The following is a 72,089-nucleotide window of genomic DNA, read 5'->3' on the forward strand; positions in this document are numbered from 1 at the left end:
TCTGAGCCCTCTCCTGTACTCCCTGTTCACCCACGACTGCGTGGCCATGCACGCCTCCAACTCAATCATCAAGTTTGCGTGATGACACTACAGTGGTAGGCTTGATTACCAACAACGATGAGACGGCCTACAGGAGGAGGTGGGGCCCGCGGAGTGTGGTGTCAGAAAATAAGCCTCACCATCAACGTCAACAAAACAAAGGAGATGATTGTGGACTTCAGGAAACAGCAGGGAGCACCCCCCTATCCACATCGACGGGTCAGTAGTGGAGAAGGTGGAAAGTTTTAAGTTCCTCGGTTACACATCACGGACAAACTGAATTGGTCCACCCACACAGACAGGTTGTAAGAAGGCGCAGCAGCGCCTCTTCAACCTCAGGAGGCTGAAGAAATTCGGCTTGTCACCAAAAGCACTCACAAACTTCTACAGATGCACAATCGAGAGCATCCTGTCGGGCTGTATCACCGCCTGTACGGCAACTGCCCGCCCAAACAACCGTAAGGCTCTCCAGAGGGTAGTGAGGTCTGCAGAACGCATCACCGGGGGCAAACTACCTGCCCTCCAGGACACCTACACCACCCGATTGTCACAGGAAGGCATAAAGATCATCAAGGACAACACAACCACCCCAAGCCACTGCCTGTTCACCCCGCTATCATCCAGAAGGCGAGGTCAGTACAGGTGCATCAAAGCAGGGACCGAGAGACTGAAAAACAGCTTCTATCTCAAGCCATCAGACTGTTAAACAGCCACCACTAACATTTAGCGGCCGCTGCCAACATACTGACTCAACTCCAGCCACTTTAAAATGGGAATTGATGAAATTTGTAAAAAGTACCACTAGCCACTTTAAACAATGCCACTTAATATATGTTTACATACCCTACAGTACTCATCTCATATGTATATACCGTACTCTATACCATCTACTGCATCTTGCCTATGCCGTTCTGTACCAACACTCATTCATATATCTTTATGTACATATTCTTTATCCCTTTACACTTGTGTGTATAAGGTAGTAGTTGTGGAATTGTTAGGTTAGATTACTTGTTGTTATTACTGCATTGTCGGAACTAGAAGCACAAGCATTTCACTACACTCGCATTAACATCTGCTAACCATGTGTATGTGACTAATAAAATTTGATTTGATTTGATTTGATTTGACGAAATACTTTTTTGCCCCACTGTAATTGAATGTTAATTTTTCTACCATAAGCCACCTCCAACAATGTTTTAGAGAATTTGGCAGTATGTCCAACCGGCCTCACAACCGCAGACCACGTTTAACCATACCAGTCCAGGACCTCCACATCTGGCTTCTACACCTGCAGGATCATCTGAGACCAGTCACCCGGACAGGTGAAGAAACTGTGTGTTTGCAAAACCGAAGACTTTCTGCACAAACTGTCAGAAGCCGTCTCAGGGAAGCTCATCTGCGTGCTCGTCGTCCACACCAGGGTCTTGACCTGACTGCAGTTCGGCATTGTAACCAACTTCAGTGGGCAAATGCTCACCTTCGCTGGCCACTGGAACGCTGGAGTAGTGTGCTCTTTAGGGATGAATCCTGGTTTCAACTGTACCAGCCAGATGGCAGACGTTGTGTGGGCAATCGGTTTGCTGATGTCAATGTTGTGACCAGAGTTCCCCATGGTGGCAGTGAGGTTATGGTATGGGCAGGCATAAGCTACGGACAATGAACACAATTGCATTTTATCGATTGTAATTTAAATGCACAGAGATACCGTGACGAGATCCTGAGGCCCATTGTCGTGCCATTCATCGCCACTGTCACCTTAAGTTTCAGCATGATAATGCACGGCCCCATGTCGCAAAGATCTGTACACAATTCCTGGAAGCTGAAAATGTTCCAGTTCTTCCATGGCCTGCATACTCACCAGACATATCACCCATGGAATATGCTTGGGATGGTCTGGATTGACGTGTACGACAGTGTGTCGCACAGCCATTGAAGTAGAGTGGGATAATATTCCACAGGCCACAATCAACAGCCTGATCAACTCTATGCGAAGGAGATGTGTTGCGCTACATGAGGCAAATGGTGGTCACACCAGATACTGACTGGCTTTCTGATCCACATCCCTACTTTTTTAAAGGTATCTGTGACCAGCATATTATCTGTATTCCCAGTCATCTGAAATACATAGATTAGGGCCTAATAAATGTATTTCCTTAACTGTAACTCAGTAAAATATTTGAAAGTGTTGCACGTTACGCAAACATTTTTGTTCAGCGTAAAAGGCATGAGCTCAGATCGGCTACAAAAGTTAATTTTGTTGCATTAAATTGACCTCTCCACCGTATCTAGCAAGTTAGCTATTCAAACCAGTGCTCGAATGACATACAATAGCATAATGCCGCAACAGTTTAATCAAACAGAAGTAGAATGTTATAGCTATGTCTATTCTTACCTTATCATCTGTATCAGCTACACTTTGCCCTTATCTAAAGTCTCAACCCAAATAATACAGTGCCCTCCGTAATAATTGGTACAGTGGAGCATTTTTTCTTATTTTGGCTCTATACTCCAATAGTTTGGATTTGAAATCAAACAATGACTATGAAGTTCAAGTGCAGACTGTCAGCTTTAATTTAAGGGTATATTCATCCATAATCAGGTGAACCATTTAGAATTTACAGCACTTTTTGTACATATGACCCATTTTAGGGCATCAAAAGTATTGGGACAAATTCACTTATGTTTATTAAAGTAGGAAAAATGTATTTGTTCCCATATTCATAGCATGCAATGACTACATCAAGCTTGTGACTGTCAGAGTCTAGGTGATGTGGGTAAGGCGGAGTCAGGCGCAGGACGCAGAGATGAGTAATAATAGTAATTTACTCAAAAACAATCTTCCAACAAGGAGAACGAAAATCCAGAATCACATAAATGAGACAACTGACAACAATAAACACGCACAAAACCATGATGGCTCCAGGGGGTTAAATAGGGAAATAATTAAAATGTATAATGGGAACCAGGTGTGTACAATACAGACAAAACAAATGGAAAAAGAATGTAGATCGGTGGAGGCAAGAAAGCTGGTGATGTCAACCGCCGAACGCCGCCCAAACAAGGAGAGGCACCAACTTCGGCGGAAGTCGTGACAGTGACTCTATAAATATGTTCAATGCATTTTCTGTTTGTTTTGGTTGTGTTTCCGATTATTTTGTGCTCAATTGAAATGAATGGTAAATAATGTATTGTGTCATTTTGGAGTCACTTTTATAGTAAATAAGAATATAATATGTTTCTAAATACTTCTACATTAATGTGGATACTACCATAATTATGGATAATCCTGAATGAATCGTGGATATTGATGAGTGAGAAAGTTATAGATGTACAAATATTATACCCCCAAGACAAGCTGATCTCTCAGCATTACAAAAACAGAGGAGATTAGCATTTTTTGGCGGGTATGATATTTGTGCGTACATAACTTTGTGCGTATAGCACGTAACTATTTCACAAGAGACGCTATTTTTGTTGTATTTATGGTATTTATTTATTTTATTCTCATGTGCCTTAATAACAAACTTGTATGCCATTTGTAAATATAAATGTAAATGTTAAATTACGAGCCTAGTTGGTTTAGCCACGGAAAAAGGTAGGAACCTTACCCCCTAGTCATGATTGGCTGAAATAATGGATGGGCTGGACGTGCTGAGAGATGAGTTCGCATTGGTAGCCTGCCATGTAGCATGTAGCATGCTTCTGTCTATAACGTGAGCTGCTCGGTATGTGTATATAATCCTTGCTACTGCGGCTTTTTTGAAAGATATAATATTAGCCTTGGAGAACAGCAAAAGTGTTGCTGCTGCTCTCAACAACATTGCTGCCCTAAATTTAGCAGGCGCTCTTGACAAAGATCAGTGGGAAAAAGTGTCTGCCCACCGGAGTGACTTGATACAATGTGGGCCAAACAAGCTGCAGAACCAAAACGGAGTTACAGGGGTTCCAGTCTGCCATGAAGCGTGCATCCATGTATACAAGTAAGTCTAGCTACATTTTCAGATATTTTACATTTCTATTTTTGTCTGAAAGTTGTTTTCATTGCAAGATAAAGTCTAATGTTCGCTAGCTAGCGAGCGTTAGCTTGCTAGCTAACATTACGTGTATGATCTGTGTAGTAATATTATTTGTATCTCAGAAAGTCATTTGTATTGCTAGTTATAGCCTAATGTTAGCTAGCTAGCCAACATTTAACATAGTTGGTTTAACTTTAGCTACCTGCAGATTCATACACTACATGACCAAAGTATGTGGACACCAGCTCGTCGAACATATCGTTCCAAAATCATTGGCATTACTATGGAGTTGGTCCCACATTTCCTGCTAAAACTTCCTCCACTCTTCTGGGAAGGCTTTCCACTCAATGTTGGAACGTTGTTGCAGAGACAAGCGCATTAATGAGATTGGGCACTGATGTTGGGCGATTAGGCCTAGCTCACAGTCATTGTTCAAATTCATCCCGAAGGTGTTTGATGGGGTTGAGGTCAGGGCTCTGTGCAAGCCAGTCAAGTTCTTCCACATCAATCTCAACAAATAATTTCTGTATGGACATCGCTTAGTGCACGGGGGCATTGTCATGCTGAAACAGGAAAGGGCCTTCCACAAACTGTTGCCTTAAAGTTGGAAGCATAGAATCGTCTAGAATGTCATTGCATGATGAAGCATTAAGATTGACCTTCACTGGAACTAAGGCCTAGCCCAAACCATGAAAAACAGCCCCAGACCATTATTCCTCATCTACCAAACTTTACAGTTTGCACTATGCATTGGGGCAGGTCGAGCTGCCAGAAGGTGAAGCATGATTTACCACTCCAGGGAATGCGTTTCCACTACTCCAGAGTCCAATGAATACGAGATTTACACCACTCCAGCCGACTCTTGGCATTGCGCATGGTGATCTTCGGCTTGTGTGTGGAAGCTTGGCCATGGAAACCCATTTCATGAAGCTCCCGACAAACAGTTCTAGTGCTGACGATGCTTCCAGAGGCAGTTTGGAACTCGGTAGTGAGTCTTGCAGCCGAGGACAGACAATGTTTACGCACTTCAGCACTCTGTGTTCCCGTTCTGTGAGCTTGTGTGGCCTACCACTTTGCGGGTGAGCTATTGTTACTCCTAGACGTTTCCACTTCACAATAACAGCACTTGCAGTTGAACGGTGCAGCTCTAGCAGGGCCAAAATTTGACACATTGACTAGTTGGAAAGGTGGCATCCTATGACGGTGTCATGTTGAAAGTCACTGAGCTCTTCAGTAAGGCCATTCTACGGCCAATTTTTGTCTATGGAGATTGCATGGCTGTGTGCTCGATTTTATACACCTGTCAGAAGCGGGTGTGGCTTAAATAGCCTAATCGACTAATTGTGTATATAAAGTTTATATCATGCCTAGTGGCTAGCTATGACAATCAGTTTGTATTGCTAGTAGTATGGGTTGGGTTGCGATTGTTCATTGTTTAGCTAGCTAGCTAGCTACATGTTTAAACAAAAGACTCTACTTCACCAGATGATGACATGACCCATCAAGTTAGTCAGGTATGTCTGGGGGTGATTATGGCCATCTATTGTATTTCATGAACATGTGTACATGTCTAGACAGCAGTGACCCATCCACGTAGCTGGGGGGTGGTTATAGCATTTCTTTCACATGACACATCAATTTAGGCAAGTGTGTCTGGTTAGGGTTGTGCCGACATGGCCATAGTCGTATTCGTAATCATATCCTTAAATATACATTTTGATAGTCGGATCGAATAATACTCGTGATCAGAAATAACTGAAGTGTTTTAATATGCCTAAACAGATGTTGGCAAGATACCTCCCTGCAGGTTCTCACTGCAAAAAAAAGCTGAAGATTAGGATCAGCGCTTGGAGGGGTGAGTGTGTCTGTGTGTCCTCAATTTGCAGTGGGCAGCCAAGTTCTGTCACTCAGTCAAGAATGCGCATTAGCGTTTCATATTTTTTTCCTACCCTTGCCCTACTTGTTAGATATTATGCACATTGATAGCTTGACAGCAAATGTCCTAGCGATGTGCTTTATCATAGCACTCGGCAGCAACAATCTAAATGATCAGACCGAAAACATGCAAGGAAAAGTGATCGGTTTAAATTATGAAGCGAGTGGATTTAGAAGTACAGTGTCAATCAGAGCAGCAGGATCAACATCCAGCCCGCCCTTCTCCTTACAGACAGGCAAACTAACCAGTTGAGTTATTCAGATCACGCACATGACTGACTCAAAGAGAGTACTGTATGGTTTAGAAACTGTGACTGACACATGAGAAACATGCTAGCTATTAATTACAAAAAATACGGATCCAGAATCGGATCCAGAAAATTGCCCATCACTGTTATGATATTAGCTTCGTCCGACTACTCGGCACACCCCTAGTATGTGGGTAAGTGTAATCTAATAATTATAAAATATTTATACAATCATTTTACCTGGACACTTTTTATTTTATATTGCTGCTATGCAAATATGCAAATAACCATTTCACTGTTGTCACGACTCCTACCGAAGGTGGCTCCTCTTTCTGTTCGGGCGGCGCTCGTCGTCACCGGTCTACTAGCTGCCACCGATTCCTTTTCCCTTTTCTGTTGGTTTTGTCTTATTGGTTTCACCTGTTTCTTGTTTAGGTTTTTAGTTGGGCTATTTAAGCCGGTAGGCCCGCCTGCTCTTTGTGCGGGCTTATTTTTCCACTGTGTTTATGTGTTACACCTTCTGTATCATGTCTATGTGACAAATAAACTTAGTTTTTATTGTATATAGTGTGTATTTATCAGAGAAGGTAATGTGAATAATTACATGGCCTGCACCAGTCAGATAAAGCCAAGGACTAAATACATTTTATTTTTTACTTACTATTGGAGGCTACTACTTTCATGACTTTTAGTTTGAAATGTTTGGTTGTTTAGCACATGGCCTCACCTATGAATCTTAAAAGAGATGGTTGGGGCTAAGGCTTAAGAGGGTGTGAAGATGCTGAATAGGTGTAGACAAAGAACAGCTCTTCAGTAGGTGTACCAAATAATTCAAGGCCCATTTTCTCAAAAGTGGCTTAAATGTTTTTCAACTTTCGAAGCAAAATTACTTTCCTATTGTTCCTCAACTGCAGTGTATGATATACCATTTTGTAGCTTGGAGTCTCTACTTTTATCCAAGGTAAAACACACCATTAAAAATGTTGCTACATAAGAATTAATCGAGGTGATCGGTCACATGTGTCCAGGCAATGTTGTTCTCCACTAAGATTGCTGTTGACTGATGTCACAGCATCTTAGCATGATTTATCCTGACTTTCTGACAATTGTGTAATTCATTAACAACTTAGATATTGAAATGCAAGCAGCAGGGGATGAGACCAGTCACAGAAAGTATTACAATACTAAAACATAAAAAACAACCTTTCACTCAAGTAAACCTTACCAACATGATTGTAATACAATCATCAGTACTATTCATATTAACCTACTGGACCTCCTTAGCACAAACAAACAAGAACATTAAACAAAGCTTATTCACTTTATTTTTGATATGATGCATCTGTCGTGTCTTTGACTATGCCAGATTAATTGCTATGACATGCTATTCTATAAAATAATTTATCCGTAATTAATATTACCTGATTGAACTAATCATGTAAATATTAATTAACTAGAGAGGGACACCACGAAAGAATATTTCTAGAGCTGTTATCTTCCGAATAAACTCTTAAAGATTTAGTCATATTTTACATCCATAGCAGTCACATTAATCGTCATTTTATTCAGTCTCATCTGAAAGTTGTAAATCCTTGGTTATCTGCAAGAATCCTGGCTAACAAGTTGAATCAGCAATACAAAATTGGGTTTAATTATTTATTTACTAAATACCTAACTAATCAMACAGAATCACACATACACAATGAAATCATAACTTGATCACAAATTACGTCATACAKAAAAACGTCCCTAGCGGGCGGAATAGATATGACAGCTTGTTACACAAAGAAAAGGGGCGGGRTTTTAGTGAAAGAGCGGGAGACTGGAACATAGGCGAAGCTGTACCATCGTAAATACAGTATCTTATGCATTCTATATTACCGCCCATTTGAAAAAGGAAAATGCAATAAATATTTACTCTGAGCTGCGCTTCAGTAGGTTGGTGGTAGATGGACGACYGTATCGCCAACCCGARTCCTCTGTCCTTTGAAGAATGTCTCTGGTGGTCACTGGATTCGTTGGAGTAGCGTCGTGTGTAGTAGACGGGATACTCYGACTGTCCTTCCTAACCTGCGTTTGTAGCGGCTGTTGCTAACTCAACGGCTAGGCGGTATCACTTCTGTAGTGAATACGAGTTCAAAGTTCATACCATTTGCAACCAAAGTCCATGCTGATGTTGGCTTAGTTCTGTAGTTATTATCTGAACCATTCTGACATCGGATCGTCATCCTAGTGTCCCGGAACAGGAAGTTATATTTTTGTCAATGGCTTTTATAGTGGAGGGAGAGGGGTGTGTCTGAAAAGTTTATWACCCATGTCTCTTCACAGGGGCGGGCCCCTGGTTGAGCAGAAGCCAAACTAATGAAAACCCAAATCTCTCATTTGGAAGCTAAAATTACATTTAATCTCTTCACAAATAGTTTCATATTCAAACATTTGAATTAAACAACAATTCCATGTGAATCCGATACCTCTGACGTTTAGACTTTCCACAGTAGAGTTTATGTCATTCTATCATTGATGAGAATGTGTCAGAGGGCAACCGAACTGACATAATATACCTTCAGTACCACCGCATATGTTCAGTTGGTTGGATTACCAGAATATAGTTCATTTCCTCCCACCTTCTGATGTCCCCAGAATCTCTATGTTAATCAAGGGGTTTTCTTATGTCACATCAGTTGTAGTAGGGAGAGAGAAAAAGGGGGAAAGAGGTATTGTCATAAACCTACCCCACTGCCAACGTCATGACACATCCCTCTCAGTCCAATCCACAAAGATGGCTATAGTAGAGAGAGAGAGAGATTACAAGAGAAAAGGGTGGGGGACTAGGTGGTGGTTCAGGTCTCCTGGAGAGTTACCCTCCCTACCTCCACTGCAGGCCTTGGCTCCACTCCCCTCTGTCAGTTCATCGAGAGGTGCTGCGGCAGGGAGGACACCTAGGCCTCAACAGAGAAGTGGGAGGAGCAGAGATAGAGGCACTGGAACCAACACAACAGAGGGAGATGAAGCTGAGAACAGATGGCATACAGTTATTGAAGATTGTGGAGCCAGTACCACCCAGGTTCAGACCCATACAACCTGTAGGCCTAAATTTGGACAGTACTCAAACATTACATTTTACATTTAAGTCATTTAGCAGACGCTCTTATCCAGAGCGACTTACAAATTGGTGCATTCACCTTATGATATCCAGTGGAACAACCACTTTACAATAGTGCATCTAACTCTTTTAAGGGGAGGGGGGGTTAGAAGGATTACTTTATCCTATCCTAGGTATTCCTTAAAGAGGTGGGGTTTCAGGTGTCTCCGGAAGGTGGTGATTGACTCCGCTGACCTGGCGTCGTGAGGGAGTGTTGCTCCACCATTGGGGTGCCAGAGCAGCGAACAGTTTTGACTGGGCTGAGCGGGAACTGTGACTTCCTCAGAGGTAGGGAGGCGAGCAGGCCAGAGGTGGATGAACGCAGTGCCCTTGTTTGGGTGTAGGGCCTGATCAGAGCCTGAAGGTACGGAGGTGCCGTTCCCCTCACAGCTCCGTAGGCAAGCACCATGGTCTTGTAGCGGATGCGAGCTTCAACTGGAAGCCAGTGGAGAGAGCGGAGAGCGGGGTGACGTGAGAGAACTTGGAAGGTTGAACACCAGACGGGCTGCGGCGTTCTGGATGAGTTGTAGGGGTTTAATGGCACAGGCAGGGAGCCCAGCCACAGCGAGTTGCAGCAATCCAGACGGGAGATGACAAGTGCCTGGATTAGGACCTGCCCCGCTTCCTGTGTGGAGCAGGGTCGTACTCTGCGAATGTTGTAGAGCATGAACCTACAGGAACGGGTCACCGCCTTGATGTGAGTTGAGAACGACAGGGTGTTGTCCAGGATCACGCCAAGGTTCTTAGCGCTCTGGGAGGAGGACACAATGGAGTTGTCAACCGTGATGGCGAGATCATGGAACGGGCAGTCCTTCCCCGGGAGGAAAGCAGCTCCGTCTTGCCGAGGTTCAGCTTGAGGTGGTGATCCGTCATCCACACTGATTTGTCTGCCAGACATGCAGAGATGCGATTCGCCACCTGGTTATCAGAGGGGGGAAAGGAGAAGATTAATTGTGTGTCGTCTGCATAGCAATGATAGGAGAGGCCATGTGAGGATATGACAGAGCCAAGTGACTTGGTGTATAGCGAGAATAGGAGAGGCCTAGAACAGAGCCCTGGGGGACACAGTGGTGAGAGCACGTGGTGCGAGACAGATTCTCGCCACGCCACCTGGTAGGAGCGACCTGTCAGGTAGGACGCAATCCAAGCGTGGGCCGCGCCGGAGATGCCCAGCTCGAGAGGGTGGAGAGGAGGATCTGATGGTTCACAGTATCAAAGGCAGCCGATAGGTTAAGAAGAGTGAGAGCAGAGGAGAGAGAGTTAGCTTAGCAGTGCGGAGCGCCTCCGTGACACAGAGAAGAGCAGTCTCAGTTGAATGACTAGTCTTGAAACCTGACTGATTTGGATCAAGAAGGTCATTCTGAGAGAGATAGCAGGAGAGCTGGCAAGGACGGCACGTTCAAGAGTTTTGGAGAGAAAAGAAAGAAGGGATACTGGTCTGTAGTTGTTGACATCGGAGGGATCGAGTGTAGGTTTTTTCAGAAGGGGTGCAACTCTCGCTCTCTTGAAGACGGAAGGGATGTAGCCAGCGTCAAGGATGAGTTGATGAGCGAGGTGAGTAAGGGAGAAGGTCTCCGGAAATGGTCTGGAGAAGAGAGGAGGGGATAGGGTCGAGCGGCCAGGTTGTTGGGCGGCCGGCCGTCACAAGACGCGAGATTTCATCTGGAGAGAGAGGGGAGAAAGAGGTCAAAGCACAGGTAGGGCAGTGTGAGCAGAACCAGCGGTGTCGTTTGACTTAGCAAACGAGGATCGGATGTCGTCGACCTTCTTTTCAAAATGGTTGACGAAGTCATCCGCAGAGAGGGAGGAGGGGGGAGGAGGATTCAGGAGGGAGGAGAAGGTGGCAAAGAGCTTCCTAGGGTTAGAGGCAGATGCTTGAATTTAGAGTGGTAGAAAGTGGCTTTAGCAGCAGAGACAGAAAAGGAAGATGTAGAGAGGAGGGAGTGAAGGATGCCAGGTCCGCAGGGAGGCGAGTTTTCCTCCATTTCCGCTCGGCTGCCCGGAGCCCTGTCTGTGAGCTCGCAGTGGTGTCGAGCCACGGAGCAGGAGGGGAGGACCGAGCCGGCCTGGAGGATAGGGACATAGAGAGTCAAAGGATGCAGAAAGGGAGGAGAGGAGGGTTGAGGAGGCAGAATCAGGAGATAGGTTGGAGAAGTGTTGACAGAGGGAAGAGATGATAGGATGAGAAGAGGAAGAGTAGCGGGGGAGAGAGAGCGAAGGTTGGGACGGCGCGATACCATCCGAGTAGGGGCAGTGTGGGAAGTGTTAGATGAGAGCGAGAGGAAAAGGATACAAGGTAGTGGTCGAGACTTGGAGGGGAGTTGCAGTGAGATTAGTGGAAAGAACAGCATCTAGTAAAGATGAGGTCAAGCGTATTGCCTGCCTTGTGAGTAGGGGGGAAGGTGAGAGGGTGAGGTCAAGAGGAGAGGAGTGGAAAGAAGGAGGCAGAGAGGAATGAGTCAAAGGTAGACGTGGGGAGGTTAAAGTCACCCAGGACTGTGAGAGGTGAGCCATCCTCAGGAAGGAGCTTATCAGGGCGTCAAGCTCATTGATGAACTCTCCAAGGGAACCTGGAGGGCGATAAATGATAAGGATGTTAAGCTTGAAAGGGCTGGTAACTGTGACAGCATGGAATTCAAAGGAGGCGATAGACAGATGGGTCAGGGGAGAAAGAGAGAATGTCCACTTGGGAGAGATGAGGATCCCAGTGCCACCGCCCCGTGACCAGAAGCTCTCGGTGGTGCGAGAACACGTGGGCAGACGAGGCGAGAGCAGTAGGAGTAGCAGTGTTGTCAGTGGTAATCCATGTTTCCGTCAGTGCCAAAAGTCGAGGGACTGGAGGGACGCATAGGCTGAGATGAACTCTGCCTTGTTGCGCCGCAGATCGGTCGTCCAGAGGCTGCCGGAGACCTGGAACTCCACGTGGGTCGTGCGCGCTGGAACCACCAGGTTAGAATGGCAGCGGCCACGCGGTGTGAAGCGTTTGTATGTCTGTGCAGAGAGGAGAGAAGAGGATAGACAGACACATAGTTGACAGGCTACAGAAGAGGCTACGCTAATGCAAAGGAGATTAGAATGACAAGTGGACTACACGTCTCGAATGTTCAGAAAGTTAGCTTACGTTGCAAAAAAAATAAATCTTATTGACTAAATGATATAAGTACTGCTGGCGGTGAAGTAGGCTGGCTAGCAGTGGCTGCGTTGTTGACTTTGTTTTGAACGTGTAGCTGGCTAGGTAACTCGACAATTTCTCAAAACTACACAATTATCTTGGATACAAGGACAGCAAAGACAACTATGTAGCTAGCTAAAACACCTAATCAAGTCTGCATAATCAAGTCGTTCCGTTGTAATGTAATCGTTTCTCCAGTGCTGCTATGCTGCTATTCGGTGGCTAGCTGGCTAGCTAGCAGTGTTGACTACGTTACGTTCGGACGAAAATAGCTGGCTAGCGAACCTCAATAACTACACAATTATCTTTGATACAAAGACGGCTATGTAGCTAGCTAAGATCAAACAAATCAAACCGTTGTACTGTAATGAAAATGAAAATGGTAAAACTGGAAAATGGTAAAACTACCTGTGGAGCGAAGCGGAATTGCGACATTCAAACAAGTATGGGGACAAGAAGCAGAGGGAGGAGTGGGCAACATGCTTTCGTACATATACAGTACCAGTCAAAATTTGTAGAATAATAGTGAAGACATCAAAACTATGAAATAACATTTGGAATCATGGAGCAACCAAAAAAGTGTTAAACAAATCAAAATACATTTTATATTTGAGATTCGCCTATATGAAAGCTTTGCACAATCTTGGCATTCTCTCAACTAGCTTCGGGAGGGAGTAACCTAGAATCCATTCCAATTAACAGGTGTGCCTTGTTAAAAGTTCATTTGTGGAATTTCTTTCCTTCTTAAAACTATCCGTTGTGTCGTGACAAGGTAGGGCTGGTATACAGAAGATAGCCCTATTTGGTAAAAGACCAAGTCCATATTATGGCAAGAACAGCTCAACTAAGCAAAGATAAAAAGCAAAGAAACCACTACTAAAGGACACCAATAATAAGAAGAGACTTTCTGTGATTTATTTAGAATTCAAGGCACACTTAACCAGCATGGCTACCACAGTATTCTGCAGCGATACGCCATCCCATCTGGTTTGCGCTTAGTGGGACTATCATTTGTTTTTCAACAGGGCAATGACCCAACACACCCCCAGGCTGTGTAAGGGCTATTTGACCAAGAAGGAGTTATGGAATGCTGCATCAGATGACCTGGCCTCAACAATCACCCGACCTCAACCAAATTGAGATGGTTTGGGATGAGTTGGACCGCAGAGTGAAGGAAAAGCAGTCAACAAGTGCTCAGCATATGTGGGAACTCCATCAAATCAAATGTATTTATATAGCCCTTACATCAGCTGATATATCAAAATGCTGTACAGAAACCCAGCCTAAAACCCCAAACAGCAAGCAATGCAGGTGTAGAAGCATCAAGACTGTTGGAAAAGCATTCCAGGTGAAGCTGGTTGAGAGAATGCCAAGAGTGTGCAAAGCTGTCATCAACGCAAAGGGTGGCTACTTTGAATAATCTAAAATCTATTTTGATTGTTTAACACTTTTTTGATTACTACATGATTCCATACGTGTTATTTCATAGTTTTGATGTCTTCACTATTATTCTACAATGTAAAAAATAGTAAAAAATTAAGAAACTTTAGAATGAGTGGGTGTGTCCGAACTTTTGACTGTTCGTGTACATAGGAATGGCGAAGGTATCAATACTACTTTGTCTCATTGAAGAATGATTAAGGCAAGACTGAGGAGTACAAGTACAGTACCATGGTCTAAGAGAGAGGCAACATGAATGACTAGTGCCGAAGGCATGTGAGTCACAGAGGAATCACAGAGACACACTAATACATGATCACATACAAGCGTGCAAAGTAGTTAAGGGCGTGCCCGTAAGCTCATTTCACAGATAGTTTGAAATGTTGCGGAGGGAGGCATCCAATTGGGACCTTTGGGTGGCTGAAATCGTTGGTATGTTGTCAAGAAGGTAGATCACATGTGATTGCGAGCAGATGTTCAAGCCCAGTGTAGGACAGGGACATCAAGTGTATCATCAACATTTGATGATACATTTATAATTTGAATCTGCTGTGTAGTGCTAGCGCAAAACAAAATTATGAACACCTTCGGATCCCTAGGACCAGGATTAAGAAATGCTGTTCTATCTAGACTAAACACATTCCTCACCTCACCGCTCACTGGCTACCGTATCAGGGGAACCTCCCGAAGGAGTTGTACAAAATAATTTACTTACAGATCTAAAACGGAATCTAATCCTTCTATAAAACATTTTTCTCCGCATGAGTTATCTTGGTCCAGGTCTCTCCCAGCATCTGTGTCTGAAGAATTTCCTCCAAAGCCTCTTGTGTTTCATTTTCTTTTGACATCCCCGAAAAGCCATTTTTATGCCAATGTGATGGAAGAATTCGTTCAAAATACTTTGATGTGCATTCTGTGTGCATCCATTCACAATTCCGGTAGCAATGGGACGTATTATGCAAAAAAAATCATTTGACAACCCCCATGTATCTCTAGCTTAAACACAGACCAAATCAAAGCTTAGCCTACCTTGTAAGATGTTTGTTGTTTAGTGAAAACAAAGTATAAAATTAACTTTTTATTTTATGGAATCAAATTGTATTTTTCACATGCACCATGAAATGCTTAATTACAAGCCCTTAACCAACAATGCAGTTAAAGAAATAGAGTGAATAAAATCTTTACTAAACTGAAGTTTTAAAAATGTGGACACTGTCATGACTGTCCTGTGAGGATCTGAATGGGTCAGATCAGCTTAGCAATGGTTGACAGTAACCAGACCCTCTCTCACCCATAGAGGGGAGGAGGGAGCTGCTGGGGGGCTGACGGCTTACACCCTGTCATAATTTAAAGGAGGGGAGAGAGAACATCCCTCTCCAAAATACACAAAGGAATGTTCCTTCGTCTACACAGACAGTCTAATAGTTTCTAAAGCGAATACTGGAACAGTATTTATTTTCCAGATTAACGCACCATGAGTTGCAGCCATCTTGAAATGGGCTCGGGGGTATGACCTGTCTTTTTATGGCCGTATACCCATATATGGACTGCAGCATACCACCCTGCATCCCACTGCTGGCTTGCTTCTGAAGATTATCAATCCCCTGGATGGGAGGTCAGATGCTGCTGGAAGTGGTGTTGGATGGCCAGTAGGAGGCACCCTTTAATCTGGTCAAATATAAATATAAATATAAATATATATATCCCAGGGCAGTGATTGGGGACATTGCCCTGTGTCGTAGGGTGCCGTCTTTCAAATGGGAAATAAAACAGGTGTCATGACTCTCTGTGGTCACTAAATATCCCATGGCGCTTATCATAAGAGTAGGGGTGTTAACTTGGGTGTCCTGGCTAAATTCCCTGTCTGGCCTTCATACAGTGGCTTGTGAAAGTATTCCCCCCCTTGGCATTTTTCCTATTTTGTTGCTTTACAAACTCAAATTAAAATGTTTTTTTTGGGAGGTGGAGGTTGTATCATTTGATTTACACAACATGCCTACCACTTTGAAGATGCAAAATATTTAATATTAAAATATTAACCTGTCTGGCCCCGGGGTTCCGCTAGCGGAACTCCTCCCACATTCCACTGAAAAGGCAGAGCGCGAAATTCAAAAAATATTTTTTAGAAATATTTAACTTTCACACATTAACAAGTCCAATACAGCAAATGAAATGTTTTACAGCGAAAACAGCACGTATATTTATGTTAGCTCACCACCAAATACAAAAAAGGACAGACATTTTTCACAGCACAGGTAGCATGCACAAAGCCAACCTAACTAACCAAGAACCAACCAAACTAACCAAGAAACAACTTCATCAGATGACAGTCTTATAACATGTTACACAATAAATCTATGTTTTGTTCGAAAAATGTGCATATTTGAGCTATAAATCAGTTTTACATTGCAGTTACCATCACAGCTACCGTCAGAAATAGCACCGAAGCAGCCAGAGTAATTATAGAGACCAACGTGGAATACCTAAATACTCATCATAAAACATTTCTGAAAAATGCATCGGGTACAGCAAATGAAAGACAAGCATCTTGTGAATCCAGCCAATACTTCAGATGTTTTAAGTGTTTTACAGCGAAAACACAATATAGCATTATATTAGCTTACTACAATAGCCTACCACACTACCGCATTCATTCATCAAGGCACGTTAGCGATAGCAATAGGCACGTTAGCGATAGCGAATAAACCAGCAAAAGATATTAATTTTCACTAACCTTCATAAACCTTCATCAGATGACAGTCTTATAACATCAGGTTATACATACACTTATGTTTTGTTCGAAAATGTGCATATTTAGAGCTGAAATCAGTGGTTATACATTGTGCTAACGTAGCATCTTTTTCCCAGAACGTCCGGATATTTTTCTGACTCTCACATATTCTGACCAAATAACTATTTATAAACATGACTAAAAAATACATGTTGTATAGGAAATGATAGATACACTAGTTCTTAATGCAATCGCAGTGTTAGAGTTCTAAAAATAACTTAATTACGACATAAGGCTTACGTTATGGCCAGACAGTGCCCAAAACCTGGGGGCAAAACTAATAGTACACAGTTCGACAGATATATGAAATAGCATCATAAAATGGGTGCTACTTTTGATGAGCTTCCATCAGAATGTTGTACAAGAGGTCCTTTGTCAAGAACAATCGTTGTTTGGATTTAGAACGTTCTTTTTCCCTCTTGAATTAGCAAGCACACTAGCCAAGTGGCGCGAAGCTTTCCATCGTCAACAAACACAGACAACGCAACACGCCTAACGTCCCGAAAAAATTTCAATAATCTAATAAAACTATATTGAAAAAACATACTTTACGATGATATTGTCACATGTATCAAATAAAATCAAAGCCGGAGATAGTAGTCGCCTATAACGACAGCTTTTCAGAAGGCAATTCCAGGTCCATCCTCGCACTTTCCAGAAAACAGGAAATGGGTGACACTTCATTCCAAGAGGATTTATTCCACCTCAGACCAAGATAAACACATCATTTCTTCTCTCACTGCCTCTTGACATCTAGGGGAAGGTGTATGACGTGCATGTATACTAATACGTATCATGCCCATTTATAGGCAGGCCCTAGAACAGAGCATCGTTTTCAGACTTTCCACTTCCTGGTCAGGAAGTTTGTGCCAAATGAGTTCTGTTTTACTCACAGATATAATTCAAACGGTTTTAGAAACTAGAGAGTGTTTTCTATCCAATAGTAATAATAATATGATATTGTACGAGCAAGAATTGAGTACGAGGCCGTTTAAATTGGGCACGATTTTCCCCCAAAGTGAAAACAGCGCCCCCTTAAATTAATATTATAACAACATTATAATTTCTATTGATGGTTGACATCTAGTGGAACCCCTAGGCAGTGCACAATCATTCATAACTCAAGGGGATTTCATTGGGTACTACATACAAGCTCAGATTTCTGACTTCCTGTTTTGATTTCAACTAAGGGTTTTGCCTGCCAATATGAGTTCTGTTAATCTCACAGAAATAATTCAAACAGTTTTAGAAACTTTAGAGTGTTTTCTATCCAATACTAATAATAATATGCAAATATTAGCAACTATGACTGAGGAGCAGGCCGTTTGATATGGACACCTTTCATCCAAGCTACTCAATACTTCCCCTTCAGCCATAAGAAGTTAATTGTTATATGATTAATTTAATCGCGTAATAATTGAACGTGGTATGAAATTATTCGATGAATAGCCGTCATCGCGTTAATGATCGCCACGACACGACAGGTGCCTTTTGGAAAACTCCAAGCTGGCTGTCATGTCCCTTTTACTGAGGAGTGGCTTCTGCCTGGCCACTCTACCATAAAGGCCTGATTGGTGGAGTTCTGCAGAGATGGTTGTCCCTCTGAAAGTTTCTTCCATCTCCACAGAGGAACTCTGGAGCTCTGTCAGAGTGAGTATCGGGTTCTTGGTCACCTACCTGACCAAGGCCCCTCTCCCCCGATTTCTCAGTTTGGACAGGCAGCCAGCTCTAGGAAGAGTCTTGGTAGTTCCAAACTTCTTCCATTTAAGAATGATGGAGGCCACTGTGTTATTGGGGACCTTCAATGTTTTTGTACCATTCCCCAGATCAGTGCCTTGTCACAATCCTGTCTCGGAGCTCTTCGGACATTTTCTTCCACCTCATGGCTTGGTTTTTGCTCTGACATGCACTGTCAACTGTGAAACCTTATATAGACAGATGTGTGCATTTCCAAATCATGTCCAATACAATTGAATTTACCACAGGTGGACTCCAATCAAGTTGTTGAAACATCTCTAGGATAATCAATGGAAACAGGATGCACCTGAGCTCAATTTCGAGTTTCATAGCAAAGGGCCTGAATACTTATGTAAATAGGTACTTCTGTTTTTCATTTTTATAAATTTACTCACATTTAAAAAAAGAAAAGTTTTCGCTTTGTCATTATGGGCTATTGTGTGTAGACTGATGAGGATTTTATTTTATCAATTTTAGAATAAGGCTGTAACTTAACAAATGTGGAAAAAGTCAAAACGTCTGAATACTTTCCAAATGCATTGAACTGTTTATACATTTTGTATGTGAAAACTATTTTTAAGACGCATAGGCCTACTTTAAGTAGGCTATGTAGCGTAGGTCAGCTGATGTAGCCTCGTAAGTCCATCGTAGAATGTGACAACAAAACCGAAGCAAATCTTAAAATCTTGCCAACATGATATAAATATGCTAATTTGGTAACATTGCACATTGTGACGTGATAATCGTAAAAGACTGTCTGCAAAGTCCTTTATTATCACTGAGATAGAGAAGTTTACATCACCCCATATTACAGTACACTCCGTTAGGCCCCATTAACTACCATTAACATACTGTGTCTGTGTGTTGCACCTGGAACGGAGACCAGTCAGTTGGCATGCCCAGTCTGTGGGTGTTCTTCCACCACACAGTTTGTCTTGCTCATTGATGGCGACAAGAGTTTTGTGGATCTCATTATACACACAGCCTTCACACTGGGAGAGAAAAGAAGGAGAGAGAACGTTAGAAAGGGGAGGGAGAGAGATTGCAGTATGAGCGATCAGGGCATGACAGAAATGATAAGTGAGAGATGAGATAAAGAAAGACCATCCACATCCACCCTAAGTCTGACTGCAGGTGTAGCCTACTTCTCATCGTTGGTGATGTCCATTGCTGATCCTCTTCCTCTCCTCTGCCTGCGATTGGTCAAAGATAGACTTCATCTCATCTATGTAGCGAGGGGTGTAGCGGGTCACCTCATCCAGAACCTTCTCAAAGTGGCCTCACACCTGGAGGTGTCCCATTGGTAGGAGATGTACACATTATTACACACAACCTCATACTGTACAGAGATAAAGAAAGTTTCCAGTACAATATCATGTTTTTAAAATATTACAATATTGAGAAAAGGGTAAATGTACAAAACAATTATATTTTATACTTACTTTGCATGGGGTTGTACTGTATTTTCAAATGTGTTAGCGGATTACAGGTGGATATCCTTGACCTAGATTTATATATTTGTTTTTTTCGTCACATCAGATCTACACTGCCACTACCTTATTGCCTCACAGGAAATAATTTATAGTTTTCAAACGCCAATTTATTGTTGTCTACTTATTTTTGTCAATTACATGTCTAAAGATTACTTTTCCACATTTCCTGCCTTGAGCGATTTCAGTACTTCGAAAAACATAATGTAGGGCTTCCCTCATGCCCCTTTTCATGGCGGTGCTAGCAGCCACGTGAGTGAATGCTAGCTAGCTACCAACCAGAACATTAAGCTAGAAAAGACAAACAACACAAACAAACAAACTATACAACTACGAGTCAGGGCCGGCCCAGCCATTAGGCAGGATTAGGAGGCCGTCTAAAGCGGAAGATTGACGAGGGCATTATTTTCCGAGGTTAACAGACCAAGACGCACCTCCAACCACACATAACACCTCACATTATTCTGCCCCAAAACAATGTCAACTTCTCTCACTCAGTGGCATATGGGCTATTAAAGTGAATGCTGATGCCGCCCTATTTAAGCAGTGCCCACTTTCCCAAATGCAGGGGCGCAAAATGTGTATCTTGTCCATGCCCAGCGCGCCTCTCCATGGTGCTGTTGGAGAAACGCAGCACTGTGGCAATCCACCAATGCTCTGTCAAATCATGTAACCTATAGGGTAGAAAGAGTATACAGCCTCAATGGCCTTTTCTGTAGCCTACAGGGCGATAAAATTTATGACAATGTCATGAGACAGACACTTTTTACATCATGCGTGTTTGCCATCAAATAGCCTAAATGGCACCCTATCAACAAAAAAAGATGCTTCGATGTGACTATGAATTAAAATGTTAACAAACACACCATATCTTAAAAACAGGACAGATCCAAGTAAATTGGACACTAGCCTATGGAATGAAATTAGGCTAGTCACGACTGCTGTCCAGGAGTTTCACTCAGTGGGTTAAATTGTGCTGATAATTAGTGAGTTCATTGTACAGTGTCATAAGGGTAATCAAGCAAACACCACATCTTCCATCCTAATCTGACCTTTGAATCTTGGTCCACCAACCTTTCTTGGAAGGGCATTTAAATGCCATCCCTCGGGCTCGCTGTCCCACTTCTTCTGCCACACATCTATCATATTCGCTCTAATCTTGCATTTAGCCTCACTTACCTCTCCCGGTCATACTGTCTGAACTAATTTGACTGTGTCTCAGGGTTCACAAACTGGCGGCCCGCGGGTGGTTTATTTTGTGTTGTATTGTTTGTATATTGTTGTATTTTAAATTTGTGTAACTGTCCTCGTCTATCAGTGTGTCAGTGTTTTGTTACTTGTCGTGTTTTGTGTTTGTGGACCCCAGGAAGAATAGCTGATGCTTCTGAAAAAGCTATTGCGGACCCAAATAAACAAATGAACAGGTAAATTGTATTGTTCGGCCCGACGCAATATTCAGAAAAACCGACCTTTCCACACAAAAAAAACGCTGAAGCTAATTTGACCTATGCACAAGGATTTTCAGCATAAGCAGCTAGACTCTTGCTTAAGTAAGGTAGCTTTATTGATCTACTTTACTTCAACAACAGATGTACTCACATTGGATGGGTTGATTACAGTGGAGGTCAGTGCCATTTAAGATGAGGGAGGACAATCTTTTTTTTTTCATAGTCATGGCCTTATTTCTATTACAGCATATTGGATGACTGTCAATAATATTCCTTTCATCCAGCTCAATGTAACATCGATAGTTTTAGTCAAACAGTTGCAAACAATAGTTTCTATTGGACAAATTCAGGTATGTTTCTGGTGTCCTTTGACAGCTCTTTGGTCTTGGCTATAGTGGAGTTTGGAGTGTGACTGTTTGAGGTTGTGGACAGGTGTCTTTTATACTGATAACAAGTTCAAACAGGTGCCATTAATACAGGTAACGAGTGGAGGACAGAGGAGCCTCTTAAAGAAGAAGTTACAGGTCTGTGAAAGCTAGAAATCTTGCTTGTTTGTAGGTGACCAAATACTTATTTTCCACCATAATTTGCAAATAAATTCATTAAAAATCCTACAATGTGATTTTCTGGATTTTTTTTTCTCATTTTGTCTGTCATAGTTGAAGTGTACCTATGATGAAAATTACAGGCCTCTCTCATCTTTTTAAGTGGGAGAACTTGCACAATTGGTGGCTGACTAAATACTTTTTTGCCCCACTGTATGTTTTTCAACAGAATCGGTGGAATGAATTCACACAGTTCCCTTTCATAGCAGCTATTGTCATGCCCTGGCCTTAGTATTCTTTGTTTTCTTTATTATTTTAGTTAGGTCAGGGTGTGACATGGGGTTAGGTTTGTGTTTTTGTATTGTCTTGGGTGGTTTGTAGTGTCTAGGGGGATTTGTTAGAGTGTATGGATTTGTGTTGAGTGTATGTGTCTAGATAAGTCTATGGTTGAGTGTATGTGTCTAGATAAGTCTATGGTTGAGTGTAGGTGTTTAGAAAAGTCTATGGCTGCCTGATTGTGTTCTCAATCAGAGACAGCTGGTTATAGTTGTCTCTGATTGGGAGCCATATTTAAGGGAGCCATAGGCTTTAGATGTTTGTGGGAAATTGTCTATGGAACGTTTGTAGCCTGTGTGTATGTGCACACGTTATAGCGTCACGATCGTTTTGTTTGTTTTGTTAGTTTGTAAAGTGTTTCGTTTTTTTGTTTCATCTTCGTCATTAATAAAAAGAAGATGGCTTATTTTCCACATGCTGCGTTTTGGTCCGTCTCTCCTCCACACGATCGTGACAGAATTTCCCACCAATCTAGGACCAAGCGGCGTGTCAAGCGGCAACAGGATCCACCTACACAGGATTCATGGACATGGGAGGAGATACTGGATGGTAAGGGACCTTGGGCACAACCGGGAGAATATCGCCTCCCTCGTGAAGAGCTGGAGGCAGCGAAAGCCGAGAGGAGGCGATATGAGGAGGCAGCACGGAGGCAAGGCTGGAAGCCCGCGAGTACTACCCAAAAATGTCTTGGGGGGAGGGTAGGAGGTAGTGGGCCAAGGGCAGGTAGGAGACCTGTGCCCACTTCCCAGGCTAACCGTGGAGAGCGGGAGTACGGGCAGACACCGTGTTACGCAGTAGAGCGCACGGTGTCTCCTGTACGTGTGCATAGCCCAGTGCGGGTTATTCCACCTCCCCGCACTGGTAGGGCTAGATTGAGCATTGAGCCAAGTGCCATGAAGCCGGCTCTACCTATCTGGCCACCAGTGCGTCTCCTCGGGCCGGCTTACATGGCACCAGCCTTACGCATGGTGTCCCCGGTTCGCATACATAGCCCGGTGCGGGTTATTCCACCTCCCCGCACTGGGCGGGCGACGGGGAGCATTCAACCAGGTAAGGTTGGTCAGGCTCGGTGCTCAAGGGAGCCAGTACGCCTGCACGGTCCGGTATTTCCGGCGCCACCTCCCCGCCCCAGTCCTGTTCCACCAGTGCCTACACCACGCACCAGGCTTCCAGTGTGTCTCCAGAGCCCTGTTCCTCCTCCACGCACTCGTCCAATGGTGCGTGTCTCCAGCCCATTACCACCAGTGCCTAYGCCACGCACCAAGCCTCCTGTGCGTCTCCAGAGTCCTGTGCRTCCTGTTGCTGCTCCCCGCACTAGCCTTGAGATGCGTGTCCCCAGCCCGGTACCACCAGTTCCGGCACCACGCACCAGGCCTACAGTGCGCCTCATCCGGCCAGAGCCATCCGTCTCCCTAGCGCCATCTGAGCCATCCATCTCCCCAGCGCCATCTGAGCCATCCGTCTACCCAGCGCCATCTGAGCCAACCGTCTCCCCAGCGCCATCTGAGCCATCCGTCTGTCCCGAGCCATTAGAGCCGCCCGTCTGTCCCGAGCCGTCAAAGCCATTCGTCAGTCAGGAGCCGCTAGAGCCGTTCGTCAGTCAGGATCTGCCAGAGCCGCCAACCAGACAGGATCTGCCAGAGCCGCCAACCAGACAGGATCTGCCAGAGCAGTCAGCCAGACAGGATCTGCCAGAGCAGTCAGCCAGACAGGATCTGCCAGAGCAGTCAGCCAGACAGGATCTGCCAGAGCAGTCAGCCAGCCATGAGCAGCGCAGATTTCGTCAGCCAGCCATGAGCAGCCAGATCCGTCAGCCAGCCATGAGCAGCCGAGTCCCGTCAGCCAGCCATGAGCCGTCCAGCCAGGATCCGCCAGAGCCGGTCAGGCAAGGATCAGTCCTTCAGTCCGGAGCTGCAGTACTCAGTCCGGAGCTGCCCCTTATCCTGGTGCTGCCCCTTATTCTGGTGCTGTCCCCTTATCCTGTGCTGCCCTTAGTCCGGTGCTGCCCCTTAGTCCGGTGCTGCCCTTAGTCCGGTGCTGCCTCTTAGTCCGGTACTGCCCCTTATTCCAGTGGGGTTAAGTAAAGCGGGTAGTGACTATGGTGGGGTGGGGACACGACCAGTGCCGGAGCCGCCGCCATGGACGGAAGCCCACCCAGACCCTCCCCTAGACTATGTCTGGTGCGCCCGGAGTTCGCACCTTAAGGGGGGGTTATGTCAGCCCTGGCCTTAGTATTCTTTGTTTTCTTTATTATTTTAGTTAGGTCAGGGTGTGACATGGGGTTAGGTTTGTGTTTTTGTATTGTCTTGGGTGGTTTGTAGTGTTAGGGGGTTTGTTAGAGTGTATGGTTTTGTGTTGAGTGTATGTGTCTAGATAAGTCTATGGTTGAGTGTAGGTGTTTAGAAAGTCATGGTGCCTGATTTGGTTCTCAATCAGAGACAGCTGGTTATAGTTGTCTCTGATTGGGAGCCATATTTAAGGGAGCCATAGGCTTTAGTGTTTGTGGGAAATTGTCTATGTGGAACGTTTGTAGCCTGTGTGTATGTGCACACGTTATAGCTTCACGATCTTTTGTTTGTTTGTTAGTTTGTAAGTGTTTTCGTTTTTTTTTTGTTCATCTTCGTCATTAATAAAAAGAAGATGGCTTATTTTCCACATGCTGCGTTTTGGTCCGTCTCTCCTCCACACGATCGTGACAGCTATATTGTATTTCTTCTTGCATAAATGCGCTCTCCTCGTCTTACCTTTCCCCTTCGCTTGTGACCAATGCGAAAAAAACATTCCAAGCCAAACCATATCATAACTGCTACACACAGCCTATATCAGTGTTACCATATTAGTTAAAGTAACATCATAGTCAACATATCTAATACAACTAACATGCTAGTAAACCCGCTACAATCAAGCAGTACAGTGTACAGTCAGTAAGCAGTTTAGCAGTTACACCAACGGGCCCCGGTGGCAATAAATGAGTCAAACCAAAAGCTTACCTTGACTTAGAAGAGTTCCAGTGTTATGTTGGATAGTCATAGCCAACTAGCTAACATAACATCCCTTTATTTGAGCCGGGTGTTTGAGTAGGCTAAACTAGCTAGCTGCATTTGCTAGCTAAGTAAGTGAAGTAAAGACATAAACAAAATATCTCTCTCTTTGAGTCACCTACTCACCACATGTTATGCACTCCAGTGCTATCTAGCTGTAGTTTATGCTTTCAGTACTAGATTAATTCTCTGATCTTTTGATTGCGTGGACAACATGTCAGTTCATGCTGCAAGAGCTCTGATAGGTTGGAGGATATCTTCCGGAAGTTGTCATATATACTGTGTAAGTCTGGAAGGGGGTGAGACGCATGCACTTATGTTTTGTGTTGAATTTAATGTACCCAGAGGAGGACGGAAGCTAGCTGTCTTCTGGCTACACCATGGTGCTCCCCTACAGAGTGCTGTTGAGGCTACTGTTGACCTTCATTGCTTTAATCCATTTCCTTCCTTCCTCTGAGAAGCCTCCACTGGTTGATCATGATTCAAACCTTCTCTCAAACAGACTAATACTTACTCTAAGAGTAGATTTACCCCATTAATGTACTTGTTAATGTAAGCCTGTTCAATGGTCCTAATCTTTAGTGCATTTGGAAAGTATTCAGACTCTATGTCTTTTTCTAAAATTTTTCTAAAATTGCTTAAATTGAAGAAGTTTGGAACCACCAAAACTCTTCTTAGAGCTGGCTGCCCGGCCAAACTGAGCAATCAGTGAAGACGTGCCTTGGTCAGGGAGGTGACCAAGAACCCGATGGCCACTCTGACAGAGCTCCAGATTTCATTTGTGGAGATGGAAGAACCTTCCAGAAGGACAACCATCTCTGCAGCACTCCACCAATCAGGCCTTTATGTTAGAGTGGCCAGACGGAAGCCACTCCTCAGTAAAAGCCACATGACATACCACTTGGAGTTTGCCAAAAGGCACCTAAAGCACGCTCAGACCATGAGATTCAAGATTATCTGGTCTGATGAAACCAAGATTGAACTCTTTGGCCTGAATCTCAAGCGTCACGTCTGGAGGAAACTAGGCACCACTCATCACCTGGCCAATACAATCCCTATGGTGAAGCATGGTGGTGGCAGCTTCATGCTGTGGGGATGTTTTCCAGCGGCAGGGACTGGGAGACTAGTCAAGATCGAGGGAAAGATGAATGGAGCAAAATACAAAGAGATCCTTGATGAAAACATGCTCCAGAGCGCTCTGGACCTCAGAGTGGGACAAAGTTTCACCTTCCAACAAGATAGCGACCCTAAGCACACAGCCAAGACAATGCAGGAGTGGCTTCGGGACAAGTCTTTGAATGTCCTTGAGTGGCCCAGACAGTCCACGGACTTGAACCCGATCGAACATCTCTGGAGAGACCTGAAAATAGCTGTGCAGCGATGCTCCCATCCGACCCATCCATTGTTTATAACAGGAACATAAACCATGTATAGCCTCAAAATATGTTCAAAAGCTGTTGACTACCTTGTCTCAGTAGGTTTATGTATTAGGCTTGGTCAAATGTAGGTTTAAGGAAGGGTTTCGCATTACACCTAGTCCTGGTGTACTATAAATCATTTTAGTTGGAGATTTTCCATTAATCTGGTTTTTTAGTCCAGGACTAAGCTTAATCTGTCCCCGGGAAAACCTCCCCATAATGTTTAAATGAGTGGAATGGGATGTATTACATGAATAAAACATGTTTACATTACCAGTACATTAATGGGGAAAGAGTAAGAGTATGTATGTTTGTAATCCTAACCAACCCATGCAATGTGAGTACTGTACTAGTCAAAAGTTTGGACACACCTAATTTATTTTTACTATTTTCTACATTGTACAATAATAGTGAAGACATCAAAACTATGAAATAACATGTATGGAATCATGTAGTAACCAGAAAAGTAACCCTACCAACCCTTCCCTAATTGGAGTAATAGACAACAATTTTCAGGCTTTGATGGACACAGTATATTTTATATTAGTTATATTTTTTGTTTTTTGTTTTTGGTCCCACCCTTCAGCTACCCTCAACACCTCACATTTATACTGAACAAACATTTAAACATGCAACAATTTCAAAGATTTTACTGAGTTCATATAAGGAAGTCAGTAAATTTAAATAAATTAATTCGGCCCAAATCTATGGATTTCACATGACTGGGAATAGAGCGTATTTTAAGAAGGTAGGGGCGTGGATCAGAAAACCAGTTATTATCCTCTTCAATGGCTGTGCGAGGTTGCTGGATATTGCCGGGAACTGGAACAAGCTGTCGTACATGTCGATCCACAGCATCCCAAACATGCTCAATGGGTGACATGGTCATGGAAGAACTGAGACATTTTCAGCTTCTAGTAATTGTGTACATATCCTTGCGAAATGGGGGCAATGCATTATCATGCTGAAACATGAGGTGATGGTGGTGGATGAATGGGACGACAATGGTCATGGTATCCCTGTGCATTGAAATTGCCATCGATAAAATGCAATTGTGTTCATTGTCCATAGCTTATGCCTGCTCATACCATAAACCCACCGTCACCATTGGGCACTCTGTTCACAATGTTGATATCAGCTAACTGCTCACCCACACAATGCCATACACGTGGTCTGCGGTTATGAGGCTGGTTGAACATACTGCCAAATTATTGAAAACAACGGAGGCAGTTTATCTTGAGAAATTAACATTAAATTCTCTGACAACAGCTCTGGTGAACATTCCTGCAGTCAGCATGCCAATTGCACGCTGCCTCAAAACTTGAGACATCTGTGGCATTGTGTTGTGTGACAAAAATTCATTTTTTAGAGTAGCCATTTATTGTCTCCAGCACAAGGTGCACATGGTATCTTGGCAAAGGAGAAATGATCACTAACAGGGATGTAAACTAATTTGTGCACACAATTTGAGAGAATTTGTTTTTGCCTATGGAACATTTCTGGGATCTTTTATTTCAGCTCATGAAACATGGGATGAACACTTTAATTGTTGCGTTTATATTTTTGTTCAGTGTTTGTATTTTTGTTCAGTGTATCTCTGAAAACCATCCAGTTTTGATTTCTAATTGCCATATACAGTATATCTGTGCTGTGATGTTTCACAAAAATTCTGAACCTTTCTATTCTCATAGTTTATACAGATTATATATGAAAGACAAAAGCTACATTTTCACTTAAAACATATATACGTATACAGTATATTTTTATTAATATAGATGGGTTTAATCTATAGCCAAGCTTGTTGATTTTTAACATGAGGGTATCCTGCTATTGACACATTTGTTGAATTATGCAACCAACATGTCAACAACAATAATTAATGAGGCAGTCTAGACAGTGCAAGTGAGTGCAGGTAGACCTAGACAGAGCAAATTCTGCGAAGTTTGCAGCCCTGTTCTGATGGAATTGTTGTATGCTAATAGCTTGGAGTATCCTGAGCCATTGTCGAACTGTTGTATTTATTAGAATTGTTTTCAAAACCTTTTAACAATTTTAATGACGGTTGCTAATCAATGTGTCTGAGCACACTCCAGAGCTACAGCGAAAGGGCTGGACCAGCCCCAGGGGGAAAATGTTGCTCTTGTGCCCTTGACTGGGGTGGTGGAGAGCTGACCCAAGTCAAGAGACAGGGTCAGTCTGCTGCTGACAGTTCTGCCCAAACCCCTTCCAATTGACTCCCCTCTGACCATACCTGACCCATTGTGTCTTCTACTTCTAGGTGGGAGACAATATTATTTTTTCTAAAAGTTGGTCCTTTAAAGGCGGTTGTAAATTATGTTAATGCCTGCTACTTTGCTACCCAGTTATGACCAGTTTCTGAAAGGTTGACCCTCATTGTGCTCCTATGCATTTATTTTGCCAGCAATGTAACATTGCTTTTCATAAGGGGAGGGGTGTGTGATAAAGTGGATTTACAGTATGCCCACTCATCACAAACACACACACTGTCTAATCTTCCAATATATTAAAATATATTGTTCTGTTTCCCTTATGCATTTTTCCATTTATTTCTAGAAGCGTTATACTGATCATGAATATATGATAATTTAGCTCCTTTGTTAGCAGTAATCTACAGTTTATAGTTCATGCCCAGTTCAGTAGGAAAGATGTTGTATGGAAAGGTATGTTCATATAATCTGTTCCACAGGTTATTTATATCTCTAGCCTATTCAAGAGTGAAATGTTGTTTCGGTAGACAGAATCATGGTAACACTCACAAGCTACAAACTCTATTTCATTCTGTTAATTTCCTTTCCTTTGTTCATACTGTCAGGACCCGGTGTGAGAAACAGTCACTTAGTAAACTGAGCCACTAATAGTCGGCAGAACCCAGAAGATGAGGCAGACACAGCAGTACTAGAGACGGTGGTTTAATAAAGTAAAAAGGAAAAGATCTTCAGGCAAAAAATATAAATCCACAACGTCAAAAGTAATTCCAAGAGAAAAAATGTATATCCTCCAAGACACAAGGAAAATCCACAAAGTGGTAAGAACAGCAGGGAAAAAACAAACCTCAAAAGAATAATCAAAAATAAACAAGAACAAAACCAGAGTACCTCAAGAAAATCCAACTAGAGAAACAAATGTTCACAGCATGGCTGGGGCTGGGTGCTAACATACAAACACAGAGCAAAGAACTGAGGTACACTAAGGGTTTAAATACTTTCAAGGGAAATGAGGCACAGGTGCAAATAATAACTGGAACAAGGGAAAAAACAAAAGGGTCAGAAAAGCACAATGGGGTCATCTAGTGACCAAAAACTGAACAATCCTGGCCAAATCCTGACACATGCTTCCCACGTTGCCTGAGCTCCGTTTGTCTGTGTCTGTCATTTTGGTTGTGTGTCATGCGTGTGCTCATTTGAGCACCACTATATGTTACTGGGTTGCTGCGATTCGCTGGTTCCATTCACGTAACCATTCATGATTAATGTTGTTTAACGTGTGCCCAATTAAAAGTGGACATGGAAGTGGTCACGTCTGTTTTAGACAGAATATACAGTATGTGATGTGGTTATTAGGAGTAAGCCAGTTACATTTGTATTCGTCAGATGTTGGTGCTATGTTCCAGGAAGTGTACATTGGGTAAAAAAGTAATCAATTAACTAATCAAACTGTTGTTTTGAGGGTGAAATTTGAACCACAGGATTATGTCATCATGGTAAACTATTTTCATCATCGACTAACCTTGAATTTGCACCTTTGAAACAACGTCAGATCTACAACGTTATATCCACTATCAGAACTAAAAGGCTGGACAGAACCTCCTACTGGAGACTTAATCAATGTACAGCTATCCATTTGTGACCCGATTCAGGAAACTAGGCGTATGTCGCAAGTCACGACTTCACAGGAGAAATGTTAGAACGTAAAACAACATGTTTTGATCAAAATGTGTTTTTTGGCAGAAATGCCTTCTCAAACATGTGAACTTTCATGTGCCTTAATATCAAAATTGTGTGCCATCTGTAAATACAAATAAAATTGTTAAATTACGAGCCTAGTTGGTTTAGCCACAGAAAAAGTGAGCAACCTACCCGCTAGCCAGGATTGGCTGAGAAAATGAGTGGGCTGGACATGCCGAGAGATGAGTTTGGATTGGTCTACCATATAGCACGCGTCTGTCTATTGGAGCTGGTCAGTATGTTTAGGTAATCGTGTCGAACGCGGCTTTTACATTTTTTTTTATTGCGTAGTAAAACGGCATAAACCTAATTTCAAGTTAAAGTGTACTGTTAGCTAGCTAACGGTATGTGTATGCTCTCCACTTTCTGGAGGACCGCGTTTTGAAATCAGTGGAATTCGAGTATGATAGCTAAGGAGATGGAGAAAACAACAGTCTGGATTACATCGTCAAACTAAGGCAACCATGCATGGCATCCGACAGGAGATGTGTCCAACCATGATAAATATTGGTAAGATTTTCAGATATTACACTTTTTTTTTTTTTGACAGAAAGTGGTTTCATTTCAAGTGTACTGTTAGCTAGCTAACATTAGCTGGCTGCGTTGCTAGCTAACATTATGTGTATGATCTTATTCTCTGAATCTCAGACACATTTGATTGACTAGTTATAGCCATAGAACCTGGTTGGTTAGCTACCTGCAGATTCCTGCATGGTAGTAACGTCATGAGTTGTGATTATGGTCCATTGTTTAGCTAGCTAGTTAGCTACATGTCCTAACAAAAGACTCCACTCTAATTTTGACAAAGTATTTACATTTCAAGTTAAAGTGTTCTGTTAGCTAGCTAACATAAGCTGGCTGGCTCGCTAACTAATGTTACGTCATGCGTTAGGATTCATTGTTTACCTAGCTAGCTATCTAGCTACATTTCTTATCAAAGACTCTCGTCTTAGTGTGCCAGAGCGCAGAATAACTGATGCATTTTTGAACGCTCAACACCCATTGAATATGTCCGGTGTCAGTAAACATCGACAACAAAACGTAATTCAATTGATGCCAGCTGACAGCTACACAGTCACCAACGCTCTGGATAACATGAAAAAAAGCCTAACCAGCTGTGCTAGGGCAAGTAAAATGGTCAGAGTGGGGTGTTCTCTCAATATGTGTCTGGAAGTAGCTAGCCTATGTTAGCCAGTTAGCTTGGATGCTTGACAGTAGTAGTGAGGTCAGAACTTTCGGAACAACCCTACTTATTGGCCAGAGAGTCCAGTGTGCGCTGTGAATGCGAAACTACAGAGCGATAGGGCGAGTAATGTTCGGTGAGCTGTACTCCATCTCTCTTAGATGTCTGGAAGTAGCTGGCAAGTTAGTACAGAACTGTTGGATCAGCCCTTAAAGCGATGGGTGGGGCTAAGGCTTAAGAGGGTGTGAACAATACTGAATGGGTGTAGACAAAGGGCTCTGCAATAGTAGTACCAAAACCTTCAGAGTTTTCTCAAAAGTGAGTTTACAACTTTCAAAATATAATTAATTTCCCATTGTTTCCTTAAATACAATGTATGATATACAATTTTGTAGCTCTGAGTCTCTACTTTTATCCAATATAAAAAAAAACTGAAATTCAAATGGTGCTACAGACAAAATCCAGGTGGTGAGTCACATTTGGTGTCCCATCCAGAGTTTTAACCAAGCCCAACTTTGATATTTGTCACTGACTACTGCCAATGTGCTGTGGTGACAATGATTATTGAGAGATCTCATAATAACTAAATAGATTCACTGTTGCTATCAAAGTCAATCAAACTATACTGTAGGTTTAACAGAGGAAACTAAATGTCACCATGCTTTATAAGTCATACACTACCGGTCAAAAGTTTTATAACACCTACTCATTCAAGAGTTTTTTTTTATTTTTTATATTTTCTAAATTGTAGAATAATAGTGAAGACATCAAAACTATGAAATAACACATATGTAATCATGTAGTTACCAAGAAAGTGTTAAACAAATATATTTTATATTTGAGATTCTTCAAATAGCCACCCTTTGCCTTGATGATAGCTTTGCACACTCTTGGCATTCTCTCAGCTTCATGGGGTAGTCATCTGGAATGCATTTCAATTAACAGTTGTGTCATCTTAAAAGTTAATTTGTGGAATTTCTTTCTTTCTTAATGCATTTTTGCTAATCAGTTGTGTAGTGACAAGGTAGGTGGTTATAAAGAAGATAGCCCTATTTGGTAAAAGTCAAAATTATGGCAAGAACAGCTCATACTTTAAGCCATGAAGGTCAATATGGAACATTTCAAGAACTTTTAAAAGTTTCACAAAAACCACCAAGCGCTATGATGAAACCTGCTCTTATGATGACCGCAGAAAGAATGGAAGACCCCGAGTTACCTCTGCTTCAGAGGACAAGTTCATTAGAAATATCAGCCTCAGAAATTGCAGCCCAAATAAATGCTTCACAGCATTCAAGTAACAGACACATCTCAACATCAACTGTTCAGGCCTTCATGGTCAAATTGCTAAAAAAAATAACTACTAAAGGACACCAATAATAAGAAGAGACTTGCTTGGGCCAAGAAATACAAGCAATGGACTTCCTTGTGCAGTCCTCTACTGAATAGGGTGCGGAGCGTCAGCTTATTCCATCCGATGGAGACTGCCACAGTCCGGAAGGTGAGGGCGTACTCCACAGTGGTCTGGGCACCCTTCCGAATTGGAGTAGTTGCTCATCTCCCTCTCTGCCCTCCAGTGGATTGTCGAAGATCGCCCTAAACAGAGCCATGGACCTCTCGTATGAACCCAGCTCCTCCTCGTCTCTCCCAGATGGCCGTAGCCCAGTCCAAAGCCCGTCCAGTCAGCAGGGAAATGACTGTGACAACCTTGGACCTCTCAGTGGTGGGGGCTCCCATCTGATGGGCGAAATAGAGGGACCAATGGACTAGGAAGCCACGGCATTTGGATGAAGTCCTGTCATACTTGTCCAGGACGGACAGACAGGCGTTGATGACCTGGTCGGACTGCTGGGTAGGCTAGGGAACTGGCTTGCTGGGGCGACTCGGGGTGGGGGGCCCTCCGCTAGTTGGAGGTGAATTCTCCCAGGTGGAGTTGAGGCGGTGGAGGATCTCACCCATAGCCAAACCCAGTTGTACCAGCTGATCGTGGTGTTGGCAGAGTAGGTGTCCCTGTTCGTCAACCGTCAGAGATGTTTTTCCTTCTGCTGCTTCCATTGTTGCGGGGCAGTATTCTGTAACGAAGAAGCTGGGAGACAAGATGCAGGTGCAGAAGGTGAGTATTTAATGATAAGAAAAAGGCAGATAAACAAAATGGGAGAGGCATACTGCACATGAACACAAACCAATACTGCCTGATGACTGTGACTACAGAGGACTAAATAAAGGGAGAGTAATCAATGTGATGATGAAGTCCAGGTGTGTGTAATGATGGGGAGCAGGTGTGCGTAATGATGATTGCCAGGGCCGGTGGTTAGTAGACTGGCAACTTCGAGAGCCGTAGTAGGTGAGCGGGAATAGGTGTAACAGCTATTAGATGAAGCACAGTGAAATAACACATTCAGTTTTGGTATAAATACAAAATATCTGACATTGTATTCGCATTTGAACTTTCAAATAAAAACGCAGCAATAACACATTTAGATAAACCAAAAATATGACATTGTTTTTCCATTGGAATTTGGATGTACTTTTAGATGCTTTAAAGCATATTGATAACATGTTGGGAGTTAAACAAATTTCTGGCTTTACGTTTTGAGTGGGTGAATAAAAGGTTGAAATCTCATTGGTCAAATAATTCACAAACTTCCACGTTGAAATGACGTGGTGTGCCCAGTGGGTATTGAACACTGTGAATAAATATTAATACTTACGCACCTGAACCTTCTGCCTCCTTCTGAATATATGCCCTGAAGACCGCATCGCTATGTTACCTGCTTCACATTGATTATAATAAGCTTGGACTAAACGATAACAGTTATTAAAATGAGTGCCAGAACAGGAGAGGTAATACAGTCAGACAGCCATCTAGTCAGGATTTATATGTCTTTGTCCCATCAAACAAATCATAGTAAGAGCAGAGACATTTCTCTACCTGCTGAAAAATGGGAAAATATTATCACTCTAAATGCTCTACAATAAATCTTTCACACTTGTCAAGTCCACTTTGTTCATGCTGCCATATTTGACCCCTCTCTCTCCATCAGCTGGGACCTGTTTTGTGTCCCAATCCCTATATAGTGCACTACTTTTGACCACAGCCTATATGGCTCAAGTCAAACGTAGCGTATTATATAGGCAATAGGGTGCCATTTCGGACTCAGCCCTTGGTGGACTACTCTGGGAATAAAAAAATAGGAAGGTCAAGACACTGGCTAAATTTATAACTTACACATTTAAGCCCCTCTTGCACTCAAATAATCCACATGTGCTCATAGTGTACTGACTGAACAAACCCACAAACAGACAGACATGTGGGATTTGACAATGATACCCATGTGTTGGAACCAAAGGAGGTTATGCATGCCTTGAAAAGCAGAACATCAGTATGTCTAACACATGTCTAATACATCTTATTCAAGTTAGAGAACTACTACAAGCACAGCTCCACTGATGAACTAACATGTCATGATGCAGTGGAATCTCTACCAAACGTAGGTTCAAATACTATTTTAAGTATTTTAAATACTTTGCGCTTTTACACTAGTCTGTAGTGTCAAATGGGCAGGGCTAGTAGTTTCTCAACTGTTCTATTGGTCTGTTGAGCCAGGCAAACTCAATCAAGCACAGATTACATTTTGAAATGATTTCAAATAGTAATTGAACTGAGGTCTGTTCTCTTCTCAACCTGCATTAGACGATCACAAATGCACTGTATGATATATACACTATTCTTGACCTATTACACTTAATTGCATATGTAATTGCCTGTCGGTGGTTAAATCTTTGGTTTATCTTCAACAGAGAGATTTCTACAAAATGGCTCATCTGACACTGCTATCTTTGCCTTTTAATCCATGCTATTAAACATGGAGTTATGTACTGGGTATCTTACAGACAACTATAAAGGCCAATGTGATACTGATGACATCCTCCAAATGCATTTGACATGCAATACTTTCACTCTGCAGTCATAACATTACATTGGTGAAGCACAACGAAATAAGATCATTATTTCACTTTTCAATCTGAGTCAGATTCTTCAGCTCATCAGATCATCTAATGTATATGTAAATATTGCTCTCCTGTTAAAAGCTCTCAGCATGAGTATTCAGACAAGGATCATTGCAATGCTCATCACAGCATCACAGCGTCACGCCACCATATCCCACAGTACATACACTGTATTTAATGCCAGAAGAAATAAAGTAGCACATTTCGTCGACAACATGAAAGCAATGTCCTATCAAGTTCCTGTTCCAACTGCATGCAATTGTTGTTGACCAAGTTGAAATCAAAATGAAGTGTATTTTTGTGTCCCAGTAAATCACTTTATTTCTCCAGTGATTAGATACTAATCTAATAGAATCACCCTTTTTTTTGCTGGCTTGTAGTGTATTGAAATGCACATTCTGTTGCAGTCTCCTGCAGAGTATGAGTGTTGGATCTTGCGTCCTAGCCTTGCATAATGAAAGGTGTAGAGACATCTGTTTCCACAGGCAGCAATTAAGTTACTATAAAAGATAAGCAAAACAACTTATAATGAGAAACCAGAATCATACCATAGAAAAAATGAAAAAAGAACTCATATCGCTATCTTTGATCACAGAAAACGGACGCAAATGTACCTCCCTTGTATTAGAACACCCAAAGTCTTGTATGGTGCAGTTAATTATCACCAATCAGCCATATGCCCCCCTCAGTTACACTCTTATTATTCTGTTTCTGTTTCTGCTGATTAAAATAGCAAAATTAAACAGAGGATTTAATTGTAGGTGGCAGTATTACCATCAGTGACTGCCTGGTACAAAACAATTGGCTTCTAACATATTTTAAAAACAAAAGCATCGGTCTTCAAGGACAAAATTAAGAGGGAATCAGCCACTCTTGGAGGACAATTGAAACAGACGCCTCACAAGTCGTCAACTGGCAGCTTCATTAAATAGTCGCAAAACACCAGTCTCAAAGTCAACAGTGACGAGGCGACTCCGGAATACTGGCCTTCTAGGCAGAGTTCCTCTGTCCAGTGTCTGTGTTCTTTTGCCCATCTTAATCTTTTATTTTTATTTGCCAGTCTGAGATATTGCTTTTTCTTTGCAACTCTGCCTAGAAGGCCAGTATCCCGGAGTCGCCTTGTCACTGTTGACTTTGAGACTGGTGTTTTGCGGGTACCATTTAATGAAGCTGCCAGTTGAGGACTTGTGAGGTGTCTGTTTCTCAAACTAGACACTCTAGTGTACTTGTCCTCTTGCTCAGTTGTGCACCGGGGCCTCCCACTCCTCTTTCTATTCTGGTTAGAGCCAGTTTGCGCTGTTCTGTGAAGGGAGTTGTACACAGCGTTGTACGAGATCTTAAGTTTCTTGGAAATTTCTCGCATGGAATAGCCTTAATTTCTCAGATCAAGAATAGGCTGATATTTCAGGTGGCATTTTAAAACAGCTCTTACACTAAAAGGACATGATCATGATTTTCACAAATTCATAGTATTATTCTAACCTCATGGTGTGGATATATATATATAAAACACAGGAAATCAAGTTTTTGATTGCATTAAGGCTTTAACATCTCTGAAGGCGTTATGATTGATGGGTACGTACTGTAGATAGTTATGTTTCTACACTTCAACACACAGATGGTCTGGGTCCAAAATGACCCCCTATTCCCTATAGTGCTCTGTTCAAAAGTCATGCACTACATAGAGAATAGGGTGCTATTTGGGAAGCAACTTTGATGAGGACCTTTTTTTTCAACAAATGCCAAGATAGCAGCAGTGGCTTCTCTTTCACACTCCTGCATTGTCATGTCCAATAGCTCAACTGAGCCACAAACATGAACATGGCTAGACAATTAGGCAGATGTTAGCATGGGTCACCCAGGCCCAGAGAATAAACTAGTTTTGACACTGCAATATACTCTGCTTTGTCGCAGTGGCAATAAACTATACAGTGGGTTCACATGCACAAGCACAACATGGAAATTAATATTAAGTAGGAAGGGGTTGATTATTGTGATGATGAACCTTCTTATAAAGATATGATGAAGATATGTTTGCTACTAATAGTTACTAAGCTACTAATAGTTTTGTCTCGCTTAAAATTGCAATTTGTGACTGCTTGCATGTTGATTATCAGGAAAGCAACCTCAACAACCCACTGCTTGATTGTTGTTTGGCAAAGAATATTTGATTGTTTATCCTTCACGTTTCCAAATTAGTTGGCTTGTTCTAACCTATCTGTCGGGTGTACTAGAAATGCGTTGGATCTCAGGCTTCAGTGATCAAACTGCTACACGCATAGTAGCCTCTGTGGGGGAGGTTTTGTAGCAGAACTTTAAATTAACTGTGAGTTTAAACTGATACTATGAAAGAGGATGATTATTGGTAGTTAGTAGTTACAGTACGTTTTGTTGTATGATATAGCTTTGTATTTAATTAATTTTTTTATTTTTTGTGTGTCAATAGAAGGGTGATACTACAAAAGAGAATCTTTTGAAGTAGAAGGGTTTCCCCAAATAACTGCCATGAGGATAACTGCCTGTGAGGTCTCATCTAACCTGTGGGATACCTGAGGTCTCAACTGACCAAATAAACGGATGCAATACTGCTGGCATGGGGAATGGGAATCAGGGCACGGCCTACGGACTAAACAATGAGGCATGTGTACAACTGAAAATATTGAGTAAATAAGCAGCCTTAATAAAAAAATTTTTTTTCGATAGGCATGAAAACCACATATCAACAGGTTCAACCATGATTCTAAGAATAATTACACAAAGAGAAAATAAATATTTACCTAATACAATATAACATACAGCAAGCTGTACATTGTGACTAAAAGAAGAAAAAACTCAGTGAGCTATTTCTACTAGGATAATTGCCCCCAACAAGTGTTTAAAACCTCTCTGGGATATGTGGGACGGTACCATCCCACCTGGCCGGTACCGTCCCACCTGGCCAACATCCAGTGAAAATGCAGAGCGCCAAATTCAAATAAATTACTATAAAAATTTAACTTTCATGAAATCACACATTCAATATAGCAAATTAAAGCTACACTTGTTGTGAATCCAGCCAACATGTCAGATTAAAAAAATGCTTTACGGCGAAAGCAAACAATGCTATTATCTGAGGATAGCAACCAAGCAAACAAACACAGACCATCATATTTCAACCCTCCCGGCGTGACACAAAACGCAGAAATAAAGATATAATTCATGCCTTACCTTTGACGAGTTTCTTCTGTTGGCTCTCCAATATGTACCATAAACATCACAAATGGTCCTTTTGTTCGATTAATTCCGTCGATATATATCCAAAATGTCCATTTATTTGTTTTGTTTGCTAAAGTCCATAATTTATGTCCAAATACCTCCTTTTTGTTCACGTGTTGAGTTCAAAAATCCAAACTCACGACACGCGGGCAAGTCCAGGCGAAAGTTCAGACGAAAAGTTCAAAAAGTTATATTACAGTTCGTAGAAACATCTCAAACGACGTATAGAATCAATCTTTAGGATGTTTTTAACATACATTTTCAATAATGTTCCAACCGGAGATTTCCTTTGTCTTTAGAATTGCAATGGAACGCAGGTCGCTCTCACGTGAGCGCGCGTGATCAGCTCATGCCACTCGGCAGACCTGTTACTCAATCAGCTCTCATTCGCCCCCACTTCACAGTAGAAGCATCAAAGCCTTAGGAAGTGCAATATGACCCCATAGACACTGTATATTCGATAGGCAATGACTTGAAAAACTACAAACCTCAGATTTCCCACTTCCTGGTTGGATTTCTTCTCTGGTTTTTCCCTGCCATATGAGTTCTGTTATACTCACAGACATCATTCAAACAGTTTTAGAAACGTCAGAGTGTTTTCTATCCAAATATCCTAATATGCATATATTAGCAACTGGGTCTGAGTAGCAGGCAGTTTACTCTGGGCACCTTATTCATCCAAGCTACTCAATACCACCCCCAGCCATAAGAAGTTAAATTACTTGGCGTTACCTTCGATTGTAAACTATCATGGTCAAACATATAGATTCAAAGGTTGTAAAGATTGGGAGAGGTCTGTTCGTAATAAAGAGATGCTCTGAAAAAAAAGCAAGTCCTGTTTGGTCTTATCTTGATCATTGTCCAGTCTTGTGGTCGAGTGCTGCACGGAAAGACCAAGTTAAGCTGCAGCTGGCCCAGAACAGAGCGGCACATCTTGCTCTTCATTGTAATCAGAGGGCTGGTATAAATGCTATGTATGCCAGTCTCTCTTGGTTTAGAGTTGAGAGACTGACTGCATCACTTCTTCTTTTTATAAGTCACTTCACTGTCCCCAAACCCAGATCAAATTCAAGAAAGCGTACAATATTATATAGAGCCATTATTGCACAAAACGTTCCATCTCATAAAGCACAAGTGAACAGCAAACCTGGTTTAAAAAAACAGATAAAGCAACACCCCATCTCTCCCCTATTTGATCTAGATAGCTTGTGTGTCAACTCAGCAAAAAAAGAAACATCCTCTCACTGTCAACTGCGTTTATTTTCAGCAAACTTAACATGTGTAAATATTTGAATGAACATAACAACTGAGACAAAAACTGAACTAGTTCCACAGACATGTTACTAACAGAAATTGAATAATGTGTCCCTGAACAAAGGGGTGTCGAAATCAAAAGTAACAGTGCGTATCTGGTGTGGCCACCAGCTGCATTAAGTACTGCAGTGCATCTCCTCATGGACTGCACCAGATTTGCCAGTTCTTGCTGTGAGATGTTACCCCACTCTACCACTAAGGCACATGCAAGTTCCCGGACATTTCTGGGCAGAATTGCCCTAGCCCTCACCCTCCGAATCCAACAGGTCCCAGACATGCTCAATAGGATTGAGCTCCGGGCTCTTTGCTGGCCATGGCAGAACACTGACATTCCTGTCTTGCAGGACATCATGCACAGAACGAGCAGTATGGCTGGTGGCATTGGCATGCTGGAGGGTCATGTCAGGATGAGCCTGCAGGAAGGATACCACATTATTGAGGAGGATGTCTTCCCTGTAACGCACAGTGTTGAGATTGCCTGCAATGACAACAAGCTCAAATCAAATCAAATATATTTATATAGCCCTTCTTACATCAGCTAATATCTCAAAGTGCTGTACAGAAACCCAGCCTAAAACCCCAAACAGCAAACAATGCAGGTGTAGAAGCACGGTGGCTAGGAAAAACTCCCTAGAAAGGCCGAAACCTAGAGAGGAACCAGGCTATGAGGRGTGGCCAGTCCTCTTCTGGCTGTGCCGGGTGGAGATTATAACAGAATATGGCCAAGATATTCAAATGTTCATAAATGACCAGCATGGTCAAATAATAATAATCACAGTAGTTGTCGAGGGTGCAGCAAGTAAGCACCTCAGGAGTAAATGTTAGTTGGCTTTTCATAGCCGATCATTAAGAGTATCTCTACCGCTCCTGCTGTCTCTAGACAGTTGAAAACAGCAGGTCTGGGACAGGTAGCACRTCCGGTGAACAGGTCAGGGTTCCATAGCCGCAGGCAGAACAGTTGAAACTGGAGCAGCAGCATGGCCAGGTGGACTGGGGGCAGCAAGGAGTCATCATGCCAGGTAGTCCTGAGGCATGGTCCTAGGGCTTAGGTCCTCCGAGAGAGAGAAAGAAAGAAAGAAAGAGAGAATTAGAGAGAGCATACTTAAAGTCACACAGGACACCGGAAAAGACAGGAGAAGTGCTCCAGATATAACAAACTGACCCTAGCCCACCGACACATAAACTACTGCAGCATAAATACTGGAGGCTGAGACAGGAGGAGTCAGGAGACACTGTGGCCCCATCCGATGATACCTCCGGACAGGGCCAAACAGGAAGGATATAACCCCACCCACATTGCCAAAGCACAGCCCCCACACCACGAGAGGGATATCTTCAACCACCAACTTACCATCCTGAGACAAGGCCGCGTATAGCACACAAAGATCTCCGCCACTGCACAACCCAAGGTGGGGCGCCAACCCAGACAGAAAGATCACGTCAGTGACTCAACCCACTCAAGTGACGCACCCCTCCTAGGGACAGCATGAAAGAGCACCAGTAAGCCAGTGACTCAGCCCCTGTAATAGGGTTAGAGGCAGAGAATCCCAGTGGAGAGAGGGGAAACGGCCAGGCAAAGACAGCAAGGGCGGTTCGTTGCTCCAGAGCCTTTCCGTTCACCTTCACACTCCTGGGCCAGACTACACTCAATCATATGACCCACTGAAGAGATGAGTCTTCAGTAAAGACTTAAAGGTTGAGACCGAGTCTGCGTCTCTCACATGGGTAGGCAGACCATTCCATAAAAATGGAGCTCTATAGGACAAAGCCCTGCCTCCAGCTGTTTGCTTAGAAATTCTAGGGACAATTAGGAGGCCTGCGTCTTGTGACCGTAGTGTACGTGTCGGTATGTACGGCAGGACCAAATCGGAAAGATAGGTAGGAGCAAGCCCATGTAATGCTTTGTAGGTTAGCAGTAAAACCTTGAAATCAGCCCTTGCCTTAACAGGAAGCCAGTGTAGGGAGGCTAGCACTGGAGTAATATGATCACATTTTTTGGTTCTAGTCAGGATTCTAGCAGCCATATTAAGAACTAACTGAAGTAGTGCTTTATCCGGGTATCCAGAAAGTAGAACATTGTAGTAGTCTAACCTAGAAGTAACAAAAGCATGGATACATTTTTATGCATCATTTTTGGACAGAAAGTGTCTGATTTTTGCAATGTTACGTAGATGGAAAAAAGCTGTCCTTGAAACAGTCTTGATATGTTCGTCAAAAGAGAGATCAGGGTCCAGAGTAACGCCGAGGTCCTTCACAGTTTTATTTGAGACGACTGTACAACCATCAAGATTAATTGTCATATTCAACAGAAGATCTCTTTGTTTCTTTGGACCTAGAACAAGCATCTCTGTTTTGTCCGAGTTTAAGAGTAGAAAGTTTGCAGCCATCCACTTCCTTATGTCTGAAACACAGGCTTCTAGCGAGGGCAATTTTGGGGCTTCACCATGTTTCATTGAAATGTACAGCTGTGTGACATCCGCATAGCAGTGAAAGTTAACATTATGTTTTTGAATGACATCCCCAAGAGGTAAAATATATAGTGAAAACAATAGTGGTACTAAAACGGAACCTTGAGGAGCACCGGAATTTACAGTTGATTTGTCAGAGGACAAATCATTCACAGGGACAAATTGATATCTTTCCGACAGCTAAGATCGAAACCAGGCCAGAACTTGTACGTGTAGACCAATTTGGGTTTCCAATCTCTCCAAAAGAATGCGGTGATCGATGGTATCAAAAGCAGCACTAAAGCAGCACTAGGAGCACGAGGACAGATGCAGAGCCTCGGTCTGACGCCATTAAAAGGTAATTTACCACCTTCACAAGTGTAGTCTCAGTGCTATGATGGGGTCTAAAACCAGACTGAATCATTTCGTATACATTGTTTCTTCAAGAAGGCAGTGAGATGCTGAAATTGATATAGGCCGATAGTTTTTTATATTTTATGGGTCAAGTTTTGGCTTTTTCAAGAGAGGCTTTATTACTGCCACTTTTAGTGAGTTTGGTACACATATGGTGGATAGAGAGCCGTTTATTATGTTCAACATAGGAGGGCACAGGAAGCAGCTCTTTCAGTAGTTTAGTTGGAATTGGGTCCAGTATGCAGCTTGAAGGTTTAGAGGCCATGAATATTTTCATCATTGTGTCAAGAGATATAGTAGTAAAACACTTAAGTGTCTCCCTTGATCCTAGTTCCTGGCAGAGTTGTGCAGACTCAGGACAACTGAGCTTTAGGGAGGAATACGCAGATTTAAAGGGGAGTCCGTAATTTTCTTTCTAATGATCATGATCTTTTCCTCAAAGAAGTTCATGAATTTATCACTGCTGAAGTGAAAGCCATCCTCTCTTGGGGAATGCTGCATTTTACATAGCTTTGCGACAGTATCAAAAAGACATTTCGGATTGTTCTTATTTTCCTCAATTAAGTTGGAAAAATAGGATGATCGATCAGCAGTGAGGGCTCTTCGATACTGCACGGTACTGTCTTTCTAAGCTAGTCGGAAGACTTCCAGTTTGGTGTGGCGCCATTTCCGTTCCAATTTTCTGGAAGCTTGCTTCAGAGTTCGGGTATTTTCTGTATACCAGGGAGCTAGTTTCTTATGACAAATGTTTTTAGTTTTTAGGGGTGCAACTGCATCTAGGGTGTTGTGCAAGGTTAAATTGAGTTCCTCAGTTAGGTGGTTAACTGATTTTTGTCCTCTGACGTCCTTGGGTAGGCAGAGGGAGTCTGGAATGGCATCAAGGAATCTTTGTGTTGTCTGAGAGTTTATGGCACAACTTTTGATGCTCCTTGGTTGGGGTCTGAGGAGATTATTTGTTGCGATTGCAAACGTAATAAAATGGTGGTCCGATAGTCCAGGRTTATGAGGAAAAACATTAAGATCCACAACATCTATTCCATGGGACAAAACTAGGTCCAGAGTATGACTGTGGCAGTGAGTAGGTCCAGAGACATGTTGGACAAAACCAACTGAGTCGATGATGGCTCCGAAAGCCTTTTGGAGTGGGTCTGTGGACTTTTCCATGTGAATATTAAAGTCACCAAAAATGTGAATATTATCTGCTATGACTACAAGGTCCGATAGGAATTCAGGGAACTCAGTGAGGAACACTGTATATGGCCCAGGAGGCCTGTAAACAGTAGCTATAAAAAGTGATTGAGTAGGCTGCATAGATTTCATGACTAGAAGCTCAAAAGACGAAAACGTCAATTTTTTTTTTGTAAATTGAAATTTGCTATCGTAAATGTTAGCAACACCTCCGCCTTTGCGGGATACACGGGGGATATGGTCACATAGGTAACCAGGAGGTGAGGCCTCATTTAACACAGTAAATTCATCAGGCTTAAGCCATGTTTCAGTCAGGCCAATCACATCAAGATTATGATCAGTGATTAGTTCATTGACTATAATTGCCTTTGAAGTGAAGGATCTAACATTAAGTAGCCCTATTTTGAGATGTGAGGTATCACAATCTCTTTCAATAATGGCAGGAATGGAGGAGGTCTTTATCCTAGTGAGATTGCTAAGGCGAACACCGCCATGTTTAGTTTTGTCCAACCTAGGTCGAGGCACAGACAAGGTCTCAATGGGGATAGCTGAGCTGACTACACTGACTGTGCTAGTGGCAGACTCCACTAAGCTGGCAGGCTGGCTTACAGCCTGCTGCCTGGCCTGCACCCTATTTCATTGTGGAGCTAGAGGAGTTAGAGCCCTGTCTCTGTTGGTAGATAAGATGAGAGCACCCCTCCAGCTAGGATGGAGTCCGTCACTCCTCAGCAGGCCAGGCTTGGTCCTGTTTGTGGGTGAGTCCCAGAAAGAGGGCCAATTATCTACAAATTCTATCTTTTGGGAGGGGCAGAAAACAGTTTTCAACCAGCGATTGAGTTGTGAGACTCTGCTGTAGAGGTCATCACTCCCCCTAACTGGGAGGGGTCAGAGACAATTACTCGATGCCGACTCATCTTTCTAGCTGATTTACACGCTGAAGCTATGTTGCGCTTGGTGACCTCTGACTGTTTCATCTTAACATCGTTGGTGCCGACGTGGATAACAATATCTCTATACTCTCTACACTCGCCAGTTTTAGCTTTAGCGAGCACCATCTTCAGATTAGCCTCAACGTTGGTAGCCCTGCCCCCTGGTAAACAGTGTATGATCGCTGGATGATTCGTTTTAAGTCTAATACTGCGGGTAATGGAGTCGCCAATGACTAGGGTTTTCAATTTGTCAAAGTTAATGGTGGGAAGCTTCGGCATCTCAGACCCCGTAACGGGAGGAGTAGAGACAAGAGAAGGCTTAGCCTCAGACTCCGACTCGCTGCTTAATTTGGAAAACCGGTTGAAAGTTTCTGTCGGCTGAATGAGCGACACCGGTTGAGCATTCCTTCAGCATTTCCCTCCAGAAGCCATGAGGAAGTTGTCCGGCTGCGGGGACTGTGCGAGGGGATTTATACTACTATCTGTACTTACTGGTGGCACAGAGGCTTTTTCATCCTTTCCTACACTGAAATGACCCTTGCCTAACGATTGCGTCTGAAGCTGGGCTTGCAGCACAGCTATCCTCGCCGTAAGGTGATCGTTCTCCTGTATATTATGAGTACAACGGCTGCAATTAGAAGGCATCATGTTAATGTTACTACTTAGCTTTGGATGGTGGAGGTCCTGACGAACCATGTCCAGATAAAGCATCCGGAGTGAAAAAGTTGAATGAAAAAAAAGAGTTGTGAAGGAAAAACAAAAAATATAAACCGTAATTAAAAAGTAAAAACCATAAAGTTGTCAGGTAGCAAAGTAAGGTTGGCAACAAAACACACAGCAACACGTAAACAAGTCTCAGTCCGATGATGCTATGACACACCGCCCCAGACCATGACGGACCTTCCACCTCCAAATCGATCCCACTCCAGAGTACAGGCCTTGGTGTAACGCTCATTAATTCTAAGATAAATGCGAATCCGACCATCGCCCCTGGTGAGACAAAACCGCGACTTGTCTGTCATGAGCACTTTTTGCCAGTCCTGTCTGGTCCAGCGACGGTGGGTTTATGCCCATAGGCGATGTTGTTACCGGTGATGTCTGGTGAGGACCTGCCTTAAAACAGGCCTATAAGCCCTCAGTCCAGCCTCTCTCAGCCTATTGAGGACAGTCTGAGCACTGATGGAGGGATTGTGCGTTCCTGGTGTATCTCGGGCAGTTGTTGTTGCTATCCTGTACCTGTCCCGCAGGTGTGATGTTCGGATGTAACGATCCTGTGCAGGGGTTGTTACACGTGGTCTGCCACTGCGAGTTTGATCAGCTGTCCGTTCTGTCTCCCTGTAGCGCTGTCTTAGGTGTCTCACAGTACGGACATTGTAATGTATTGCCCTGGCCACATCTGCAGTCCCCATGCCTCCTTGCAGCATGCCTAAGGCACGTTCACCCAGATGAGCAGGGACCCTTTCCTTTGGTGTTTTCAGAGTCCGTAGAAAGGCCTCTTTAGTGTCCTAAGTTTTCATAACTTTGACCTTAATTGCCTACCGTCTATAAGCTGTTAGTGTCTTAACGACCATTCCACAGGTGCATTTTCATTAATTGTTTATGGTTCATTGAACAAGTATGGGAAACAGTGTTAAAAACCCTTTACTATGAAGATATGTGAAGTTATTTGGATTTTTACGAATTATCTTTGAAAGACATGGTCCTGAAAAGGGGACGTTTCTTTTTTTGCTGAGTTTATGTATTGATATATAGGCTTCGTGTGCCTTTTGTAAAAACATATTTTTACATAGATCTGTCCTTTATTAACATTATATAATATGTAATCTTTCATGTTTTGGACCCCAGGAAGAGTATCTGCTGCTTTTGCAACAGCTAATGGGGATCCTAATAAAATACAATAAAAATAGAACAAATACATGGAATCATAAATATTTATATTTTTTTGTTCTCACCACAGTTAGACTTTTTGCTTCCAGGAGGTCCCTTCAAACAATAAATACATGAATCATAATTCTCATTTCCTGCTTTGCGTTAATTGCAATGAGTAAAAAAATCTGAGATTTATATTTAACATGGGTTTCATGCAGAGTGCATGCACGGTGGACAGGATTATCTGGGGTAGATATGTACAGCACGGTCTTTTAGCTGAAATGATCTAGAACATGACTACCCAATGACTCAGAGGTGTTTGATTAATTAGTTAAAGCATACATATTGAGTGTGTGTGGACAAGCTAATCACTTACACATCATCACCCCGGCCTGCACCGCTGGGGCTCTCAACATGCACTGGGATTCTGGAAGAGGAGATTAATATGATGAGAGTTCTAGGTAAAACATTCATTAATGCCACTGCAAGGTGGGAAAAAAACATGTTTGCGTTTGAGTAATTAGCGGACAGAGGATCTTCCATATCCATTGGCGATGCATGAGATTGTGAGCTGCGCGGCCCATGAAAATTAATTTCCCTCACCGTGAAACTAATTACAGACACAGGGACAGAGTGTGGGAACTCTGTGTTCTTCTGAGCACATACTGGGAAAGATGGAACTGATCCATATACAGCTATTGGTCTTCTAGACTCATGGTTATTAGAAGAAATTGATTCCAGGCCCAGCCAGTACACATTTGTACTCATTTTATGAAAGTTTGATTATGTACATTTACTTTGTGAGGATGGTATGTCTGTTTGCAGTTATGTCCATTTAACGGTAAAGAATCTGGTAACAATTTACATTAACATACATTCTTAACACATACACATTTGATAAAATCAAATCAATTCAAACTTGATTTAAAGTGCATTTAGAATTGCAGCACACTTTACATTAAAACAAAAGTAAAATAACATAGAAAGCAAATCAATCACTAATAAAAAGTCTGGATAAAAAAAGGTTGTTTTTCAAGTGGTTTAAAAACCTCTGTTTTCTTCCCCTCTTACCTGACAGGGCAAGCTCTTCCACAACTGAGGTGCTTTGAACCTTAGCTTACAATTTCTGCGCCTCCATGGAAATTTTATTAACATAATAAATCAATCCCCATTCAAATCCGTCTGTTTAAGCTGGAGATATCTGTTTTTTTTGCATGGGCTATGTCTCAGTCCACCGATATCGCTCTTCCGCATCTGCGGTGAAAGGTGGCAGAACTTGAGAGGTATTTGTCAGACCATGACATCCCGAAAATTGGTCTTCTCACAAAAATGTATGTAGCATCCGAACGGTTTGGCCAACAAAGTATTATGTATAAGCACTCTATTGAAGTTTGAGACTCTCACGAACACGATGGTGTTCTCCATTTTGCTCTAGGATGCCCACGAGCTTCACAAGACTACTCTGAAGGTCTCCGGTACCAGTTTAAAAAAATGAATCGAAATATATATAGAGATAGTGTTGTGCCTAAAATAAGGGGATAAATACATGTGAAAAAATAAATAAATAAAGATTGATCAGGAAACTTTCTTATATCTCTGAGATATAGGACAAACACTCCAGAACAAACTTCATTTAAAAATTTTTAGTGGTGGGGGGCTACCTGTTGTTCCATGTAATTAATCTGCTATTCAATGCATTTCTATTGGCTAATAGCAGAAATGCCAAATTCATCCCGAAAACATTTTTTTTTATATACCTTAAGGGGTTTTAGAATTTATTTTTTTATTTTTTTATTGGTATGACCATCTTAAAACAATTCAATATGATAGCTTAGAACCCTCTAAATGTTATATGGATAACACAGGTTAACTTCTCTGGGATATGTGGGACGCTAACGTCCCACTTGGCCAAAAGCCAGTAAAAATGCAGAGCGCCAAATTCAAATAAATTACTATCAAAATCAAACTTTCATCAAATCACACATGAAAGACAACAAATTAAAGCTACACTTGTTGTGAATCCTGCCAACATGTCTGATTTCTAAAAGGATTTACGGCGAAAGCACACCTTGCGATTATGTTAGGTCAGTACATAGCCACAGAAAAACACAGCCATTTTTCCAGCCAAAGAGAGGAGTAACAAAAAGCAGAAATAGAGATAAAATTAATCACTAACCGTTGATGATCTTCATCAGATGACACTCATAGGACTTCATGTTACACAATACATGTATATTTTGTTTGGTAAAGTTCATATTTATATCCAAAAATCTGAGTTTAGGCGGGACGCTACTGTCTCACTTGGCCAAAAGCCAGAGAAAATGCAGAGCGCCAAATTCAAATAAATTACTATAAAAATCAAACTTTCGTTAAATCACACATGAAAGATACCAAATTAAAGATACACTGGTTGTGAATAGAGCCAGAATTCAGAATTCAAATAGGCTTTTCGGCGAAAGCAAACGATGCTATTATCTGAGTTAGCACCATAGTAATCAAAGAGAGAGAAGCATATTTCAACCCTGCAGTCGCGACACAAAACACAGAAATAAAAATATAATTCATGCCTTGCCTTTGACGAGCTTCTGTTGTTGGCACTCCAATATGTCCCATAAACATCACAAATGGTCCTATTGTTTGATTAACTCCGTCGATATATGTCCAAAATGTCCATTTATTTGGTGCGTTTGATCCAGAAAAACACTGGTTCCAACTTGTGAAACGTGACTACAAAATATCTCAAAAGTTACCTGTAAACTTTGCTAAAACATTTCAAACTACTTTTGTAATACAACTTTAGGTATTTTTTTACGTGAATAATCGATAAAATTGAAGTCGGGATGATCTGTGTTCAATACAGGATTAAAACAAACTGTAGCTAGCTTTCTGGTCACGCGCCTCTAACTAACAGTACACTTCCAGTGACCCTTGTTCAAGATGGCCGTACTTCTTCATTACACAAAGGAAAAAACCTCAACCAATTTCTAAAGACTGTTGACATCCAGTGGAAGCAGTAGGAACTGCAAGAAGGTCAATTAGAAATCTCTATTCCCAATGAAATATCATTGAAAAGAGTGTGACCTCAAAAAAAAAAAAAATCTGAATGGTTTGTCCTCTGGGTTTCGCCTGCTAAATAAGTTCTGTTATACTCACAGACATGATTCAAACAGTTTTAGAAACTTCAGAGTGTTTTCTATCCAAATATACTAATAACATGCATATCTTATCTTCTGGGGATGAGTAGTTTGCAGTTGAATTTGGGTATGCTTTTCATCCAAACGTGAAAATGCTGCCCCCTATCCTAGAGAAGTTAAACAAAAAGCTAAGACTTTAAACTAACTCCCCAAGGAAATATAAACGTTGACATCCTTATCGAATGATACGTTGTAGTTTCCAACTATGTGGGTATATATGGAACAATGGCTATGTCCCAAATTGCAACCTATTTCCCTACGGGCCCTGGTCAAAAGTAATGCACTATAAGGAATCGGGTGCCATTTGGGACACAGACAGTATCTCCCTGTCAAAAACTAGGAGTAGTTTGAGGTAAGATAGGTCAACCTTATTTGAGTTAATGATGGACAGAAAACAAAATGCAGGAATTTTTTCCATCCTCTGTTTCCAGTGTCCTCTATACTCTGTGTGGACAGATAGACAAATGGCTATTTTATCTCACAGACAAGAAAACACTTAAGCCAGGATACCTATTTTGTTTATGCGAGACACCCATTATATTATAGAAAACAGTGTCCTTTATTTTAGCCTCTATCTCCTGAGAACAAACAATCAACAAGTCTTCCGTCTCTTACAAAATCAGCTCTACTATGTGAACTTCTAAGTATTTTGCTTCACTTTCATTTCTCTGCACCTGCTATAACACCTGAAAATCTGTGTATGCGACCATTAAACTTTTATTTCAATGTCATGTCCCTCACTGTGTGTTCCTTGTCCTCTGTCACCTCTTGTTCTTCCGTTTGTACAAGGGTCTCAAACTGCCCCTCAGGTGTGCGTACTTAGTCCCCTCTTGTACTCCATGTTCACCCACCACTACATTGCCGCTCAAAACTCCAACACCATTCAGTTTGCTGACGACACAGCAGTTGTTGGCCTGATCACCGAAGACGATGAGGCTTCGAAGACGATGAGACGATGAGCCTATAGGGAGGAGGTCAGGAACCTGGCAGTGTGGTGCCAGGACAACAACCTATTCATCAACATCAGCAAATCAAAGGAGCTGATCGTGGACTACAGGAAACAGAGGGCTGAGTATTACCGTGGTCCACACACACCAATACAGTAGTGAGGAAGGCACGACAACGCCTCAGGAGAATGAAAAGATTTGGCAACAGCCCTCAGAACCTCAAATTGAGACCATCTTGACTAGCTGCATCATTGTTTGGTATGGCAACTGCTTGGCATCCAACAGCAAGGCTCTACAGAGTGTATTGCGTATGGCCCAGTACATCACTGGGGCCGAGCTACCTGCCATCCAAGACCGGTGTCAGAGGAAAGTCCTAAAATTTGTAAAAGACCAGCCACCCAAGTCATACACTGTTCTCTCTGTTACTGCACGGCAAGTGGTACCGATGCACCGAGCCTGGAACCAACAGGAGCCTGAACAGCTTCTTCCCAAAAGCCATAAGACTGCTAAATAGTTATTTAAGTGCAAAAAGGGTCGTTCCAGATAGTTAACTAACTGTTTTGACTGAACACATACACTTCTGCTACTGTCTATCCTGTTGCCTAGTCACTTTATCCCTACCTATTAGTAGATATCTACCTCAATTACCTTGTACCCCTGCACATCGACTCAGTACTGGTACCCCGTGTATATAGCCAAGTTATCATTACTCATTGTATATATTCCTTGTGTTATTACTTTGACATTATTTCACATATTTCTCTCTGCATTGTTAGGAAGGGCCCGTAAGTAAGCATTTCACTGTTAGTCTACACCTGTTGTTTACGTATCATGTGACAAATATTATTTTATTTCATGTCATTTTGCCCAATGGCCATTTCGGAAAAGGTTAATGTCAGAAGGGCAGAAATTATGTAAACATGTATTTCCCATACCACTATAAAAATCCATAACATACAATCTGCTCAAATTTTTGTAAGAGTCTTTAAAATGTTGAATGTTAAGTCCTTTATCAGACATTTGTTTTTGTTCCAAAACTTCCATGGACACAATATAACGTTTATAAATATTCTGGATACATGAGGCCCTCCATTTATCATTTGAATTGTACTGAAAATCTAATTGACAGTTGTTAAAGTATGGAGTGATTTCAGTGCCAACAAATTTCATTTGAATGTATTTTCTGTATTTGTAATGCACGAATTGAATCATTGAATTTATACATTTCTATCCCTATCTAAGGATAGCCTATCCATTCCCTTTTTAATCCTGTTTTTGGGACAAACTGGGTTCAAACCAGGTCTCCTGCATGTCACAAGACTGTGTTAGCCCACTTAGCTAAAGCCTATAGGGATAAGTTCAGGAAGTTAATGTACTGTAAATGATGGCACACTGCTTGCTTCATTCTTTAGAGTCTAAGATGTTGGGAGGGGGTGTGCTAAACTGACATATGGAATTGTTTTAAGATGGTCATATTATAGATAATTTTGTATTTAGCTTTTTGAAATGTACGACCCTTTAGGTATAATAAAAAAATTAAAAATAAAATAAAATAAAATATTGATTTAGGCATTTACTACTAAAGCCCATAGAAATACATTGAAAAACACATTTTATAAATGGCAAAAAGGACAGTAAAAAAATTAATCATAAGAAACAAGGTTTTGAAGTGTCTCAGGACATATATAGTATATATATATATTCTTTTTACACATACAGTATTTAACTCATTGTTTTGGGTAGGCACAAAATGACATTCATACTTCCATTAGTTTTAGAAACCGGTAAGGGTTACCTTTTAGACGAGTCCCGTGACACTTGTGGGGGTCGTACGGAGAGGACCATCGCTTTCTACTTTACTTTTTTATAGCACTACTGATATCACTGCATAAAATGTATTGTTTCCTAGTGTGTACATGTAAGTCAGTATATCTTTAACGATAATAAAAACAGAGCTTGACCAGTCTTGATTAGTCGGCTCTGGAAGCTCATGGATCTTTACACATGTTAATAGCCCCTAACACCTTGTTTATTGTACTCATATCACGCCCCAGTTCAACTCCGCAGGCAATCTACTCCAAACATTTATTTCGTAAGCCTATAACCTAGTTCATACATTTTTAAAACATCTTAATAAGAATGATAGACTCCACTAACTTTTGTAGTCTATTTTCATACAATCGTCAATTAAAGATCAAATATCAAATCAAACTTCAATTCAAAACATTTTTGAAGTGAATTTAAAATAGCAACACACTTGAAAAATGAAAAAACGAGCATGGCAATAAACGAGCTTTGAGTTTTGAGTCCAAAACAAGTCTTAATGTGCTCTTCACCAAATGTAATCCCATTTCATATTTTTAACAAGAGTAATAGTTAGTATTTTACATTTACGCAATTCATGAATGCTTTTAAAAATATATATATTTATTACTTTCCAAATAAACTTTATATTTCCATGGAAATACATGGGTAGCCATAAGAGAGACCCCCCCCCCATAGCGATCGGGGATCGCTATCGGGGCGATCGAGGCGCAATCGGGTGATGTAGGCCTGTACACAATCGCCCAAACTTAACACACACACACACCCTCTCTGTGTGTGGTTACAGTAGGCTAACGTATGTCAATGGTTTTAGGAACAGCAGTAACATCAAGCAGGATTTAGGCCACCAACTGCCTAGCCAGTTGTAGCTCAATCTTGAGTGCAATGATCACGTTCCCGCACTGACTGACTGTGTGGAGGCTCCGTTAAATTAAGAGTTTTTTTAATCGCATCATTTTTTATATTTGGGCTTGCATATCAATGCATACACGCAAACTATCCAGGTAAAATAGGGGAGAGGCATTGTGTCGCGAGGTGTTGCTTTATCTGTTTTTTGAAACCAGGTTTGCTTTTTATTTTAGCAATATGAGATGGAAGGAAGTTCCATGCAATAGGGGCTCTATATAATACTGTACGTTTTCAAAAAGAAATCTGGATTTGAGGACTATGAAAAGACCCCTGGTGGCATGTCTGGTGGGATAAGTATGTGTGTCAGAGCTGTGTGTAAGTTGACTATGCAAACAATTTGGGATTTTCAACACATTAATGTTTCTTATAAAAAGAAGTGATGCAGTCAGTCTCTCCTTAACTCCTAGCCAAGAGAGACTGGCATGCAAATTATTTATATCAGCCCACAATTAAGAGTAAAACGTGTTGCTCTGTTCTGGGACTGCAGCAGCTTAACTAGATCTTTCCTTGCAGCACTGGGCCACACGACTGTACAATAATCAAGATTAGACAAAACTAGAGCCTGCAGAACTTTCTTTTTGGAGTGTGGTGTCAAAAAAGCAGAGCATCTCTTTATTACGGCTAGACCTCTCCCCATCTTTGCAACCATTGAATCTATATGTTTTGACCATGACACTTTACAATTTATCAAGGTAACGCTGAGTAATTTAGTCTCCACATCTTGTTCAACAGCCACACCATTCATTACCAGATTCAGCTGAGGTCTAGCACTTAAGGAATGATTTGTACCAAATACAATGCTCTTAGTTTTAGATATGTTCAGCCCTGGTTGAAGCTGGTACTACTGCAGTTACTGTCTAGGCCTGGCGAACTGCATTTTATACCAACAATATGTACAGCGCTTCATAATAGTCTGAATTGGAATAAACTGGGTCTCTAATACAGATTCCAATACCTTGCCCCAAACCTCAACAGGGGGCTTGAAATGATATTGATTCGGATGTTTCAGAAAACAATTTATGTGGATGAACAAGCACATTACAAGAGAACAATTGTGTTACTATGCCCTAAACCAACAATGCAGTTCAAGAAATATGGTTAAGAAAATATTTACTAAATAAACCTGTAGTAAAAAATAAAAAGTAAAACAACAAAATTAAAATATCGAGGCTATTTACAGGGGGTACCGGTACCGAATCAATGTGTACAGGTCAGTACAGGTTATTCGAGGTAATTTGTACATGTAGGTAAGGGTAAAGTGACTATGCATAGATAATTAGCAGCAGTGTAAAATAAAAGGGGGGGGGGGTCAATGTAAATAGTCCTGGTGGCCATTTGATTAATTGTTCAGCAGTCTTATGGCTTGGGGATAAAAGCTGTTAAGGAGCCTTTTGGACCTAGACTTTCTTGCTCCGATACCGCTTTCCGTGCGGTAGCAGAGAGAACAGTCCATGACTTGGGTGACTGGTCCTGGATGGCAGGAAGCTTGGACCAAGTGATGTACTGGGCCGTACGCACTACCCTCTGTAGTGCCTTACGGTCGGATGCTAAGCAGTTGCCATATCAATCAAATGTATTTATAAAGCCCTTTTTACATTGTCACAAAGTGCATCACCAGGCTTTGATGCAACCGGTCAGGATGATCTCGACGGTGCAGCTGTAGAACTTTTTAAGGATCTGGGGACCCATGCCAAATCTTTTCAGTCTCTTGGGGGAAAATGTGTTGTCGTGCCCTCTGAGTAATAAAATAGTATATATATTTAAAAAAATAGCCCCCGCTGACACATAGTATACTGTGTCATGAACTACCCGTGAAGTTTAATCAGTAGGAAGGAGTAAGCTCACCGTTAATCAGTAGGAAGGACTAAGGTAACCTTTCCACCTTCAAGAGGGGTGACCCAGTTGTTTTTAAGTGGAGCTCAGCGCTCTGTTATAAATACAACTAGTGTTAGGATGACAGGGAGGCCCCCTTAATGGAAAAGAGGCTTATACCATGGGATAATCCAGGCCTACAACGCGTGGTGAGAGTTGGCCCGCCCTGTGTGGTCAGTCGAAGATCCACAGGCAATAGCTACCCATGCGTGAGTGAACCTAGTACGTTTGGGAGACGGCCGTACTAGTCACCTCGACATTGTTGGCACCCAATGCGGGGCCCTTAAGTGGGACGTTAGCGTCCCACCTCTTCAACAGCCAGTGAAACTGCTGGGCACCAAATTCAAATACAGAAATACTCATTATAAAAATTAAGAAAACAAAACATGTTTTACATAGGTTTAAAGATGAATGTCTTGTGAATCCAACCACTGTGTCAGATTTTAAAAATGCTTTACGGCGAAAGCATACCTTACGATTATTTGAGAACATAGCCCAGCAGACAATTCATTACAAACAGTAACCAGCCAAGTAGAACAGAGTCAGTCAGAAATAGAGATAAAATGAATCCCTTACCTTTGATGATCTTCATATGGTTGCACTTAGCAGACATTAATTTACTCAATAAATGTTTATTTTGTTCGATAAAGTCTCTTTATATACAAAAATCTCAGTTTTGTTCGCGCGTTTTCTTCAGTAATCCACAGGCTCAAACGCAGTCAAAACAGGAAGACAAAAAAATCCAAATTGTATCCGTAAAGTTCATAGAAACATGTCAAACGATGTTTATATTCAATCCTCAGGTTGTTTTTAGCCTAAATAATCGATAATATTTCAACCGGACAATAACGTCGTCAATTTAAAAGGTAAACAAGAATTGCTCTCTCTCTGTCGAGCGCATGAAAAAGCTCTGTGACACTTTAGCGTACAGTCATTCCGAATGCTCTTAATCCCTCATTTCTCAGAATACCAGCCTGAAACTATTTCTAAAGACTGTTGACATCTAGTGGAAGGCATAGAAACTGCAGTTTGAGTCCTAAATTAATGGATACTGTAATGGCATTGAATAGAAAACCAGAAAACCAAAAAAAGAAATACTTCCTGAATGGATTTCTCTCAGATTTTCACCTGCCAAATCAGTTCTGTTTTACTCACAGACACTATTTTAACAGTTTTGGAAACTTTAGAGTGTTTTCTATCCAAATCTACCAGTTATATGCATATCATATCTTCTGGGCCCGAGAAGCAGGCAGTTTAAATTGGGCATGCATTTCATCCAAAATTCCGAATGCTGCCCCCTACCCTAGTGAAGTTAAATAGTTAAACATCTACAAAGTAATTTAAAGTAATTGGTTAGTAGATTAAAGGTGAGGCGCCAAACTAAAAGGGCCCTGAGAAATAGAGAAGAAAAGCAGAGGTGCAAGAACTAAAACTCTAGGAACAGAGTCTTAACCAATTATATCCAATTAGGGACGTCCGGATTGGTGAACAGTTACGTTTTGAGGATATACGTACAAGGTTCACTCCTGCCATTCAGGACCTCTGTACCAGGCGGTGTCAGAGGAAGGCCCTAAAAACTGTCAGACTCCAGCCATCCTAGTCATCGACTGTTCTCTCTGCTACCGCACGGCAAGCGGTACCGGAGCGCCAAATCTAGGTCCAAGAGGCTTCTAAACAGCTTCTACCCCCAAGCCATAAGACTCCTGAACATCTAATCAAATGGCTACCCAGACTATTTGCATTGCGTTACCCCTTCTACGCTGCTGCAACTCTCTGTTATTATTTATGCATAGACAATTTAATAATTGAATAACTCTACCTACATATTACCTCAATTGCCTCGACACGAGTGCACATTGACTCTGTACTGGTACCCCCTGTATATAGGCTTGCTATTCTTATTTTACTGCTGCTCTTTAGTTATTTGTTATTCTTATCTCTTACTATTTTTTGGTATTTTGTTAAGGGCTTGCAAGTAAGCATTTCACTGTAAGGTGAAATCTGTTGTATTCGGTGCATGTGACAAATAACATTTGATTTGATATACTGTAGACCTAAAGTAACTGGTCTAAGGACAGCCAACTTGAGATATACCAGGTAGTGGAAAAAGCGATTAAAAGGAATTAGTTGTGAAAAGAAGCCTCTTAATCTTAGTAAAAAATTATCAAAATAGCACATGGTTCAAATTAAGTCTCAGTATTTCCAGAGACCTTAAACACATTTTATGAATATGGGAAGATATGCCAGGAACAGTAAAAGGAATGTTAATGAATGAAGTAATTAACTGTGATATATTGATTAATTTCATGGGAGAATCGAAAGGAGGACAATTCTACTGGAACCTGATTAAATCAATCAAATAAAATGTTATTGGTCACATACACATATTTATCAGATGTTACTGTGGGTGTAGCGAAATGCGTATGTTCCTGTCTCCAACAGTGCAGTAGTATCTAACAATTCAAGACAAAAGTATAGTCTGGTAATGACCAGAGCCCCTACTTCAGGCTGAAAAACTGGGTGGTCTGGTTCCTAAACATATTTTTATCTTTATTGAACCTTTATAGGCAAGTCAGTTAAGAACAAATTCTTATTTTCAATGACGGCCTAGGAACAGTGGGTTAACTGCCTGTTCAAGGGCAGAACGGCAGATTGTACCTTGTCAGCTCGGGGATGCAAACTTGCAGCCTTTCGGTTACTAGTCCAACGCTCTAACCACTAAGCTACCTTGCCACACCAATGTGGAGAAGTTAGGGAAACTTAGATAAAATAATTAATACCTCTCACATGATGGATAGTAAGTACGACTCCGCCTTGAGTATACAGACGTGTGAACATGTGAATCCAGAGGATGTCATGGACGTAGCACCCGCAATAGTGACACAAGAAGACCATACATTTAGTTTACACTATGAGAGGCGAATGCCTAGTGCAGTATATGGGTATAGTAATTTAACAAGGTCTCACAGTGTTTGAATGATGAATGACGGTCACTGGGGGAGAGACGGGAGCAAGCAGCATTGCAGTGTTGCCTTTAACATCAATGGAAAGTGTTGTAGGTTTTACCTCTTATGACTTCAGAACCAAGGGGGCAAATGGAAATGAGGAGGAGTGACATACATGTGAGTGAACCGGAGTCAAGCGGGGAAGCCACAGAGGAAAAGAGGAAATAAAAGGAGAGGGATCAGCTCCTAAGATAAATCCCACCATTGTGCTCCTAGACATAAACGGAAGCATAGGAGGTTGTTTCAAACACAGGAGGTTGTTTGCACCTGAATTGGGGAGGACAGGTTCTTGGTAATGGCTGGAGCGAAATGAGTGGAATGGTATCAAATACATCAAACAGATGGTTTCCATGTGTTTAATGAATTCCTTTTGCTCTGTTCCAGCCATTGTTATGAGCCATCCTCCTCTCAGCAGCCTCCACTTTCGCCAACCTCTAATAAGGATCACTCTGGCAGTAGGCAACATCTGCGGAGAACACACTCAAGCCATTTTTAACGCAGCCCATGGGCACCTGAATCATGCAGGAGGTTTAGCACATGAAGTTAGTATAAGAGTACGCCCAAAGACAGCCTCAGGAACCCACTACCTCTAGTGTAGCATATTATACAAATAATGATGCCCATGACAGAAGGAAACGTCCCAGGTGCAGACAAGGTGGAAATGGGGGACCCTCCAAGCCCACCGAGACGTCCGGACATTCCTTTACCCTCTAAAGAAGAAAGGGAGGAAGAGAGGGATGGTGGAGAGGAGAAACTAACAGATTCAGATGAGGAAATCTGGGAAATCTACCCCATATAGGAGCACTTAATAACAGCTCAAGGACTAACTCTCCCCCTTAAGAACTCTATAATGGAAGTGTCACATGATGCTATGTCACAAGAACTGAGGAGAAAATGTAAAATGAACTAAAATAATAAACTGAAAAGACAAGACGAGTTAGAATTTCAGAGGCTGAAGACTGGTTGATTCTCTGCCAAATCAATGGTAAGTTTCGGTATTCCTCAAGGTTAGGACCGCTATGGCTTTCACTACATATGCTACCTCTTTGTGATGTCATTCAGGAAAACACAAAGTCAACTTTCACGGCTATGCAGACAGCACACAGCTGTACAGTACATTTCGATGAAACATGGGGAAGCCCCAAAATGGCCTACCCTGGAAGCCTGCGTTTCAGACATAAGGAAGTGGATGGCGGCAAATTTTTTACTTTTAACATCGGACAAAACACAGATGCTAATTCTACATCCTGTTCTCTCTTTTGATAAACATATGACATATATTTTAAGAGCAGCCTTCTTCATTCTTATTCCTCCCTTAAGATGTGTGTGTATTAGGTAGTTTTGGGGAAGTGTTAGATATTACTGAACTGTTAGCACAAGCATTTCGTTACATTCGCATTAACATCTGCTAACCATGTGTATGTGACCAATACAATTTGATTTGATAGCTCGGTTTGCTGATCCATGGAATGGTTTGCCGATCCATGTCAGAGATGCAAACTTGGTCTCAGCCTTTAAGTCTTTACTGAAGACTAATCTCTTCAGTAGGTCCTATGATTGAGTGTAGTTTGGCCCAGGGGTGCAAAGTTGAACGGCGTATCCCTCTGGTGGTGGGGGGGAGGCTATGCTTTGACAAAGTGGGTGGGGTTATATCCTGCTTGGTGGTTCCTGTTCAGGGGTATCGTCGACAGGGCCACGGTGTCAATGCTGCAATAGTCTTTGTGCCAGGGGGCTAGTGTCTGTCTGTCCTATATGGTGTCCTGTCCTATCTGCTGTCCTGTGTGATCTTAAGTATGCTCCCTCCTCTCTCTTGCTCTCTCTCTCTCCTTACGGAGGACTTGAGCCCTACGACCATGGCGACTCCTGGCTGTCCCCATCCCCAGTCCACCTGGTTGTGCTACTGATCCAGTTTCAGCTGTTCAGCCTATGGCCATGGAACCCTGACTTGTTCACCAGACCTGCTACCTTATCTCAGTCCCACTGTTTCATATCTCTCTCTCTCTCTCTCTCTCTCTCTCTCTCTCTCTCTCTCGTCTCTCTCCTCTCTCTCTCTCTTCTCTCTCTCCTCTCCTCTCTCTCTCTCTCTCTCTCTCTCTCTTTCTCCCTCTCTCTCTCCCTCTCTCTCTTCGTACCTCTGCTCTCTCGACCTCTCTCTCTCGACTCTCCTCTCTCTCGACTCTCTCTCTCGACTCTCTCTCTCTCGACTCTCTTCTCTCGACCTCTCTCTCTCGACCCTCTCTCTCTCTCTCGACCTCTCTCTCTCTCTCTGACCTCTCTCTCTCTCGACCTCTCTCCTCTCTCTCTCCTCTTCGTCTCGACCTCTTTCTCTCTCTGCTCTCTCTCTCGACTCTCTCTCTCTTCTCGAGTCTCTCTCTCTCTCTCTTCTCTCGACTCTTCTCTCTCGAACCTCTTTCTCTCGACCTTCTCTCTCTCGACCTCTCTCTCTCGACCTCTCTCTCTCGACCTCTCTCTCTCGACCTCTGAATGCTTGGCTATGAAAATCCAACTGACATTTATTCCTGAGGTGCTGACTTGTTGCACCCTCTATAACCAGTGTGATTATTATTTGACACTGCTGGTCATCTATGAACATTTGAACATCAGAGCCTGGACAGCATACACAATCATCCATACCGGAAAATGAAGGATCTTTTTTTTTTTACTAGGCAAGTCAGTTAAGAACAAATTCTTATTTACAATGACAGCCTAGGATCACAACGTTGACTGCCTTGTTCAGGGGCAGAACAACAGATGTTTACCTTGTCATCTCAAGGGTTCGATCTCACAACCTTTCGGTTACTGGCCCAACGCTCTAACCACTAGGGTACCTGCCGCCCTAACATTAGTCCTAGCGCTAACTGAGGAAATATTGATGTAACACAAGCGTTCATAATTGTTTAACTCTCAGCTGACAGAAACCCCAATATGAATTAGCTAATAGCAATTACTATTCATAATTCATCACATCATGGGTGAGCTCAACATTGATCGAAATAACTGAGTAAAACACTTTCTAGAAATTAAAAGTAATCCGACGATAACTTGTTTGTGCAGAATGGCTACGAAGTAGCTAAAGGGAAGCAGATGGCTAACCGATATTTGTGGTTAAAAATAGCTAAGTTGCTAATGGACCTGCAACATTAAAAAATACATCAAAAAGCACGTGAAAGAAGGAGAGTACTGGCAACCGGTAATACAAGTCCTAGACATTAATACGGTTTTGTGTGAAAAACTAGGAATACAGTGCAGAAATAACCTGGTAGTGAAAAAGCAGTCTATATCAGCACTCCAATGTAAACCGTATGAACGAACCTAAAGCATAAGTAACATTGCCTCTATGGGCAGAGGTTGTGAATGTGAAGGGATCAGTAATTGTAAGAAGGGAACACACTGACATATGGCCCGGAAGAGCCTTAGCACTTCTAGAGTTGGCAAGGGACGGCAAAACTAGCATGGTGCCTGAGGGTTTGAAGTGACGCCAAGCTGGTGATTGTGGTGATTGTGCCACCTGCCCCAGGACACCGTTGTGGTATAATGGAAGAGTCCTGGGACAGAAAGGCCAAACAAGCATAAATGTTTTTTAGGGGATGGATCAGCTTTAATATTGCTTATAGATTGTTGCTTCCATCATTGTAATTGTCTGCATAATTTCCAAACCCCATATTTTTTTTTTTGGGGGGGGAATTATATATATATATATATATATATATACATACACACACACACTACCGTTCAAAAGTTTGAGGTCACTTCGAAATTCCCTTGTTTTTTAAAGAAAATAAATGTTCTTGTCCATTAAAATAACATCAAATTGATCAGGAATACAGTGTAGACATTAATGTTCTAAATGACAATTGTAGCTGGAAACGGCATATTTCTTATGGAATATCTACATAGGCGTACAGAGGCCTATTATCAGCAACCATCCGTCCTGTGTCCCAATGGCACGTTGTGTTAGCTAATCCAAGTTTATAGTTTTAAAAGGCTAATTGATCATTAGAAAACCCTTTTGCAATTATGTTAGCACAGCTGAAAACTGTTTTTCTCATTAAAGAAGCAATAAAAAGGGCCTTCTTTAGACTAGTTGAGTATCTGGAGCATCAGCATTTGTGGGTTCGACTACAGGCTCAAAATGGCCAGAAACAAAGAACTTTCTTCTGAAACTCATCAGTCTATTCTTGTCTGAGAAATGAAGGCTATTCCATGCGAGAAATTGTCAAGAAACTGAAGATCTGGTTCAACGATGTGTAATACTCCCTTCACAGAACAGCATAAACTGTCTCTAACCTGAATAGAAAGAGGAGTGGGAGGCCCCGGTGCACAACTGAACAAGAGGACAAGTACATTAGAGTGTCTAGTTTGAGAAACAGACGCATCACAAGTCCTCAACTGGCAGTTTCATTAAATAGTACCCGCAAAACACCAGTCTCAATGGCAACAGTGAAGAGACGACTTCGGGATGCTGGCCTTCTAGGCAGAGTTCCTCTGTCCAGTGTCTGTGTTCTTTTGCCCATCTTAATCTTTTATTTTTATTGGCCTGTCTGAAATATGGCTTTTTCTTTGCAACTCTGCCTAGAAGGCCAGCATCCCGGAGTTTCCTCTTCACTTTTGCCGTTGTGACTGGTGTTTTGCGGGTACTATTTAATGAAGCTGCCAGTTTTCGGTGATCAGGCCTACCATTATTGTGCCGTCTGCAAAATTAATGATGGTGTTGGAGTCGTACCTGGCCACGCAGTCATGGGTTAACAGGGAGTACAGGAGGGGGCTGAGCATGCACCCCTGAGGGGCTTCAGTGTTGAGGATCAGAGGCAGATGTGTTGCTACCTACCCTCACCACCTGGGGCGGCCGGTCAGGAAGTCCAGGATCCAGTTGCAGAGGGAGGTGTTTAGTCCCAGGATCCTTAGTACTATCAAAGCTCATCACATACGTAGCTATGGTGTTGAACGCTGAGCTGTAGTCAATGAAGAGCACTCTCACATTGGTGTTCCTTTGGTCCAGGTGGGAAAGTGCAATGTGAGGTGCAATAGAGATTGCAACATCTGTGGATCTGTTTTGGCGGTATGCAAATCAAGGCATTTTCTTTATTTTTACTATTTTCTACATTGTAGAATAATAGTGAAGACATCAAAACTTTGAAATAACACATATGGAATTGTGTAGTAACCAAAAAAGTGTTCAACAAATCAAAATATATTTTATATTTGAGATTCTTCAAAGTAGACACCCTTTGCTTTGATGACAGCTTTGCACACTCTCGGAATTCTCTCAACTAGCTTCATGAGGTAGTCACCTGGAATGCATTTCAATTAACAGTTGTGAATTGTTAATTTGTGGAATGTCTTTCCTTTATTAATATGTTTGAGCAAATCATTTGTGTTGTGACAAGGTAGGGTGATATACAGAAGATAGCCCTATTTGGTAAAAGACCAAGTCTATATTATGACAAGAACAGCAAAGAGAGACGCCTATCCGTTTCTTTTAGAGATGAAGGTCAGTCAATCCGGAAAATTTCAAGAACTTCGAAAGTTTCTTCATGTGTACTCGTAAAAACACTATGACGAAACTAGTTCTCATGACGACCACCACAGGAAAGGCAGACCCAGAGTACCTCAGAAATTGAAGCCCAAATAAATGCTTGAGTTCAAATAACAGACAAACCTCAACATCAACTGTTCAGAAAATGCGTGAATCAAGCCTTCATGTTTGAAATGTTGCAAAGAAACCACTACTAAAGGACACCAATGAGAAGAAGCGATGTGCTTGGGCCAAGAAACATGAACAATGGACATTAGACCAGTGGAAATCTGTAATTTGGTCTGATGAGTCTAAATGTGAGATTTTTGGTTCCAAACGCTGTCTTTGTGAGATGCAGAGTAGGTGAATTGATGATCGCTGCATGTGTGGTTCCCAACGTGAAGCATGGAGGAGGAGGTGTGATAGTGTGGGGGTGTTTTGCTGGTGACACTGTCTGTAACTTATTTAGATTTCAAGGCACACATTCTGCAGTGATATGCCATCCCATTTGGTTTGCGCTCAGTGGGACTAATTGTTTTTCAACAGGACAATGAACCAAAACACACCTCCAGGCTGTGTAAGGGCTATTTGACCAAGAAGGAGCAGCTTGGTGACCTAGAGGCCAGAGAGAGAGCACACATAACAGTACCCCCTTCCCGGCGTAAGGCTCCAGCCACAGTATGCCGACCAAGTAGACGATCCCGGGAATCAGGAGAGGACTGGTCACCTCTGCTAGGGCGCGGGAACCTGTCGATCCCGCTGACGCACGGAAGCATAATGACATAGGGCCCCAGAGAGAGAGAGTATATGTGACAGTACCCCTTTGCCGGTGCGGTCGGCTCCAGCCGCAGGACGACAACCACAGGGACGATCCCGGGGATCCGGAGCGGACCGGTCACCTCCGCTGAGGTGCAGAAACCTGACGAAATGGCTGAGGAGTGAGAGCCTGATGAGCCGGCTGAGACCTCCCTGGATGCCTCGGTCGAGGCACGGGAACCTGTTCACCCAGCTGAGTCATGGGAGCCTATCGAACGCGCTGATGCATGGGAGCCTACAAACCCTCTGAGGCCTCCCAGGTAACTCCGGCTCCAATACCCGGACCTGACCTCACTACCGACATCACCTCACAACATAAACAAAATAAACTCTCCCTGATGCTTCCCTTTGTTGAGTTGTCATTCTGTAACGATGTACGCTGAGAGTCGGGAAGCAAGTTCAGGGAGTGGATACATTGATTCAATAAACGAATACAACAAGAAACATGAACAGCGCACTAACATGGTACAGAAACAATGACGACTGGGGAAGAAACCAAAATGAGTGACATATAAAGGGCAGGTAATCAAGGAGGTGATGGAGTCCAGGTAAGTGTCATTATTCACAGATGTGCGTAACGCTGGTGACAGGTGTGTCCATAACGAGCAGCCTGGTGACCTAGAGGCCGGAGAGGGAGCACACGTGATAGCCCCAAAATTGTGGCTCCAAAACATTTCCGCAGATAAACATAGCATGTGTTAACATGTTATTAACGTGTAAACTTTCACATCCTTACCTAAAACAAATTCAAACATATAGAATTCAAATACAATTTATGTTGGCACGGAAATCATCCCATACTATAGACTACATGGCACTTGTGGAAGGATACAGATAGTAACAGGTCAGATAAACTGACTGACAGTGATGGACTACTTCTTATTATCCCTGATCAATATGGACCGTTACACACATTGTAAAAAGCTATATGTTGTATTGACAATACTATTTGCGAAGTCCAAACCTGACTGAACAAGAGACGCATCTCTAACATCCGTGGTAATTTAACTTCACAGTATGACAGAGGATTTGTGTTTTAATAAGCAGCAGTTTTGTTAAGAATATTGTTACAAATCAGAATAAGGCAGAGAGTGAGGTAGACTAAAAGGCAAAGGAAAAAATCGAGACTCCTACTTGATGTTATTTATCATAAATTGTTATTGGAAGAACTCACTTGCTATGCCTTTACATCACCTGCCATCACATGGTTGGAGAGTTATTTATCCAAACAAATCCAGAGAGTGTTTTTCAACTGGAGCTTCTCTAACATCAGATATGTACAGCGCTGTATCCCTCAGGGCAGTTGCCTTGGGCCGTTACTCCTCTCTATTATTACAAATAATTTGCCACTGGTCTTACACAAAGCTCAAATTACTATTCATGCCGATTATTCTACACTCTACATGCTAGCACCCAAAGCCAGTGATTTCACTGAAATTGTAAATAAGGATTCTGGGACATAAACCTCAACTGGATTTGTGCATAAATTATGTGACCATTGATCAAGTTGAGGAAGCTAAACTCCTAGGTATATTTAACTTGCCTAGTTAAATAAAGGTTAAATAAAAAAACATTGGATGTGTAATGAACACGATGGGAGACAGAGAGCTGGTTTCAAGTGCAAGGCACAGCAGGTGTTTATTTGTAAAGGACCACAGGAGGAGGCAGGTAGCTGGGTCCAGGGACAGGCAGAAGGTCATACACAGGGTGTCCAAAAAGGCAACAATGCAGGCAGGGAAAAGGCTAGTAACGTTGTCCGGGAGATCAGGCAGTAGGTTGATAACAGGAAATCCGATAAAGTACAGGCAGGGAATAGGCAAAAGGTATCATTAGTGAGGCAGGCAAAAACTATCATACACAGGAGGTTTCAATTACGGGAAAAACAGAGCTCTGAATAGAAGTGTGTCACAAAATAAACAATACCTCACAATGATGGGGTGCAAAGAACTGAACTAAGTAGTGTGTGATAATGATATACAGGTGTATGAACAGGTGATCAGAATTCATGTGATTGGGATCTGGAGAGTGAGCTGTGTTTAGGGGATCTATGTGTTTGAGAGTGTGGGCTGGAAAGTGAGCTGCATTCAGGGGATCTACGTGTTTGAGAGTGTGAGTTGGAAGCAGACGTTACAGGATGGTAAATTTTTATGGTCAAATCATATTGATGAAGTTGTTAAGAAGACATAGAGGGGTATGTCTGTTAAAAAAACATGTTCTGCATTTTTTACACAAAAAATCATCTGTACGAGTTGTTCAAACGCTGGTATTGTACCATGTTGATTAAGGACTGGTATGATTAAGTGTGGCAAAGAAAGACGCAGCAAAGCAGCAACAGGTTCAACATAGAGCAGCACAACTTGCCCTTAACTGCACATACATAACCAACAACATACATCCCAGTCCTTCCTGTTGAGGGTTGATGAAAGAGGAACTGCTTCTATTTTGGTTTTTATGAGAAATGTTACTGTGACAAAAATTCCAGATTGTCTGCATAATCAAATAACATTCAGCCCAGACAATCATACATACCCCACAAGACATGCCACCAGGGATATCTTCACAGTTCCTATCTCCAAAACAAATCCACAGCAACAAACAGTTTTATACAGAGCCCTGATCGCATGGAACTCTCTTCCATCTGCAATAACTCAAGCAAACAGCTAAAACATTTTATTATACAACAACTCATGGAACGGTGGGGACTGTTAGGGGACACACACACACTCTAACACACACATCATGTTTGTTGTATTGTTTTCTACACTACATGACAAAAAGTATGTTGACACCTGCTTGTCGAACATCTCATTCCAAAATCATGGGCTTTAAAATATAGAGTTGGTCCCCCCTTTGCTTCTATTACAGCTGCCACTCTTCTGGGAAGGCTTTCCGCTAGAAGTTAGAACATTGCTGCAGGGTCTTCCTTTCATTCAGCCACAAGATCATTGGTGAGGTCAGGCACTGAAGTTGGGCGACTAGGCCTGGCTCGCAGTCGGCATTTCAATTCATCCCAACGGTGTTCGATGGGGTTGAGGTCAGGGCTCTGTGAAGGCCAGTCAAGTTCTTCAATACCGATCTTGACTAACCATTTCTGTATGGACCGCGCTTTGTGAACGGTGGCATTGTTAAGCTGAAACAAGAAGGTCCTTCCCCAAACTGTTGGAAAAACAGAATTGTCTAGAATAGCATTGTATGCTGTAGCATTAAAATTGACCTTCACTAGAAATAAGAGTTGGCAGGTAGCCTAGTGGTTAGAGCGTTGGGCTAGTAACTGAAAGGTTGCTGGATTGAATCCCCGAGCTAACAAGGTGAAAATCTGTTCTGCCCCTGAACAAGGCAGTTAACCCACTGTTTGGGGGAGCCTGGGGGCACTCACAGATGCCATTTAGATATTGCCACCCATAACCGAATAACTTTTGTGCTTTCAAAGAAGGATAAATAATACATGTGTTTGAATAAAAGCAGATGGTCGGTAAGTAGACTTGAAAAGGGTGAACCAAATCAAATGCACACATCTAATACACTTAACACATCGCAAAAAACTGGAGAAGCCCCCGTCTATGTCCTCCCAAGGGAGGAGAGGAGGGGGGACATCATTGTAAGTAAGAATTTGTTCTTAACTGACTTGCCTATTTAAATAAAGGTTAAATAAAAGGGGCCTAGCCCAAACCATGAGAAACATCCCCAGACCTTTATTCCTCCTCCACCAAACTTTACAGTTGGCACTATGCATTCAGCAGGTAGTGTTCTCCTGGCACCTGCCAAACACAGAATGGTGAAGCGTGATTCATCACTCCAAAGAACCTGTTTCCAGAGTCCAATGGCAACGAGCTTTACACCACTCCAGCCGACGCTTGGCATTGCGTATGGTGATCTTAGGCATGTGTGCAGCTGTTCGGCAATGGAAACCCATTTCATGAAGCTCCCGACGAACAGTTCTTGTGCTGACGTTGGGAATTCAACAAACTTAGGGTAGGTGAATAAAGGTTGAAATCTCACATCTCAACCAAATATTACACAAATGTCCATGTTGAAATGACGTGGTGTGCCCAGTGGTTATTGAACCCTGTGAATAAATATTAAAATGTATGCACCTGAACCTTCTGCCTCCTGAATATCTGCCCTTAAGACAGCATCTCTACGTTACATGATTCACATTGACTATAATAAGCTTGGACTGAACGATAACAGTTATTACAATTTGTGCCAGAACAGGAGAGGTAATACAGTCAGACAGCCATCTAGTCAGGATCTTCCACTTCTTTGTCCCATCAAACAAAACAAAGTAAGGGCAGAGATATTTCTCTATCTGCTGACAAAGGGGAAAAGATTATCACTCTAAATGCTCTGCAATAAATCTTTCACACTTGTCAAGTCCACTTTGTTCATGCTGCCATATTTGACCCCTCTCTCTCCATCAGCTGGGACCTGTTTTGTGTCCCAATCCCTATATAGTGCACTACTTTTGACCACAGCCTATATGGCTCAAGTCAAACGTAGCGTATTATATAGGCAATAGGGTGCCATTTCGGACTCAGCCCTTGGTGGACTACTCTGGGAATAAAAAAATAGGAAGGTCAAGACACTGGCTAAATTTATAACTTACACATTTAAGCCCCTCATGCCTTCAAATCATCCACACATGCTCACTGTGTACTGACTGAACAAACCCACAAACAGACAGACATGTGGGATTTGACAATGATACCCATGTGTTGGAACCAAAGGAGGTTATGCATGCCTTGAAAAGCAGACATCAAAATGTCACACATTTCTAACACATCCTTTTAAATGAGAGAATTACTACAAGCACAGATCCACTGATGAACTAACCTAGGGTCAAATACTATTTGAAATATTTGAAATACTTTGAGCATTTGCACTAGTCTGCCTGGAGTGTCAAATGGGCAGGCCTTGCAGTTTCTCAAATGTTCTAATGGTCTATTGAACCAGGCAAACTAAATCAACCACAGATGAAGTATTGATCGGATCTGTTCTCTTCTCATCCTGCGTTACATGATCACAAATGCACTGTATTATATACACTGCTCAAAAAAATAAAGGGAACACTTAAACAAACACAATGTAACTCCAAGTCAATCACACTTCTGTGAAATCAAACTGTCCACTTAGGACGCAACACTGATGACAATAAATGTCACATGCTGTTTGTGCAATGGAATAGACAACAGTGAAATTATAAGGCAATTAGCAAGAACCCCAATAAAGGAGTGTTCTGCAGGTGGGGAGCCACAGAACCGACTTCTCAAGTTCCTATGCTTCCTGGCCTGATGGTTTGGTCACTTTTGATTCGCTGCGGTGCTTTCAACTCATTCAGAGACGGAGTCTACAACCCACACAAGTGCTCGGTAGTGCGCTCAATCGGAGGCACAATCAAGCGAGCTGGCAAGAAGTTTGCTGTGTCTGTCCGCGTAGTCCAGCAGGAGGCCTACCAGGAGACAGGCCAGTACATCAGAGAAACGGTGGAGGAGCCGTAGGAGGGAACACCCAGCAGCAGGACCCTACTCTCGCCTTTAGGCAAGGAGAAGCAGGAGGAGCACTGCCGAGCCCTGCAAAAATGACCTCCAGCAGGCCACAAATGTCATGGGTCTGCTCAACGGTCAGAAACAGACTCCATGAGGGTGTATGAGGCCCGACGTCCACAGTGGGGTTGTGCTTACACCCAACACCGTGCAGACGTTTGGCATTTGCCAGGGAACACCAGTTGGCAAATTCGCTCATCGGCGCCCTGTGCCTTCACAGATGAAAGCAGGTTCACACTGAGGACGGACAGACGTGACAGAGTCTGGCGGCGCCGTGGAGAACGTTCTGCTGCTGCAAACAATCTCCAGCATGGCCGGTTTGGCGGTGGGTCAGTCATGGTGTGGGGCATTCTTTGGGGGCCGCACAGCCCTCCATGTGCTCGCCAGAGGTAGCCTGACTGCCCATTAGTCGGAATGAATCCTCAGACCACTTGTGAAGCCATATGCTGGTGCGGTTGGCCCTGGGTTCCTCCTTAAGACAATGCTAGACCTCATGTGGCTGAAGTGTGTCAGCAGTTTTCCTGCAAGAGGAAGGCATTGATGCTATGGACTGGCCGCCCGTTCCCCAGACCTGACATCCAATTGAGCAGCATCTGGGACATCAATGTCTCGCTCCATCCACCAACGCCACGTTGCACCCACAGACTGTCCAGGAGTTGCGGATGCTTTTGTCCAGGTCTGGGAGGAGATCCCTCAGGAGACCATCCGCCACCTCATCAGGAGCATGCCCAGCCGTTGTAGGGAGGTCATACAGGCACGCGGAGGCCATACACACTACTGAGCCTCATTTTGACTTGTTTTAAGGACATTACATCAAAGTTGGATCAGCCTGTAGTGTGGTTTTCCACTTTAATTTTGAGTGTGACTCCAAATCCAGACCTCCATGGGTTGATAAATTTGATTTCCATTGATAATATTTCGTGTGATTTTGTTGTCAGCACATTCAACTATGTAAAGAAAAAAGTATTTAATAAGAATATTTCATTCATTCAGATCTAGGATGTGTTATTTTAGTGTTCCCTTTATTTTTTGGAGCAGTGTATGTGTATATATATATATATATATATATATATATATATATATATACACAC

The 72,089-nt window shown here is 42.3% G+C and overlaps 1 long non-coding RNA gene across 1 annotated transcript; it reads right to left on the minus strand.

The window, feature by feature from the left end:
* Nucleotides 1-19,331: 19,331 nt before the first annotated feature.
* LOC111953487 (uncharacterized) lies at nucleotides 19,332-22,207 on the minus strand. Its single transcript, XR_002875867.2, has 3 exons — nucleotides 21,613-22,207; nucleotides 19,669-19,809; nucleotides 19,332-19,515 (listed from the first exon to the last, which is right to left on the minus strand). It is a non-coding gene; the product is annotated as an uncharacterized lncRNA (long non-coding RNA).
* Nucleotides 22,208-72,089: the final 49,882 nt, after the last annotated feature.

Source organism: Salvelinus sp. IW2-2015, linkage group LG27 (assembly GCF_002910315.2).
Source record: "Salvelinus sp. IW2-2015 linkage group LG27, ASM291031v2, whole genome shotgun sequence".
NCBI classification, from domain to species: domain Eukaryota; kingdom Metazoa; phylum Chordata; class Actinopteri; order Salmoniformes; family Salmonidae; genus Salvelinus; species Salvelinus sp. IW2-2015.